The sequence below is a fragment of the Myotis nattereri genome, assembly GCF_964212035.1.
Source record: "Myotis nattereri genome assembly, chromosome: 14".
Lineage (NCBI taxonomy): Eukaryota > Metazoa > Chordata > Mammalia > Chiroptera > Vespertilionidae > Myotis > Myotis nattereri.
In genome coordinates, this window is record NC_138089.1 from 61,018,436 (window position 1) to 61,085,377 (window position 66,942).

At 58.4% G+C, this 66,942-nt stretch overlaps 6 protein-coding genes and 1 long non-coding RNA gene across 9 annotated transcripts in view; 1 reads left to right on the forward strand and 6 right to left on the reverse strand.

The window, feature by feature from the left end:
- Window positions 1-4,033: 4,033 nt before the first annotated feature.
- On the reverse strand, window positions 4,034-6,139 carry LOC308529668 (protegrin-2-like; the record flags this gene model as incomplete). Its single annotated transcript, XM_081105899.1, has 4 exons — window positions 4,034-4,231; window positions 4,734-4,805; window positions 4,925-5,032; window positions 5,936-6,139. The coding sequence occupies 4 exons, from the start codon at window positions 6,137-6,139 to the stop codon at window positions 4,109-4,111; spliced, it is 507 nt and encodes a 168-aa protein (XP_080962025.1). The 3' UTR covers window positions 4,034-4,108.
- Window positions 6,140-12,436: 6,297 nt separating this feature from the next.
- LOC308530002 (protegrin-2-like) lies at window positions 12,437-14,550 on the reverse strand. The gene is made up of 4 exons (XM_081106421.1): window positions 14,338-14,550; window positions 13,327-13,434; window positions 13,136-13,207; window positions 12,437-12,633 (listed from the first exon to the last, which is right to left on the reverse strand). Exons 1-4 carry the CDS (start codon window positions 14,539-14,541, stop codon window positions 12,511-12,513), a joined length of 507 nt encoding a protein of 168 aa, XP_080962547.1. The 5' UTR covers window positions 14,542-14,550; the 3' UTR covers window positions 12,437-12,510.
- Window positions 14,551-20,818: 6,268 nt separating this feature from the next.
- Window positions 20,819-22,932, reverse strand: LOC308530152 (protegrin-2-like). Its single transcript, XM_081106630.1, has 4 exons — window positions 22,720-22,932; window positions 21,709-21,816; window positions 21,518-21,589; window positions 20,819-21,015 (listed from the first exon to the last, which is right to left on the reverse strand). The coding sequence occupies exons 1-4, from the start codon at window positions 22,921-22,923 to the stop codon at window positions 20,893-20,895; spliced, it is 507 nt and encodes a 168-aa protein (XP_080962756.1). The 5' UTR covers window positions 22,924-22,932; the 3' UTR covers window positions 20,819-20,892.
- A 6,281-nt stretch (window positions 22,933-29,213) lies between these two features.
- LOC308529640 (protegrin-2-like) lies at window positions 29,214-31,423 on the reverse strand. Its single transcript, XM_081105867.1, has 4 exons — window positions 31,115-31,423; window positions 30,104-30,211; window positions 29,913-29,984; window positions 29,214-29,410 (listed from the first exon to the last, which is right to left on the reverse strand). Exons 1-4 carry the CDS (start codon window positions 31,316-31,318, stop codon window positions 29,288-29,290), a joined length of 507 nt encoding a protein of 168 aa, XP_080961993.1. The 5' UTR covers window positions 31,319-31,423; the 3' UTR covers window positions 29,214-29,287.
- A 6,199-nt stretch (window positions 31,424-37,622) lies between these two features.
- On the reverse strand, window positions 37,623-48,694 carry LOC308529669 (uncharacterized protein; the record flags this gene model as incomplete). Its single annotated transcript, XM_081105900.1, is given in 10 exon segments — window positions 37,623-37,817; window positions 38,320-38,391; window positions 38,511-38,618; window positions 39,521-39,643; window positions 39,645-39,785; window positions 40,609-40,879; window positions 46,672-46,787; window positions 47,289-47,360; window positions 47,480-47,587; window positions 48,491-48,694. Coding segments are annotated over 10 exon segments (1,338 nt in total). The 3' UTR covers window positions 37,623-37,694.
- Window positions 48,695-61,980: 13,286 nt separating this feature from the next.
- LOC308529980 lies at window positions 61,981-63,447 on the reverse strand. The gene is made up of 3 exons (XR_013996811.1): window positions 63,173-63,447; window positions 62,519-62,671; window positions 61,981-62,046 (listed from the first exon to the last, which is right to left on the reverse strand). It is a non-coding gene; the product is annotated as an uncharacterized lncRNA (long non-coding RNA).
- Window positions 63,448-64,520: 1,073 nt separating this feature from the next.
- Window positions 64,521-66,942, forward strand: part of CDC25A (cell division cycle 25A) — a gene marked incomplete at its 5' end in the record, with an annotated part of 17,092 nt that continues 14,670 nt past the window's right edge. For all 3 annotated transcript variants that reach the window (XM_081106387.1, XM_081106388.1, XM_081106389.1), the window contains 3 exons: window positions 64,521-64,693; window positions 65,451-65,521; window positions 66,368-66,410. In XM_081106387.1, coding sequence (XP_080962513.1) covers window positions 64,521-64,693; window positions 65,451-65,521; window positions 66,368-66,410 — 287 coding nt within the window. The remainder of the gene's footprint in view (window positions 64,694-65,450; window positions 65,522-66,367; window positions 66,411-66,942) is intronic.

The window sequence follows — 66,942 nt, forward strand, 5'->3', positions numbered from 1 at the left end:
GGACTCGGCTTGCAGGCACTGGCGCTGTCGCTATCTCTCCATCAGAGGGGACAGCGTCCCACCCAGACCCAGCTTTCTTCTCTTGTCGGTCTTTTCTCCATCCTTCACCGCCCCCTCTCGGGCTCCCAAACCTGGCTGAGCTGGCTCAGCAGTTTCTATCTCCCTCTCCCTTCCTCTCTGAAATCAATAAAAAAAAATTTTTAAAGAAGATTCTAGGGGAGTCCTGATCAAAAAGGGGAAAATCTGACAGCTTCCCAGGAAGCTTTGACACAGTGGATCTCAAAGTGTGAGCCCCAGACCCTTAGCCTCACAACTCCTGGGAACTTGTTGGAAATGGAAATTCAAAACACACACACTCACACACACACACACACACACACACACACTCACACACCCCTTTTCATGAACCCGGAATCACACCCTGTGCCCATGAAGTCATCTCTCCTTCCTCACTCCTTCCATCCCCTGTGAACACTGATCTGCTTTCTATTTCTAAGGATCTGTCTGTTCTGGTTCTAGCTTCTCAGAGGAATCAAGCCCAGCTGGAGAGGCTCAGGGGTTGAGTATTGACCTATGAAGCAGGAGGTCATGGTGGGTTCCCATCAGGGCACAGGCCTGGGTTGCTGGCTCCATCCCCAGTGTGGGGCGTGCAGGAGGCAGCTGATCCATAATTCTCTCTCATCATTGAAGTTTGTGTGTCTCTCTCTCTCCTTCTCCCATTGTGCTGGGCTGCATATCTGGCGCTTTGGCCAGGCGGGGCACGCTGTCCTTGAACACACAGATAAGAAGGTGCTGACATCAGGCCAGGCCTTGAGATTGGTCTCATGGCCCCCTCCCAGCATGCAGGCCTTCTTTCTCAGAAGGCCCGGAAGTCTCATTCCAAATTTGGGAGACAAAGAAATGGAAAAAGTAAAACTAAAGAGAATTTCCTCCATATTGAGGGCCCAGAATTTGAAAGACACATTTTTCTCTGGGCCTCCACAGAATTTAATAATAAAATGTGACTCCTGTAGTCGGCACCGCAGTTCAGCCTCTGCTTCGGCAGGGTGCTGTAACTGTAGTCACTGGCCAGCTTCATAAAGGCTCCTAAATTTTGATCTGAGTCCCTGGTGGTGGTCTCTGTGGGTCACCCCATTCCACCATCCTCTCTGAAATCAATTTAAGAAATATGTTTAAGAAATAAAAGGAATCAGCCCTAACCAGTTTGGCTCAGTGGAGAGAGCGTCGGCCTGCGGACTGAAGGGTCCCGGGTTTATTCTGGTCAAGGGCATGTACCTTGGTTGCAGGCACATCCCAGTAGGGATGTGCAGGAGGCAGCTGATCGATGTTTCTCTCTCATCGATGTTTCTAAATCTCTATGCCTGTCCCTTCCTGTCTGTAAAAAATCAATAAAAAGAAATTTTTTAAAAAGAAATAAAAGGAATCAAGGTGTGACTTTTGTGTTAGTCGGTTGAGAGGGATTGGTTGACAATAAATAAAATGTGTAACACGAATAGGACGTTCCTGAGAGGCAGGAGGGACTAGGAAGGCCGTGGGCAAACTACTGCCCGAGGCCCGTTTGAAATGAATAAATCTAAAAAAAAAAAAAAAGTCCGTACCCTTTTATGTAATGATGTTTACTTTGAATTTATATTAGTTCACACAAATACTCCATCCATGCTTTTGTTCGAGCCCTCGGTCCAGTTTAAGAACCCATTGTGGCCCTTGAGTCAAAAAGTTTGCCCACCCCTGGACTAGGAGCTCAGGAAACAGGAGCGGAAAGACCCTGAGGATGAAACAGGGACGGGAAAGCCGACCCAAGAGTGGGTGCAGCGCTGGTCCCCGGGGACACCTGGCCCAGCCTGGAGGCCGCGGGCTGGGCATGGGCCTGCTGGACTCCAAAGCCCAGTGTCCGCCTCCCAGGGAGACCACCCCTGGGTGGGTTCACATTTGCATATGGCTGCAGGGCTTCCTGCTCTTGTCAGGAGGACTCCTGGGAGGAGCCTGGAGCAAAGGAATCCTGAAGGCTCTCTCCTTCCCCCTAGGTGCAGTCACCCCGAGTGGGACCTGGGGTCTGACAGTGTCCAAGGCTGCCCCCCGGGTCGAGCTTGGGGGGCACATGCTCTGCATGGAGCTCAGCATGTCTATCACAGAGCCAGGGACTGGCTCAGCCACAGCCTCTATCCAGGACTCAACATCCGCCCCTGCCGGTGTGGCTCAGTGGAGAGAGCGTCGGCCTGCAGACCGGAGGATCCCGGGTTCCATTCCTTCAAGGGCACATGCCTGGGTTGCAGGCTCCTCCTGGCCCAGGCCCTGCTTGGGGCTCGTGCAGGAGACAGCCAATCGACGTGTTTCTTTGACATCGATGTTTCTGTCTTTCCCTCTCTCTGCCACTCTCTCTAAAAATCAATGGGGAAAAATGAATAAATAATAAAATAAAATAAAAATAAGAGAGAGAGAGAGAGAGAGAGAGAGAGAGAGAGAGAGAGAGAGAGAAGAGAAAAATCAATGGAAAAATATTCTCGGGTGAGGATAAAAAAACAAAAAAAAAGACTCAAGCACATTAATGGGGAGAAACTCATTCTTCCTCAACTAGACCTGAGGCTATAATGGATGTTTTTTTATTTTAGGAAGAGTTATTTTATTTTTTAATATGTTTATTGATTTCAGAGAGGAAGGGAGAGGGAGAGAAACATCAGTGAAGAGAGAATCATTGATCAGCTCCTCCTGCACGCCCCCTACTGGGCCTGGAACCCGCAACCCGGGCATGTGCCCTTGAGTGGAATTGAATCTGGGATCCATGGTCCGCAGGCTGACGCTCTAGCCACTGAGCCAATCCAGCCAGGGCTTGATTCTTTTTTTTAAATAAATCCTTTATTGTTGAAAGTGTTCCGTATGTCTCCTTCCCCCGTCGCCCTGTCCCAGCCCCTGCGGTAAGTGTCCATTGGTTCTGCCATGTGCAGGCACCAGTCCTTCGGCTGTTCCAGGCGGGCGCCTGGGGCCCTCAGCGGTCTGGCCCAGGGCCGCTCCTCCCGGGGCGGCTAGTGGCTGAGCACAGGGTGCTGGTGATCCGCGTGGGATGCCCTGAGGGTTCTCCCTGGTGGGGAGCGCAGCACGGAGTCCCCGGTTCAGGGTGTCCCCCTGCTCCTCAGGGAGCAGCGATGTCAGCGCCTCCCGGTCGTGGGGCCGAGGGCCTGCGGGAGTCTGATGGCTCCTCCCTGGTGGGTGCCCATCGTGAGAAGCCCACAGGCCCCGGCAGTCACGGCAGGTTAGTGGGTGCTTCTGGGGTCCCCTTGCACTCCTCATCCCCCTTCTCCCCCCGCAGCACACACACATGAAGTAACAGGAACCCTCAGCAGAAGGGCCCCTCTAGGCCGGAAACCATGTGGGCAGGTCCGGGTTCTGCAGGGCCTTCTCCTGGAGGCTCCCAGAGGCGGGGAGGGGCGGGGGGAGCTCCATGGGAGCCGCCGGGTTTCATCCTCACATAAGGAGAGGTGCCTATTGCTGTTATTTCTTTATTCTAATATATTTTTATTGATTTCAGAGAGAAAGGGAGGGAGAGATAGAAACATGAGTGATGAGAGAGAAAAACTGATCGGCTGCCTCCTGCACGGCCCCCACTGGGGATCAAGCCCACAACCCTGGCCTGCGCCCTGAGCAGGAATCCAACTGCCACCTCCTGGTTCACAGGTTAGTGCTCAACCACTGAGCCACCCCCGCCTTAATCCTCACCCAAGGATTTCTTGTTTTTATTCATTTAGAGAGAGAGAGATAGAGAGACAGACAGACATCAATGTGAGCGAGAAACATTGACCTGTTGCCTCCCAAATGCACCCCAACCAGGGATGGGCCTGAGAGCAGGGAAGTGCCTGACCGGGAAGAACCAAACCCTTTCGGTCCAGGATGATGCTCCAATCACCTGAGTCACCGCCCAAGTCCCCCCCAACCCCCCCCCCACCCAATTTACTGATTTTCAGGAAAAGAGACACACAGAGCCGCACGGCTTCACTGCGGCGAGCGAGAGAAGGCGACGCAAGTGACAGTGACGCCTGAGGAGGAGGCTTTCCCAGATTTTATTGGTCAGAGCCCAGAGGCCGAGGCCAGGGCCAAACAGACATCAGGGCTCTTCTTAAGGCGAGAGGTTCTCAAAAACGTCCCTGGGTCTCCTGCCTCGATTCCTGATCCTATCCCAAATAAGCCCAAAGATGCCTGGCAGCCTCACCGCCCTGGGGTTCAATCCGACGTCCTTGATCTGTGCAGGGGGAGGAAACGGGCTCCATGTGGGGCTGGGCCGAATCAGGAGCCCCCACCTGCACCCCCTTCCCGGGCCAGTGAGGCGCCTCAGGGCCCGGCTCCCCCTCTGTCTGTGACCTTGGGAGCCTGCGGTGGAGCCCCCACCCCTTAAACAGATGAGGAAATTGAGGCGCAGAGATGCCCAGTGGCCTCCCCAGGTCACAGGCCCGTCCAGCAAAGCCGGGGCGGAACCGGGCTGAAAGCTCATCAGCACAATGAGCAACTCCCCAGCCTCAGCAGGAACCTTCTGGAAGGTGGCTGCCTGCCCCCTGCTGGGCCTCACCCGGAGTCTGAGGCTGCTGGTCGGGGGGCTCGGAGGGGGCCTTTCTAACAGGCTCCTGGGCAGGGACCGCACTCAGATGCAGGCTGGGGCTGGGGGAGGAGGGGAGGGGGCTGCCTGGGCCCAGGACGCTCCAGGCACCACACCCCTCGGCCCCCAGGTCTCAGAAGGGGCCGCTCACCTCCTGGCAGTCGACGTCATAGTAGCCGGTGTCCTGGTCCAGGGTGACGGTCCCCGCGCACGCCTTCACCAGCTGCAAGGGCGCAGGTCACACCTCCACCCGGTGCTGAGCCCTCCCGGCCGCCCCGTCCCTGGGAATGTGACCCGAGGCCTCCTGTGCAGCATCTCGGGGCGCCCCAGCCCCCAGCTCACCCCGTTCTCCTTGAAGTCACACTGCTCAGGGGGCTGCCGCGTGGTCCTGGGGCACACGGTCTCCTTCAGGGTGAAGCTCACCGGCTTCGGGGTGTCTGGGTTCAGGTCCTGGCGGGAGATAAAGTGGGGAGACCAGGGATGGGCCTCTGCTTGGTTCCCTGGTCTCCCCCCGCCCCCCCAAAGAGAACAGCCGTCAGCAGCCCCTGCCCTGTCCCTGGCGCTGGTTTGGTGCTGGGTGTGGGCAGGGGGGAGAGGGCAGAGCCCGCACAGCTCCAAGGGGACCCGGGGCGCAGGGCCTCCTGGGGCCTCCTGTGTGGGCGGCAGATGAGCTCAGGACACTCAAAGCAGGGCCGTGCCCTCGTCCGCTTGGCTCAGGGCACCTTCAGTCCTGGGTTCAATTCCTGGGCAAGGGCACCTGCCCGGGCTGCAGGCTGGATCCCCAGGAGGGGGCGTGCAGGAGTCAGCTGATCAATGAATCTCATCAGGGATGTTTCTCTCTCTCTCCCTCCCTCTTCCTCCCTGAAATCAATAAGAATCTATTTAGCCCTGGCCGGTGTGGCTCAGTGGGTTTGCTCGTGCGTGAGGCAACCCATAGATGTGTCTCTCACATTGATATTTCTCTCCGTCTTTCCCTCTCTCTTCCACTGTCTCTAAAAATCAATGGAGAAATATCCTCAGGTGAGGATTTTAAACTAATAATTATAATAAAATGAAAACAAAAATAGATTTTTAAAAATAAATAAATAAATAAAGCAGGGAGTCACAGCCCAGCCCCATGGCCTGCCGGTCCCTGGGACCCCAGAAGCCCTGAAGCCTGAGTGTGGGGTTGGGGGGACCTCATTGCACAGAATAGATTCGCAGGCGGGGGCGGCCTCTGGGAGGGGACACAGCCCTGGCAGGTGCCCTGGAGGAGGGGGGACCCCTGGAGGGAGCAGCCTCCCTGAGGGCGCCCAAGCAGAAGCCAAGGGAATGGCAGAGGCCAGAGCAGCGCCCGTCCTGCCCCCCACTCACGCCCTGGGGCTGCGGGTCCTGCTGCAGGAGGCGGTAGAGGCTGGCCTCCCGGGAGCGCTGGTTGAAGCCCTGCACAGCCAGGCCCACCGCCTCCTGGTAGCTCAGGGCCCGGGCGTCGGCAGGAGGCAGGGGCATGGCCAGGCCCAGCAGCAGCAGCAGCAGCGGCCAGCGCCCCCAGCACAGGCTGTTCCTCTGGGTCGCCATGTCCCCGAGTGGAGTCCCCCCAGCACGCAGGGCCCCCTTTATGCAGCCGGACTGGCCCCCCTGCCCGGGCCGGCGGCTGGGCTTGCCTCAGCTCCCTGTTGCCTCACAGGCTGCTGCTCGGTGGGCGAGGTCTCTCCTGGGCAACGTGAAGAAATGGTTTCCCCATCTCCCCACCTGCTCCTTCTTCCTCCTGGGACACTTTCCCCTTCCCCACCCCCCCACCCACCCCCCCCTCCCGCCTGGATCCTGCACCCCCTCCCTTCCTCCCCGCTGAATGCAGCCTCACCCTCCAGACACCACCGCCTCCGGGCTCCAGGCTGCCCCAGACCACAGTCACCATCCTCACCATCCTCACCTTCCTCACCTTCCTCACCATCCTCACCATCCTCACCATCCTCACCTTCCTCACCATTGTTATGGGGATCCTTTGGCTGCTGCTGACCCATTTCACACACACATACCCGCCTTCAGGAGCCCCCCACCCTCTGCTGGCATCAGGGCCTGGAGTCATTTTTTTTTATGCATTTTTATTGATTTCAGAGAGGAAGGGAGAGGAGTGAGAGACAGAAACATCAATGATGAGAGAGAACCATGGATGGGCTGCCTCCTGCACACCCCACACTGGGGATCGAGCCCACAACCTGGGCATATGTCCCTGACCAGCATTAGAATTGTGACCTCCTGGTTCATAGGCTGACAGTCAACCACTGAGCCCTGCAGGGCGGGCCGGGCCTGGAGTCTCCTTGCTCCCATGGCCCTCCCCCCAGCCCTGCAGGCCCCAGGCGCCAGGCTGCTGCAGACACCGCCCCAGTGGGCGCACGGAGCCACCTGCTCTCTCCCGTCTCCCTGACATGCCGGCCACCAACCAAGCCCTCCCTGACCTCCAGCCGGATGGGGCCACCGTCTCCTCTCTGCTCCCGCAGCCTTCGGACGTCTCTTCCGATTTGATCCCAGATGAGCCCGGTCAGTGCTCTAGTGGCAACAGGCCCGGGCGGCTGCAGGGAGGGAGCACCTGGGAGAGGAGAGGCAGCGTGCCAGGGGCCCAGCGGCAGCATGGACGTGCAGGCCAGCGCCCCTGGGAGTGGCCGTGCGGCCAGGAGGCCTGGGTCGCTGCTGGCCTCTTGGCTTGGGGGCCTCTTGGGGTTTGGACATCTGGGGTGGAGGGTGCTGTTGCGCACTCGGCCTCGGGAGAAGGAAGGAGAAATGGGCTTGTGTGCAACCTGGTTTCACAGCCGGGATTGCCCCAGGGGCTCTGGACCAAGCCGGGATTGCACACGGGCCCTGGATAGTGGCTGGGAGGAAGTCAGCCCAGGACACCGGCCCCTCAGCTCTCTCCTGGATCCCTCAGCTTTAGTTCTGGCTTCAGGGTCCCCAAGGAGCCACCAGGGGAGGAGAAGGCATCAGTGCTGGCCCTTAGCCCAGGGAAGGGATCCGTCCAGTCCTGCTCCCTCTAGGGCAGACCCCACCCCTCAGAGCGCCTTTCCCACTGGCCACAGGGACCTCTGCCTGGGCCAGGCCCCCACACGCCTCCCGCTCCGAATCAGCAGAGCCAGGGCTTCCCCAGGTCCTCCGACGCCTGCAAGTCAGGACGGGGCCCGGGGATCGCCGACCCTCTCTGGCCCACAGCACAGGGTCCCGGCTTCCAGCCTCCAGGCTGAGCCCCAGCCAGGACGGTGCGTGCGGGTGGGCGTCCGCCACCCAGGAGGGAGGCTGACCACACCCTCAGAAGCGATGGCCGCCTCTCCCCTGGGGAGCGAGGGGGCTCTCCCCAGCCTGCCTTTTCCAGTGTATCTCTCATGAACAAGGTGATCAGAAGATTCCAGGGGAGTCCAGCTGGCGTGGCTCAGGGGTTGAACATGGACCTATGAACCGGGAGGTCGGGGTTCGACTCCCACTCAGAGCACATGCCCAGGTTGTGGGCTCCATCCCCAGTGTGGGGCGTGCAGGGGGCAGCCGATCAATGATTCTCTCTCATCACTGATGTTTCTGTGGAGAGCGGCTACCGCATTTGGACAGGTTCAAGCCTGGGACTAATGAGAGGGCTCAGTCCTCTCGTGGCAGAGCCCTCCCGGCACCAGGACAGCCAAAGGCTATGGTTGTGAGCTTGGCCTGATGGTCTGATCCTGTGGGCCACATGGCTGAGTGATGTGGGCTGCGGGAGGTGCAGTAACAAAGCTTGATCAGGTGCCTGTAAGTGAGTGGATTCGAATCCCGTGAGAACGTTGTAACCACGCCCTTACTTTGCCTCGTGGAATCTGCTATAACATAAGGACTCGGCTTGCAGGCACTGGCGCTGTCGCTATCTCTCCATCAGAGGGGACAGCGTCCCACCCAGACCCAGCTTTCTTCTCTTGTCGGTCTTTTCTCCATCCTTCACCGCCCCCTCTCGGGCTCCCAAACCTGGCTGAGCTGGCTCAGCAGTTTCTATCTCCCTCTCCCTTCCTCTCTGAAATCAATAAAAAAAATTTTTTAAAGAAGATTCTAGGGGAGTCCTGATCAAAAAGGGGAAAATCTGACAGCTTCCCAGGAAGCTTTGACACAGTGGATCTCAAAGTGTGAGCCCCAGACCCTTAGCCTCACAACTCCTGGGAACTTGTTGGAAATGGAAATTCAAAACACACACACTCACACACACACACACACACACACACACACACTCACACACCCCTTTTCATGAACCCGGAATCACACCCTGTGCCCATGAAGTCATCTCACCTTCCTCACTCCTTCCATCCCCTGTGAACACTGATCTGCTTTCTATTTCTAAGGATCTGTCTGTTCTGGTTCTAGCTTCTCAGAGGAATCAAGCCCAGCTGGAGAGGCTCAGGGGTTGAGTATTGACCTATGAAGCAGGAGGTCATGGTGGGTTCCCATCAGGGCACAGGCCTGGGTTGCTGGCTCCATCCCCAGTGTGGGGCGTGCAGGAGGCAGCTGATCCATAATTCTCTCTCATCATTGAAGTTTGTGTGTCTCTCTCTCTCCTTCTCCCATTGTGCTGGGCTGCATATCTGGCGCTTTGGCCAGGCGGGGCACGCTGTCCTTGAACACACAGATAAGAAGGTGCTGACATCAGGCCAGGCCTTGAGATTGGTCTCATGGCCCCCTCCCAGCATGCAGGCCTTCTTTCTCAGAAGGCCCGGAAGTCTCATTCCAAATTTGGGAGACAAAGAAATGGAAAAAGTAAAACTAAAGAGAATTTCCTCCATATTGAGGGCCCAGAATTTGAAAGACACATTTTTCTCTGGGCCTCCACAGAATTTAATAATAAAATGTGACTCCTGTAGTCGGCACCGCAGTTCAGCCTCTGCTTCGGCAGGGTGCTGTAACTGTAGTCACTGGCCAGCTTCATAAAGGCTCCTAAATTTTGATCTGAGTCCCTGGTGGTGGTCTCTGTGGGTCACCCCATTCCACCATCCTCTCTGAAATCAATTTAAGAAATATGTTTAAGAAATAAAAGGAATCAGCCCTAACCAGTTTGGCTCAGTGGAGAGAGCGTCGGCCTGCGGACTGAAGGGTCCCGGGTTTATTCTGGTCAAGGGCATGTACCTTGGTTGCAGGCACATCCCAGTAGGGATGTGCAGGAGGCAGCTGATCGATGTTTCTCTCTCATCGATGTTTCTAAATCTCTATGCCTGTCCCTTCCTGTCTGTAAAAAATCAATAAAAAGAAATTTTTTAAAAAGAAATAAAAGGAATCAAGGTGTGACTTTTGTGTTAGTCGGTTGAGAGGGATTGGTTGACAATAAATAAAATGTGTAACACGAATAGGACGTTCCTGAGAGGCAGGAGGGACTAGGAAGGCCGTGGGCAAACTACTGCCCGAGGCCCGTTTGAAATGAATAAATCTAAAAAAAAAAAAAAAGTCCGTACCCTTTTATGTAATGATGTTTACTTTGAATTTATATTAGTTCACACAAATACTCCATCCATGCTTTTGTTCGAGCCCTCGGTCCAGTTTAAGAACCCATTGTGGCCCTTGAGTCAAAAAGTTTGCCCACCCCTGGACTAGGAGCTCAGGAAACAGGAGCGGAAAGACCCTGAGGATGAAACAGGGACGGGAAAGCCGACCCAAGAGTGGGTGCAGCGCTGGTCCCCGGGGACACCTGGCCCAGCCTGGAGGCCGCGGGCTGGGCATGGGCCTGCTGGACTCCAAAGCCCAGTGTCCGCCTCCCAGGGAGACCACCCCTGGGTGGGTTCACATTTGCATATGGCTGCAGGGCTTCCTGCTCTTGTCAGGAGGACTCCTGGGAGGAGCCTGGAGCAAAGGAATCCTGAAGGCTCTCTCCTTCCCCCTAGGTGCAGTCACCCCGAGTGGGACCTGGGGTCTGACAGTGTCCAAGGCTGCCCCCCGGGTCGAGCTTGGGGGGCACATGCTCTGCATGGAGCTCAGCATGTCTATCACAGAGCCAGGGACTGGCTCAGCCACAGCCTCTATCCAGGACTCAACATCCGCCCCTGCCGGTGTGGCTCAGTGGAGAGAGCGTCGGCCTGCAGACCGGAGGATCCCGGGTTCCATTCCTTCAAGGGCACATGCCTGGGTTGCAGGCTCCTCCTGGCCCAGGCCCTGCTTGGGGCTCGTGCAGGAGACAGCCAATCGACGTGTTTCTTTGACATCGATGTTTCTGTCTTTCCCTCTCTCTGCCACTCTCTCTAAAAATCAATGGGGAAAAATGAATAAATAATAAAATAAAATAAAAATAAGAGAGAGAGAGAGAGAGAGAGAGAGAGAGAGAGAGAGAAGAGAAAAATCAATGGAAAAATATTCTCGGGTGAGGATAAAAAAACAAAAAAAAAGACTCAAGCACATTAATGGGGAGAAACTCATTCTTCCTCAACTAGACCTGAGGCTATAATGGATGTTTTTTTATTTTAGGAAGAGTTATTTTATTTTTTAATATGTTTATTGATTTCAGAGAGGAAGGGAGAGGGAGAGAAACATCAGTGAAGAGAGAATCATTGATCAGCTCCTCCTGCACGCCCCCTACTGGGCCTGGAACCCGCAACCCGGGCATGTGCCCTTGAGTGGAATTGAATCTGGGATCCATGGTCCGCAGGCTGACGCTCTAGCCACTGAGCCAATCCAGCCAGGGCTTGATTCTTTTTTTTAAATAAATCCTTTATTGTTGAAAGTGTTCCGTATGTCTCCTTCCCCCGTCGCCCTGTCCCAGCCCCTGCGGTAAGTGTCCATTGGTTCTGCCATGTGCAGGCACCAGTCCTTCGGCTGTTCCAGGCGGGCGCCTGGGGCCCTCAGCGGTCTGGCCCAGGGCCGCTCCTCCCGGGGCGGCTAGTGGCTGAGCACAGGGTGCTGGTGATCCGCGTGGGATGCCCTGAGGGTTCTCCCTGGTGGGGAGCGCAGCACGGAGTCCCCGGTTCAGGGTGTCCCCCTGCTCCTCAGGGAGCAGCGATGTCAGCGCCTCCCGGTCGTGGGGCCGAGGGCCTGCGGGAGTCTGATGGCTCCTCCCTGGTGGGTGCCCATCGTGAGAAGCCCACAGGCCCCGGCAGTCACGGCAGGTTAGTGGGTGCTTCTGGGGTCCCCTTGCACTCCTCATCCCCCTTCTCCCCCCGCAGCACACACACATGAAGTAACAGGAACCCTCAGCAGAAGGGCCCCTCTAGGCCGGAAACCATGTGGGCAGGTCCGGGTTCTGCAGGGCCTTCTCCTGGAGGCTCCCAGAGGCGGGGAGGGGCGGGGGGAGCTCCATGGGAGCCGCCGGGTTTCATCCTCACATAAGGAGAGGTGCCTATTGCTGTTATTTCTTTATTCTAATATATTTTTATTGATTTCAGAGAGAAAGGGAGGGAGAGATAGAAACATGAGTGATGAGAGAGAAAAACTGATCGGCTGCCTCCTGCACGGCCCCCACTGGGGATCAAGCCCACAACCCTGGCCTGCGCCCTGAGCAGGAATCCAACTGCCACCTCCTGGTTCACAGGTTAGTGCTCAACCACTGAGCCACCCCCGCCTTAATCCTCACCCAAGGATTTCTTGTTTTTATTCATTTAGAGAGAGAGAGATAGAGAGACAGACAGACATCAATGTGAGCGAGAAACATTGACCTGTTGCCTCCCAAATGCACCCCAACCAGGGATGGGCCTGAGAGCAGGGAAGTGCCTGACCGGGAAGAACCAAACCCTTTCGGTCCAGGATGATGCTCCAATCACCTGAGTCACCGCCCAAGTCCCCCCCAACCCCCCCCCCACCCAATTTACTGATTTTCAGGAAAAGAGACACACAGAGCCGCACGGCTTCACTGCGGCGAGCGAGAGAAGGCGACGCAAGTGACAGTGACGCCTGAGGAGGAGGCTTTCCCAGATTTTATTGGTCAGAGCCCAGAGGCCGAGGCCAGGGCCAAACAGACATCAGGGCTCTTCTTAAGGCGAGAGGTTCTCAAAAACGTCCCTGGGTCTCCTGCCTCGATTCCTGATCCTATCCCAAATAAGCCCAAAGATGCCTGGCAGCCTCACCGCCCTGGGGTTCAATCCGACGTCCTTGATCTGTGCAGGGGGAGGAAACGGGCTCCATGTGGGGCTGGGCCGAATCAGGAGCCCCCACCTGCACCCCCTTCCCGGGCCAGTGAGGCGCCTCAGGGCCCGGCTCCCCCTCTGTCTGTGACCTTGGGAGCCTGCGGTGGAGCCCCCACCCCTTAAACAGATGAGGAAATTGAGGCGCAGAGATGCCCAGTGGCCTCCCCAGGTCACAGGCCCGTCCAGCAAAGCCGGGGCGGAACCGGGCTGAAAGCTCATCAGCACAATGAGCAACTCCCCAGCCTCAGCAGGAACCTTCTGGAAGGTGGCTGCCTGCCCCCTGCTGGGCCTCACCCGGAGTCTGAGGCTGCTGGTCGGGGGGCTCGGAGGGGGCCTTTCTAACAGGCTCCTGGGCAGGGACCGCACTCAGATGCAGGCTGGGGCTGGGGGAGGAGGGGAGGGGGCTGCCTGGGCCCAGGACGCTCCAGGCACCACACCCCTCGGCCCCCAGGTCTCAGAAGGGGCCGCTCACCTCCTGGCAGTCGACGTCATAGTAGCCGGTGTCCTGGTCCAGGGTGACGGTCCCCGCGCACACCTTCACCAGCTGCAAGGGCGCAGGTCACACCTCCACCCGGTGCTGAGCCCTCCCGGCCGCCCCGTCCCTGGGAATGTGACCCGAGGCCTCCTGTGCAGCATCTCGGGGCGCCCCAGCCCCCAGCTCACCCCGTTCTCCTTGAAGTCACACTGCTCAGGGGGCTGCCGCGTGGTCCTGGGGCACACGGTCTCCTTCAGGGTGAAGCTCACCGGCTTCGGGGTGTCTGGGTTCAGGTCCTGGCGGGAGATAAAGTGGGGAGACCAGGGATGGGCCTCTGCTTGGTTCCCTGGTCTCCCCCCGCCCCCCCAAAGAGAACAGCCGTCAGCAGCCCCTGCCCTGTCCCTGGCGCTGGTTTGGTGCTGGGTGTGGGCAGGGGGGAGAGGGCAGAGCCCGCACAGCTCCAAGGGGACCCGGGGCGCAGGGCCTCCTGGGGCCTCCTGTGTGGGCGGCAGATGAGCTCAGGACACTCAAAGCAGGGCCGTGCCCTCGTCCGCTTGGCTCAGGGCACCTTCAGTCCTGGGTTCAATTCCTGGGCAAGGGCACCTGCCCGGGCTGCAGGCTGGATCCCCAGGAGGGGGCGTGCAGGAGTCAGCTGATCAATGAATCTCATCAGGGATGTTTCTCTCTCTCTCCCTCCCTCTTCCTCCCTGAAATCAATAAGAATCTATTTAGCCCTGGCCGGTGTGGCTCAGTGGGTTTGCTCGTGCGTGAGGCAACCCATAGATGTGTCTCTCACATTGATATTTCTCTCCGTCTTTCCCTCTCTCTTCCACTGTCTCTAAAAATCAATGGAGAAATATCCTCAGGTGAGGATTTTAAACTAATAATTATAATAAAATGAAAACAAAAATAGATTTTTAAAAATAAATAAATAAATAAAGCAGGGAGTCACAGCCCAGCCCCATGGCCTGCCCTTCCCTGGGACCCCAGAAGCCCTGAAGCCTGAGTGTGGGGTTGGGGGGACCTCATTGCACAGAATAGATTCGCAGGCGGGGGCGGCCTCTGGGAGGGGACACAGCCCTGGCAGGTGCCCTGGAGGAGGGGGGACCCCTGGAGGGAGCAGCCTCCCTGAGGGCGCCCAAGCAGAAGCCAAGGGAATGGCAGAGGCCAGAGCAGCGCCCGTCCTGCCCCCCACTCACGCCCTGGGGCTGCGGGTCCTGCTGCAGGAGGCGGTAGAGGCTGGCCTCCCGGGAGCGCTGGTTGAAGCCCTGCACAGCCAGGCGCACCGCCTCCTGGTAGCTCAGGGCCCGGGCGTCGGCAGGAGGCAGGGGCATGGCCAGGCCCAGCAGCAGCAGCAGCAGCGGCCAGCGCCCCCAGCACAGGCTGTTCCTCTGGGTCGCCATGTCCCCGAGTGGAGTCCCCCCAGCACGCAGGGCCCCCTTTATGCAGCCGGACTGGCCCCCCTGCCCGGGCCGGCGGCTGGGCTTGCCTCAGCTCCCTGTTGCCTCACAGGCTGCTGCTCGGTGGGCGAGGTCTCTCCTGGGCAACGTGAAGAAATGGTTTCCCCATCTCCCCACCTGCTCCTTCTTCCTCCTGGGACACTTCCCCCTTCCCCACCCCCCCACCCACCCCCCCCTCCCGCCTGGATCCTGCACCCCCTCCCTTCCTCCCCGCTGAATGCAGCCTCACCCTCCAGACACCACCGCCTCCGGGCTCCAGGCTGCCCCAGACCACAGTCACCATCCTCACCTTCCTCACCTTCCTCACCATCCTCACCATCCTCACCTTCCTCACCATTGTTATGGGGATCCTTTGGCTGCTGCTGACCCATTTCACACACACATACCCGCCTTCAGGAGCCCCCCACCCTCTGCTGGCATCAGGGCCTGGAGTCATTTTTTTTTATGCATTTTTATTGATTTCAGAGAGGAAGGGAGAGGAGTGAGAGACAGAAACATCAATGATGAGAGAGAACCATGGATGGGCTGCCTCCTGCACACCCCACACTGGGGATCGAGCCCACAACCTGGGCATATGTCCCTGACCAGCATTAGAATTGTCACCTCCTGGTTCATAGGCTGACAATCAACCACTGAGCCCTGCAGGGCGGGCAGGGCCTGGAGTCTCCTTGCTCCCATGGCCCTCCCCCCAGCCCTGCAGGCCCCAGGCGCCAGGCTGCTGCACACGCCGCCCCAGTGGGCGCACGGAGCCACCTGCTCTCTCCCGTCTCCCTGACACGCCGGCCACCAACCAAGCCCTCCCTGACCTCCAGCCGGATGGGGCCACCGTCTCCTCTCTGCTCCCGCAGCCTTCGGACGTCTCTTCCGATTTGATCCCAGATGAGCCCGGTCAGTGCTCTAGTGGCAACAGGCCCGGGCGGCTGCAGGGAGGGAGCACCTGGGAGAGGAGAGGCAGCGTGCCAGGGGCCCAGCGGCAGCATGGACGTGCAGGCCAGCGCCCCTGGGAGTGGCCGTGCGGCCAGGAGGCCTGGGTCGCTGCTGGCCTCTTGGCTTGGGGGCCTCTTGGGGTTTGGACATCTGGGGTGGAGGGTGCTGTTGCGCACTCGGCCTCGGGAGAAGGAAGGAGAAATGGGCTTGTGTGCAACCTGGTTTCACAGCCGGGATTGCCCCAGGGGCTCTGGACCAAGCCGGGATTGCACACGGGCCCTGGATAGTGGCTGGGAGGAAGTCAGCCCAGGACACCGGCCCCTCAGCTCTCTCCTGGATCCCTCAGCTTTAGTTCTGGCTTCAGGGTCCCCAAGGAGCCACCAGGGGAGGAGAAGGCATCAGTGCTGGCCCTTAGCCCAGGGAAGGGATCCGTCCAGTCCTGCTCCCTCTAGGGCAGACCCCACCCCTCAGAGCGCCTTTCCCACTGGCCACAGGGACCTCTGCCTGGGCCAGGCCCCCACACGCCTCCCGCTCCGAATCAGCAGAGCCAGGGCTTCCCCAGGTCCTCCGACGCCTGCAAGTCAGGACGGGGCCCGGGGATCGCCGACCCTCTCTGGCCCACAGCACAGGGTCCCGGCTTCCAGCCTCCAGGCTGAGCCCCAGCCAGGACGGTGCGTGCGGGTGGGCGTCCGCCACCCAGGAGGGAGGCTGACCACACCCTCAGAAGCGATGGCCGCCTCTCCCCTGGGGAGCGAGGGGGCTCTCCCCAGCCTGCCTTTTCCAGTGTATCTCTCATGAACAAGGTGATCAGAAGATTCCAGGGGAGTCCAGCTGGCGTGGCTCAGGGGTTGAACATGGACCTATGAACCGGGAGGTCGGGGTTCGACTCCCACTCAGAGCACATGCCCAGGTTGTGGGCTCCATCCCCAGTGTGGGGCGTGCAGGGGGCAGCCGATCAATGATTCTCTCTCATCACTGATGTTTCTGTGGAGAGCGGCTACCGCATTTGGACAGGTTCAAGCCTGGGACTAATGAGAGGGCTCAGTCCTCTCGTGGCAGAGCCCTCCCGGCACCAGGACAGCCAAAGGCTATGGTTGTGAGCTTGGCCTGATGGTCTGATCCTGTGGGCCACATGGCTGAGTGATGTGGGCTGCGGGAGGTGCAGTAACAAAGCTTGATCAGGTGCCTGTAAGTGAGTGGATTCGAATCCCGTGAGAACGTTGTAACCACGCCCTTACTTTGCCTCGTGGAATCTGCTATAACATAAGGACTCGGCTTGCAGGCACTGGCGCTGTCGCTATCTCTCCATCAGAGGGGACAGCGTCCCACCCAGACCCAGCTTTCTTCTCTTGTCGGTCTTTTCTCCATCCTTCACCGCCCCCTCTCGGGCTCCCAAACCTGGCTGAGCTGGCTCAGCAGTTTCTATCTCCCTCTCCCTTCCTCTCTGAAATCAATAAAAAAAAATTTTTAAAGAAGATTCTAGGGGAGTCCTGATCAAAAAGGGGAAAATCTGACAGCTTCCCAGGAAGCTTTGACACAGTGGATCTCAAAGTGTGAGCCCCAGACCCTTAGCCTCACAACTCCTGGGAACTTGTTGGAAATGGAAATTCAAAACACACACACTCACACACACACACACACACACACACACACTCACACACCCCTTTTCATGAACCCGGAATCACACCCTGTGCCCATGAAGTCATCTCACCTTCCTCACTCCTTCCATCCCCTGTGAACACTGATCTGCTTTCTATTTCTAAGGATCTGTCTGTTCTGGTTCTAGCTTCTCAGAGGAATCAAGCCCAGCTGGAGAGGCTCAGGGGTTGAGTATTGACCTATGAAGCAGGAGGTCATGGTGGGTTCCCATCAGGGCACAGGCCTGGGTTGCTGGCTCCATCCCCAGTGTGGGGCGTGCAGGAGGCAGCTGATCCATAATTCTCTCTCATCATTGAAGTTTGTGTGTCTCTCTCTCTCCTTCTCCCATTGTGCTGGGCTGCATATCTGGCGCTTTGGCCAGGCGGGGCACGCTGTCCTTGAACACACAGATAAGAAGGTGCTGACATCAGGCCAGGCCTTGAGATTGGTCTCATGGCCCCCTCCCAGCATGCAGGCCTTCTTTCTCAGAAGGCCCGGAAGTCTCATTCCAAATTTGGGAGACAAAGAAATGGAAAAAGTAAAACTAAAGAGAATTTCCTCCATATTGAGGGCCCAGAATTTGAAAGACACATTTTTCTCTGGGCCTCCACAGAATTTAATAATAAAATGTGACTCCTGTAGTCGGCACCGCAGTTCAGCCTCTGCTTCGGCAGGGTGCTGTAACTGTAGTCACTGGCCAGCTTCATAAAGGCTCCTAAATTTTGATCTGAGTCCCTGGTGGTGGTCTCTGTGGGTCACCCCATTCCACCATCCTCTCTGAAATCAATTTAAGAAATATGTTTAAGAAATAAAAGGAATCAGCCCTAACCAGTTTGGCTCAGTGGAGAGAGCGTCGGCCTGCGGACTGAAGGGTCCCGGGTTTATTCTGGTCAAGGGCATGTACCTTGGTTGCAGGCACATCCCAGTAGGGATGTGCAGGAGGCAGCTGATCGATGTTTCTCTCTCATCGATGTTTCTAAATCTCTATGCCTGTCCCTTCCTGTCTGTAAAAAATCAATAAAAAGAAATTTTTTAAAAAGAAATAAAAGGAATCAAGGTGTGACTTTTGTGTTAGTCGGTTGAGAGGGATTGGTTGACAATAAATAAAATGTGTAACACGAATAGGACGTTCCTGAGAGGCAGGAGGGACTAGGAAGGCCGTGGGCAAACTACTGCCCGAGGCCCGTTTGAAATGAATAAATCTAAAAAAAAAAAAAAAGTCCGTACCCTTTTATGTAATGATGTTTACTTTGAATTTATATTAGTTCACACAAATACTCCATCCATGCTTTTGTTCGAGCCCTCGGTCCAGTTTAAGAACCCATTGTGGCCCTTGAGTCAAAAAGTTTGCCCACCCCTGGACTAGGAGCTCAGGAAACAGGAGCGGAAAGACCCTGAGGATGAAACAGGGACGGGAAAGCCGACCCAAGAGTGGGTGCAGCGCTGGTCCCCGGGGACACCTGGCCCAGCCTGGAGGCCGCGGGCTGGGCATGGGCCTGCTGGACTCCAAAGCCCAGTGTCCGCCTCCCAGGGAGACCACCCCTGGGTGGGTTCACATTTGCATATGGCTGCAGGGCTTCCTGCTCTTGTCAGGAGGACTCCTGGGAGGAGCCTGGAGCAAAGGAATCCTGAAGGCTCTCTCCTTCCCCCTAGGTGCAGTCACCCCGAGTGGGACCTGGGGTCTGACAGTGTCCAAGGCTGCCCCCCGGGTCGAGCTTGGGGGGCACATGCTCTGCATGGAGCTCAGCATGTCTATCACAGAGCCAGGGACTGGCTCAGCCACAGCCTCTATCCAGGACTCAACATCCGCCCCTGCCGGTGTGGCTCAGTGGAGAGAGCGTCGGCCTGCAGACCGGAGGATCCCGGGTTCCATTCCTTCAAGGGCACATGCCTGGGTTGCAGGCTCCTCCTGGCCCAGGCCCTGCTTGGGGCTCGTGCAGGAGACAGCCAATCGACGTGTTTCTTTGACATCGATGTTTCTGTCTTTCCCTCTCTCTGCCACTCTCTCTAAAAATCAATGGGGAAAAATGAATAAATAATAAAATAAAATAAAAATAAGAGAGAGAGAGAGAGAGAGAGAGAGAGAGAGAGAGAGAAGAGAAAAATCAATGGAAAAATATTCTCGGGTGAGGATAAAAAAACAAAAAAAAAGACTCAAGCACATTAATGGGGAGAAACTCATTCTTCCTCAACTAGACCTGAGGCTATAATGGATGTTTTTTTATTTTAGGAAGAGTTATTTTATTTTTTAATATGTTTATTGATTTCAGAGAGGAAGGGAGAGGGAGAGAAACATCAGTGAAGAGAGAATCATTGATCAGCTCCTCCTGCACGCCCCCTACTGGGCCTGGAACCCGCAACCCGGGCATGTGCCCTTGAGTGGAATTGAATCTGGGATCCATGGTCCGCAGGCTGACGCTCTAGCCACTGAGCCAATCCAGCCAGGGCTTGATTCTTTTTTTTAAATAAATCCTTTATTGTTGAAAGTGTTCCGTATGTCTCCTTCCCCCGTCGCCCTGTCCCAGCCCCTGCGGTAAGTGTCCATTGGTTCTGCCATGTGCAGGCACCAGTCCTTCGGCTGTTCCAGGCGGGCGCCTGGGGCCCTCAGCGGTCTGGCCCAGGGCCGCTCCTCCCGGGGCGGCTAGTGGCTGAGCACAGGGTGCTGGTGATCCGCGTGGGATGCCCTGAGGGTTCTCCCTGGTGGGGAGCGCAGCACGGAGTCCCCGGTTCAGGGTGTCCCCCTGCTCCTCAGGGAGCAGCGATGTCAGCGCCTCCCGGTCGTGGGGCCGAGGGCCTGCGGGAGTCTGATGGCTCCTCCCTGGTGGGTGCCCATCGTGAGAAGCCCACAGGCCCCGGCAGTCACGGCAGGTTAGTGGGTGCTTCTGGGGTCCCCTTGCACTCCTCATCCCCCTTCTCCCCCCGCAGCACACACACATGAAGTAACAGGAACCCTCAGCAGAAGGGCCCCTCTAGGCCGGAAACCATGTGGGCAGGTCCGGGTTCTGCAGGGCCTTCTCCTGGAGGCTCCCAGAGGCGGGGAGGGGCGGGGGGAGCTCCATGGGAGCCGCCGGGTTTCATCCTCACATAAGGAGAGGTGCCTATTGCTGTTATTTCTTTATTCTAATATATTTTTATTGATTTCAGAGAGAAAGGGAGGGAGAGATAGAAACATGAGTGATGAGAGAGAAAAACTGATCGGCTGCCTCCTGCACGGCCCCCACTGGGGATCAAGCCCACAACCCTGGCCTGCGCCCTGAGCAGGAATCCAACTGCCACCTCCTGGTTCACAGGTTAGTGCTCAACCACTGAGCCACCCCCGCCTTAATCCTCACCCAAGGATTTCTTGTTTTTATTCATTTAGAGAGAGAGAGATAGAGAGACAGACAGACATCAATGTGAGCGAGAAACATTGACCTGTTGCCTCCCAAATGCACCCCAACCAGGGATGGGCCTGAGAGCAGGGAAGTGCCTGACCGGGAAGAACCAAACCCTTTCGGTCCAGGATGATGCTCCAATCACCTGAGTCACCGCCCAAGTCCCCCCCAACCCCCCCCCCACCCAATTTACTGATTTTCAGGAAAAGAGACACACAGAGCCGCACGGCTTCACTGCGGCGAGCGAGAGAAGGCGACGCAAGTGACAGTGACGCCTGAGGAGGAGGCTTTCCCAGATTTTATTGGTCAGAGCCCAGAGGCCGAGGCCAGGGCCAAACAGACATCAGGGCTCTTCTTAAGGCGAGAGGTTCTCAAAAACGTCCCTGGGTCTCCTGCCTCGATTCCTGATCCTATCCCAAATAAGCCCAAAGATGCCTGGCAGCCTCACCGCCCTGGGGTTCAATCCGACGTCCTTGATCTGTGCAGGGGGAGGAAACGGGCTCCATGTGGGGCTGGGCCGAATCAGGAGCCCCCACCTGCACCCCCTTCCCGGGCCAGTGAGGCGCCTCAGGGCCCGGCTCCCCCTCTGTCTGTGACCTTGGGAGCCTGCGGTGGAGCCCCCACCCCTTAAACAGATGAGGAAATTGAGGCGCAGAGATGCCCAGTGGCCTCCCCAGGTCACAGGCCCGTCCAGCAAAGCCGGGGCGGAACCGGGCTGAAAGCTCATCAGCACAATGAGCAACTCCCCAGCCTCAGCAGGAACCTTCTGGAAGGTGGCTGCCTGCCCCCTGCTGGGCCTCACCCGGAGTCTGAGGCTGCTGGTCGGGGGGCTCGGAGGGGGCCTTTCTAACAGGCTCCTGGGCAGGGACCGCACTCAGATGCAGGCTGGGGCTGGGGGAGGAGGGGAGGGGGCTGCCTGGGCCCAGGACGCTCCAGGCACCACACCCCTCGGCCCCCAGGTCTCAGAAGGGGCCGCTCACCTCCTGGCAGTCGACGTCATAGTAGCCGGTGTCCTGGTCCAGGGTGACGGTCCCCGCGCACACCTTCACCAGCTGCAAGGGCGCAGGTCACACCTCCACCCGGTGCTGAGCCCTCCCGGCCGCCCCGTCCCTGGGAATGTGACCCGAGGCCTCCTGTGCAGCATCTCGGGGCGCCCCAGCCCCCAGCTCACCCCGTTCTCCTTGAAGTCACACTGCTCAGGGGGCTGCCGCGTGGTCCTGGGGCACACGGTCTCCTTCAGGGTGAAGCTCACCGGCTTCGGGGTGTCTGGGTTCAGGTCCTGGCGGGAGAGAAAGTGGGGAGACCAGGGATGGGCCTCTGCTTGGTTCCCTGGTCTCCCCCCGCCCCCCCAAAGAGAACAGCCGTCAGCAGCCCCTGCCCTGTCCCTGGCGCTGGTTTGGTGCTGGGTGTGGGCAGGGGGGAGAGGGCAGAGCCCGCACAGCTCCAAGGGGACCCGGGGCGCAGGGCCTCCTGGGGCCTCCTGTGTGGGCGGCAGATGAGCTCAGGACACTCAAAGCAGGGCCGTGCCCTCGTCCGCTTGGCTCAGGGCACCTTCAGTCCTGGGTTCAATTCCTGGGCAAGGGCACCTGCCCGGGCTGCAGGCTGGATCCCCAGGAGGGGGCGTGCAGGAGTCAGCTGATCAATGAATCTCATCAGGGATGTTTCTCTCTCTCTCCCTCCCTCTTCCTCCCTGAAATCAATAAGAATCTATTTAGCCCTGGCCGGTGTGGCTCAGTGGGTTTGCTCGTGCGTGAGGCAACCCATAGATGTGTCTCTCACATTGATATTTCTCTCCGTCTTTCCCTCTCTCTTCCACTGTCTCTAAAAATCAATGGAGAAATATCCTCAGGTGAGGATTTTAAACTAATAATTATAATAAAATGAAAACAAAAATAGATTTTTAAAAATAAATAAATAAATAAAGCAGGGAGTCACAGCCCAGCCCCATGGCCTGCCCTTCCCTGGGACCCCAGAAGCCCTGAAGCCTGAGTGTGGGGTTGGGGGGACCTCATTGCACAGAATAGATTCGCAGGCGGGGGCGGCCTCTGGGAGGGGACACAGCCCTGGCAGGTGCCCTGGAGGAGGGGGGACCCCTGGAGGGAGCAGCCTCCCTGAGGGCGCCCAAGCAGAAGCCAAGGGAATGGCAGAGGCCAGAGCAGCGCCCGTCCTGCCCCCCACTCACGCCCTGGGGCTGCGGGTCCTGCTGCAGGAGGCGGTAGAGGCTGGCCTCCCGGGAGCGCTGGTTGAAGCCCTGCACAGCCAGGCGCACCGCCTCCTGGTAGCTCAGGGCCCGGGCGTCGGCAGGAGGCAGGGGCATGGCCAGGCCCAGCAGCAGCAGCAGCAGCGGCCAGCGCCCCCAGCACAGGCTGTTCCTCTGGGTCGCCATGTCCCCGAGTGGAGTCCCCCCAGCACGCAGGGCCCCCTTTATGCAGCCGGACTGGCCCCCCTGCCCGGGCCGGCGGCTGGGCTTGCCTCAGCTCCCTGTTGCCTCACAGGCTGCTGCTCGGTGGGCGAGGTCTCTCCTGGGCAACGTGAAGGAATGGTTTCCCCATCTCCCCACCTGCTCCTTCTTCCTGCTGGGACACTTCCCCCTTCCCCACCCCCCCACCCACCCCCCCCTCCCGCCTGGATCCTGCACCCCCTCCCTTCCTCCCCGCTGAATGCAGCCTCACCCTCCAGACACCACCGCCTCCGGGCTCCAGGCTGCCCCAGACCACAGTCACCATCCTCACCTTCCTCACCTTCCTCACCATCCTCACCATCCTCACCTTCCTCACCATTGTTATGGGGATCCTTTGGCTGCTGCTGACCCATTTCACACACACATACCCGCCTTCAGGAGCCCCCCACCCTCTGCTGGCATCAGGGCCTGGAGTCATTTTTTTTTATGCATTTTTATTGATTTCAGAGAGGAAGGGAGAGGAGTGAGAGACAGAAACATCAATGATGAGAGAGAACCATGGATGGGCTGCCTCCTGCACACCCCACACTGGGGATCGAGCCCACAACCTGGGCATATGTCCCTGACCAGCATTAGAATTGTGACCTCCTGGTTCATAGGCTGACAGTCAACCACTGAGCCCTGCAGGGCGGGCCGGGCCTGGAGTCTCCTTGCTCCCATGGCCCTCCCCCCAGCCCTGCAGGCCCCAGGCGCCAGGCTGCTGCAGACACCGCCCCAGTGGGCGCACAGAGCCACCTGCTCTCTCCCGTCTCCCTGACACTCCGGCCACCAACCAAGCCCTCCCTGACCTCCAGCCGGATGGGGCCACCGTCTCCTCTCTGCTCCCGCAGCCTTCGGACGTCTCTTCCGATTTGATCCCAGATGAGCCCGGTCAGTGCTCTAGTGGCAACAGGCCCGGGCGGCTGCAGGGAGGGAGCACCTGGGAGAGGAGAGGCAGCGTGCCAGGGGCCCAGCGGCAGCATGGACGTGCAGGCCAGCGCCCCTGGGAGTGGCCGTGCGGCCAGGAGGCCTGGGTCGCTGCTGGCCTCTTGGCTTGGGGGCCTCTTGGGGTTTGGACATCTGGGGTGGAGGGTGCTGTTGCGCACTCGGCCTCGGGAGAAGGAAGGAGAAATGGGCTTGTGTGCAACCTGGTTTCACAGCCGGGATTGCCCCAGGGGCTCTGGACCAAGCCGGGATTGCACACGGGCCCTGGATAGTGGCTGGGAGGAAGTCAGCCCAGGACACCGGCCCCTCAGCTCTCTCCTGGATCCCTCAGCTTTAGTTCTGGCTTCAGGGTCCCCAAGGAGCCACCAGGGGAGGAGAAGGCATCAGTGCTGGCCCTTAGCCCAGGGCAGGGATCCGCCCAGTCCTGCTCCCTCTAGGGCAGACCCCACCCCTCAGAGCGCCTTTCCCACTGGCCACAGGGACCTCTGCCTGGGCCAGCCCCCCACACGCCTCCCGCTCCGAATCAGCAGAGCCAGGGCTTCCCCAGGTCCTCCGACGCCTGCAAGTCAGGACGGGGCCCGGGGATCGCCAACCCTCTCTGGCCCACAGCACAGGGTCCCGGCTTCCAGCCTCCAGGCTGAGCCCCAGCCAGGACGGTGCGTGAGGGTGGGCGTCCGCCACCCAGGAGGGAGGCTGACCAGACCCTCAGAAGCGATGGCCGCCTCTCCCCTGGGGAGCGAGGGGGCTCTCCCCAGCCTGCCTTTTCCAGTGTCTCTCTCATGAACAAGGTGATCAGAAGATTCCAGGGGAGTCCAGCTGGCGTGGCTCAGGGGTTGAACATGGACCTATGAACCGGGAGGTCGGGGTTCGACTCCCACTCAGAGCACATGCCCAGGTTGTGGGCTCCATCCCCAGTGTGGGGCGTGCAGGGGGCAGCCGATCAATGATTCTCTCTCATCACTGATGTTTCTGTGGAGAGCGGCTACCGCATTTGGACAGGTTCAAGCCTGGGACTAATGAGAGGGCTCAGTCCTCTCGTGGCAGAGCCCTCCCGGCACCAGGACAGCCAAAGGCTATGGTTGTGAGCTTGGCCTGATGGTCTGATCCTGTGGGCCACGTGGCTGAGTGATGTGGGCTGCGGGAGGTGCAGTAACAAAGCTTGATCAGGTGCCTGTAAGTGAGTGGATTCGAATCCCGTGAGAACGTTGTAACCACGCCCTTACTTTGCCTCGTGGAATCTGCTATAACATAAGGACTCGGCTTGCAGGCACTGGCGCTGTCGCTATCTCTCCATCAGAGGGGACAGCGTCCCACCCAGACCCAGCTTTCTTCTCTTGTCTGTCTTTTCTCCATCCTTCACCGCCCCCTCTCGGGCTCCCAAACCTGGCTGAGCTGGCTCAGCAGTTTCTATCTCCCTCTCCCTTCCTCTCTGAAATCAATAAAAAAAATTTTTTAAAGAAGATTCTAGGGGAGTCCTGATCAAAAAGGGGAAAATCTGACAGCTTCCCAGGAAGCTTTGACACAGTGGATCTCAAAGTGTGAGCCCCAGACCCTTAGCCTCACAACTCCTGGGAACTTGTTGGAAATGGAAATTCAAAACACACACACTCACACACACACACACACACACACACACACACTCACACACCCCTTTTCATGAACCCGGAATCACACCCTGTGCCCATGAAGTCATCTCACCTTCCTCACTCCTTCCATCCCCTGTGAACACTGATCTGCTTTCTATTTCTAAGGATCTGTCTGTTCTGGTTCTAGCTTCTCAGAGGAATCAAGCCCAGCTGGAGAGGCTCAGGGGTTGAGTATTGACCTATGAAGCAGGAGGTCATGGTGGGTTCCCATCAGGGCACAGGCCTGGGTTGCTGGCTCCATCCCCAGTGTGGGGCGTGCAGGAGGCAGCTGATCCATAATTCTCTCTCATCATTGAAGTTTGTGTGTCTCTCTCTCTCCTTCTCCCATTGTGCTGGGCTGCATATCTGGCGCTTTGGCCAGGCGGGGCACGCTGTCCTTGAACACACAGATAAGAAGGTGCTGACATCAGGCCAGGCCTTGAGATTGGTCTCATGGCCCCCTCCCAGCATGCAGGCCTTCTTTCTCAGAAGGCCCGGAAGTCTCATTCCAAATTTGGGAGACAAAGAAATGGAAAAAGTAAAACTAAAGAGAATTTCCTCCATATTGAGGGCCCAGAATTTGAAAGACACATTTTTCTCTGGGCCTCCACAGAATTTAATAATAAAATGTGACTCCTGTAGTCGGCACCGCAGTTCAGCCTCTGCTTCGGCAGGGTGCTGTAACTGTAGTCACTGGCCAGCTTCATAAAGGCTCCTAAATTTTGATCTGAGTCCCTGGTGGTGGTCTCTGTGGGTCACCCCATTCCACCATCCTCTCTGAAATCAATTTAAGAAATATGTTTAAGAAATAAAAGGAATCAGCCCTAACCAGTTTGGCTCAGTGGAGAGAGCGTCGGCCTGCGGACTGAAGGGTCCCGGGTTTATTCTGGTCAAGGGCATGTACCTTGGTTGCAGGCACATCCCAGTAGGGATGTGCAGGAGGCAGCTGATCGATGTTTCTCTCTCATCGATGTTTCTAAATCTCTATGCCTGTCCCTTCCTGTCTGTAAAAAATCAATAAAAAGAAATTTTTTAAAAAGAAATAAAAGGAATCAAGGTGTGACTTTTGTGTTAGTCGGTTGAGAGGGATTGGTTGACAATAAATAAAATGTGTAACACGAATAGGACGTTCCTGAGAGGCAGGAGGGACTAGGAAGGCCGTGGGCAAACTACTGCCCGAGGCCCGTTTGAAATGAATAAATCTAAAAAAAAAAAAAAAGTCCGTACCCTTTTATGTAATGATGTTTACTTTGAATTTATATTAGTTCACACAAATACTCCATCCATGCTTTTGTTCGAGCCCTCGGTCCAGTTTAAGAACCCATTGTGGCCCTTGAGTCAAAAAGTTTGCCCACCCCTGGACTAGGAGCTCAGGAAACAGGAGCGGAAAGACCCTGAGGATGAAACAGGGACGGGAAAGCCGACCCAAGAGTGGGTGCAGCGCTGGTCCCCGGGGACACCTGGCCCAGCCTGGAGGCCGCGGGCTGGGCATGGGCCTGCTGGACTCCAAAGCCCAGTGTCCGCCTCCCAGGGAGACCACCCCTGGGTGGGTTCACATTTGCATATGGCTGCAGGGCTTCCTGCTCTTGTCAGGAGGACTCCTGGGAGGAGCCTGGAGCAAAGGAATCCTGAAGGCTCTCTCCTTCCCCCTAGGTGCAGTCACCCCGAGTGGGACCTGGGGTCTGACAGTGTCCAAGGCTGCCCCCCGGGTCGAGCTTGGGGGGCACATGCTCTGCATGGAGCTCAGCATGTCTATCACAGAGCCAGGGACTGGCTCAGCCACAGCCTCTATCCAGGACTCAACATCCGCCCCTGCCGGTGTGGCTCAGTGGAGAGAGCGTCGGCCTGCAGACCGGAGGATCCCGGGTTCCATTCCTTCAAGGGCACATGCCTGGGTTGCAGGCTCCTCCTGGCCCAGGCCCTGCTTGGGGCTCGTGCAGGAGACAGCCAATCGACGTGTTTCTTTGACATCGATGTTTCTGTCTTTCCCTCTCTCTGCCACTCTCTCTAAAAATCAATGGGGAAAAATGAATAAATAATAAAATAAAATAAAAATAAGAGAGAGAGAGAGAGAGAGAGAGAGAGAGAGAGAGAGAGAGAGAGAAGAGAAAAATCAATGGAAAAATATTCTCGGGTGAGGATAAAAAAACAAAAAAAAAGACTCAAGCACATTAATGGGGAGAAACTCATTCTTCCTCAACTAGACCTGAGGCTATAATGGATGTTTTTTTATTTTAGGAAGAGTTATTTTATTTTTTAATATGTTTATTGATTTCAGAGAGGAAGGGAGAGGGAGAGAAACATCAGTGAAGAGAGAATCATTGATCAGCTCCTCCTGCACGCCCCCTACTGGGCCTGGAACCCGCAACCCGGGCATGTGCCCTTGACTGGAATTGAATCTGGGATCCATGGTCCGCAGGCTGACGCTCTAGCCACTGAGCCAATCCAGCCAGGGCTTGATTCTTTTTTTTAAATAAATCCTTTATTGTTGAAAGTGTTCCATATGTCTCCTTCCCCCGTCGCCCTGTCCCAGCCCCTGCGGTAAGTGTCCATTGGTTCTGCCATGTGCAGGCACCAGTCCTTCGGCTGTTCCAGGCGGGCGCCTGGGGCCCTCAGCGGTCTGGCCCAGGGCCGCTCCTCCCGGGGCGGCTAGTGGCTGAGCACAGGGTGCTGGTGATCCGCGTGGGATGCCCTGAGGGTTCTCCCTGGTGGGGAGCGCAGCACGGAGTCCCCGGTTCAGGGTGTCCCCCTGCTCCTCAGGGAGCAGCGATGTCAGCGCCTCCCGGTCGTGGGGCCGAGGGCCTGCGGGAGTCTGATGGCTCCTCCCTGGTGGGTGCCCATCGTGAGAAGCCCACAGGCCCCGGCAGTCACGGCAGGTTAGTGGGTGCTTCTGGGGTCCCCTTGCACTCCTCATCCCCCTTCTCCCCCCGCAGCACACACACATGAAGTAACAGGAACCCTCAGCAGAAGGGCCCCTCTAGGCCGGAAACCATGTGGGCAGGTCCGGGTTCTGCAGGGCCTTCTCCTGGAGGCTCCCAGAGGCGGGGAGGGGCGGGGGGAGCTCCATGGGAGCCGCCGGGTTTCATCCTCACATAAGGAGAGGTGCCTATTGCTGTTATTTCTTTATTCTAATATATTTTTATTGATTTCAGAGAGAAAGGGAGGGAGAGATAGAAACATGAGTGATGAGAGAGAAAAACTGATCGGCTGCCTCCTGCACGGCCCCCACTGGGGATCAAGCCCACAACCCTGGCCTGCGCCCTGAGCAGGAATCCAACTGCCACCTCCTGGTTCACAGGTTAGTGCTCAACCACTGAGCCACCCCCGCCTTAATCCTCACCCAAGGATTTCTTGTTTTTATTCATTTAGAGAGAGAGAGATAGAGAGACAGACAGACATCAATGTGAGCGAGAAACATTGACCTGTTGCCTCCCAAATGCACCCCAACCAGGGATGGGCCTGAGAGCAGGGAAGTGCCTGACCGGGAAGAACCAAACCCTTTCGGTCCAGGATGATGCTCCAATCACCTGAGTCACCGCCCAAGTCCCCCCCAACCCCCCCCCCCCCACCCAATTTACTGATTTTCAGGAAAAGAGACACACAGAGCCGCACGGCTTCACTGCGGCGAGCGAGAGAAGGCGACGCAAGTGACAGTGACGCCTGAGGAGGAGGCTTTCCCAGATTTTATTGGTCAGAGCCCAGAGGCCGAGGCCAGGGCCAAACAGACATCAGGGCTCTTCTTAAGGCGAGAGGTTCTCAAAAACGTCCCTGGGTCTCCTGCCTCGATTCCTGATCCTATCCCAAATAAGCCCAAAGATGCCTGGCAGCCTCACCGCCCTGGGGTTCAATCCGACGTCCTTGATCTGTGCAGGGGGAGGAAATGGGCTCCATGTGGGGCTGGGCCGAATCAGGAGCCCCCACCTGCACCCCCTTCCCGGGCCAGTGAGGCGCCTCAGGGCCCGGCTCCCCCTCTGTCTGTGACCTTGGGAGCCTGCGGTGGAGCCCCCACCCCTTAAACAGATGAGGAAATTGAGGCGCAGAGATGCCCAGTGGCCTCCCCAGGTCACAGGCCCGTCCAGCAAAGCCGGGGCGGAACCGGGCTGAAAGCTCATCAGCACAATGAGCAACTCCCCAGCCTCAGCAGGAACCTTCTGGAAGGTGGCTGCCTGCCCCCTGCTGGGCCTCACCCGGAGTCTGAGGCTGCTGGTCGGGGGGCTGGGAGGGGGCCTTTCTAACAGGCTCCTGGGCAGGGACCGCACTCAGATGCAGGCTGGGGCTGGGGGAGGAGGGGAGGGGGCTGCCTGGGCCCAGGACGCTCCAGGCACCACACCCCTCGGCCCCCAGGTCTCAGAAGGGGCCGCTCACCTCCTGGCAGTCGACGTCATAGTAGCCGGTGTCCTGGTCCAGGGTGACGGTCCCCGCGCACACCTTCACCAGCTGCAAGGGCGCAGGTCACACCTCCACCCGGTGCTGAGCCCTCCCGGCCGCCCCGTCCCTGGGAATGTGACCCGAGGCCTCCTGTGCAGCATCTCGGGGCGCCCCAGCCCCCAGCTCACCCCGTTCTCCTTGAAGTCACACTGCTCAGGGGGCTGCCGCGTGGTCCTGGGGCACACGGTCTCCTTCAGGGTGAAGCTCACCGGCTTCGGGGTGTCTGGGTTCAGATCCTGGCGGGAGATAAAGTGGGGAGACCAGGGATGGGCCTCTGCTTGGTTCCCTGGTCTCCCCCCGCCCCCCCAAAGAGAACAGCCGTCAGCAGCCCCTGCCCTGTCCCTGGCGCTGGTTTGGTGCTGGGTGTGGGCAGGGGGGAGAGGGCAGAGCCCGCACAGCTCCAAGGGGACCCGGGGCGCAGGGCCTCCTGGGGCCTCCTGTGTGGGCGGCAGATGAGCTCAGGACACTCAAAGCAGGGCCGTGCCCTCGTCCGCTTGGCTCAGGGCACCTTCAGTCCTGGGTTCAATTCCTGGGCAAGGGCACCTGCCCGGGCTGCAGGCTGGATCCCCAGGAGGGGGCGTGCAGGAGTCAGCTGATCAATGAATCTCATCAGGGATGTTTCTCTCTCTCTCCCTCCCCCTTCCTCCCTGAAATCAATAAGAATCTATTTAGCCCTGGTCGGTGTGGCTCAGTGGGTTTGCTCGTGCATGAGGCAACCCATAGATGTGTCTCTCACATCGATATTTCTCTCCATCTTTCCCTCTCTCTTCCACTGTCTCTAAAAATCAATGGAGAAATATCCTCAGGTGAGGATTTTAAACTAATAATTATAATAAAATGAAAACAAAAATAGATTTTTAAAAATAAATAAATAAATAAAGCAGGGAGTCACAGCCCAGCCCCATGGCCTGCCGGTCCCTGGGACCCCAGAAGCCCTGAAGCCTGAGTGTGGGGTTGGGGGGACCTCATTGCACAGAATAGATTCGCAGGCGGGGGCGGCCTCTGGGAGGGGACACAGCCCTGGCAGGTGCCCTGGAGGAGGGGGGACCCCTGGAGGGAGCAGCCTCCCTGAGGGCGCCCAAGCAGAAGCCAAGGGAATGGCAGAGGCCAGAGCAGCGCCCGTCCTGCCCCCCACTCACGCCCTGGGGCTGCGGGTCCTGCTGCAGGAGGCGGTAGAGGCTGGCCTCCCGGGAGCGCTGGTTGAAGCCCTGCACAGCCAGGCGCACCGCCTCCTGGTAGCTCAGGGCCCGGGCGTCGGCAGGAGGCAGGGGCATGGCCAGGCCCAGCAGCAGCAGCAGCAGCGGCCAGCGCCCCCAGCACAGGCTGTTCCTCTGGGTCGCCATGTCCCCGAGTGGAGTCCCCCCAGCACGCAGGGCCCCCTTTATGCAGCCGGACTGGCCCCCCTGCCCGGGCCGGCGGCTGGGCTTGCCTCAGCTCCCTGTTGCCTCACAGGCTGCTGCTCGGTGGGCGAGGTCTCTCCTGGGCAACGTGAAGAAATGGTTTCCCCATCTCCCCACCTGCTCCTTCTTCCTGCTGGGACACTTCCCCCTTCCCCACCCCCCCACCCACCCCCCCCTCCCGCCTGGATCCTGCACCCCCTCCCTTCCTCCCCGCTGAATGCAGCCTCACCCTCCAGACACCACCGCCTCCGGGCTCCAGGCTGCCCCAGACCACAGTCACCATCCTCACCATCCTCACCTTCCTCACCTTCCTCACCATCCTCACCATCCTCACCATCCTCACCTTCCTCACCATTGTTATGGGGATCCTTTGGCTGCTGCTGACCCATTTCTCACACACATACCCGCCTTCAGGAGCCCCCCACCCTCTGCTGGCATCAGGGCCTGGAGTCATTTTTTTTTATGCATTTTTATTGATTTCAGAGAGGAAGGGAGAGGAGTGAGAGACAGAAACATCAATGATGAGAGAGAACCATGGATGGGCTGCCTCCTGCACACCCCACACTGGGGATCGAGCCCACAACCTGGGCATATGTCCCTGACCAGCATTAGAATTGTGACCTCCTGGTTCATAGGCTGACAGTCAACCACTGAGCCCTGCAGGGCGGGCCGGGCCTGGAGTCTCCTTGCTCCCATGGCCCTCCCCCCAGCCCTGCAGGCCCCAGGCGCCAGGCTGCTGCAGACACCGCCCCAGTGGGCGCACCGAGCCACCTGCTCTCTCCCGTCTCCCTGACACGCCGGCCACCAACCAAGCCCTCCCTGACCTCCAGCCGGACGGGGCCACCGTCTCCTCTCTGCTCCCGCAGCCTTCGGACGTCTCTTCCGATTTGATCCCAGATGAGCCCGGTCAGTGCTCTAGTGGCAACAGGCCCGGGCGGCTGCAGGGAGGGAGCACCTGGGAGAGGAGAGGCAGCGTGCCAGGGGCCCAGCGGCAGCATGGACGTGCAGGCCAGCGCCCCTGGGAGTGGCCGTGCGGCCAGGAGGCCTGGGTCGCTGCTGGCCTCTTGGCTTGGGGGCCTCTTGGGGTTTGGACATCTGGGGTGGAGGGTGCTGTTGCGCACTCGGCCTCGGGAGAAGGAAGGAGAAATGGGCTTGTGTGCAACCTGGTTTCACAGCCGGGATTGCCCCAGGGGCTCTGGACCAAGCCGGGATTGCACACGGGCCCTGGATAGTGGCCGGGAGGAAGTCAGCCCAGGACACCGGCCCCTCAGCTCTATCCTGGATCCCTCAGCTTTAGTTCTGGCTTCAGGGTCCCCAAGGAGCCACCAGGGGAGGAGAAGGCATCAGTGCTGGCCCTTAGCCCAGGGCAGGGATCCGCCCAGTCCTGCTCCCTCTAGGGCAGACCCCACCCCTCAGAGCGCCTTTCCCACTGGCCACAGGGACCTCTGCCTGGGCCAGCCCCCCACACGCCTCCCGCTCCGAATCAGCAGAGCCAGGGCTTCCCCAGGTCCTCCGACGCCTGCAAGTCAGGACGGGGCCCGGGGATCGCCAACCCTCTCTGGCCCACAGCACAGGGTCCCGGCTTCCAGCCTCCAGGCTGAGCCCCAGCCAGGACGGTGCGTGAGGGTGGGCGTCCGCCACCCAGGAGGGAGGCTGACCAGACCCTCAGAAGCGATGGCCGCCTCTCCCCTGGGGAGCGAGGGGGCTCTCCCCAGCCTGCCTTTTCCAGTGTCTCTCTCATGAACAAGGTGATCAGAAGATTCCAGGGGAGTCCAGCTGGCGTGGCTCAGGGGTTGAACATGGACCTATGAACCGGGAGGTCGGGGTTCGACTCCCACTCAGAGCACATGCCCAGGTTGTGGGCTCCATCCCCAGTGTGGGGCGTGCAGGGGGCAGCCGATCAATGATTCTCTCTCATCACTGATGTTTCTGTGGAGAGCGGCTACCGCATTTGGACAGGTTCAAGCCTGGGACTAATGAGAGGGCTCAGTCCTCTCGTGGCAGAGCCCTCCCGGCACCAGGACAGCCAAAGGCTATGGTTGTGAGCTTGGCCTGATGGTCTGATCCTGTGGGCCACGTGGCTGAGTGATGTGGGCTGCGGGAGGTGCAGTAACAAAGCTTGATCAGGTGCCTGTAAGTGAGTGGATTCGAATCCCGTGAGAACGTTGTAACCACGCCCTTACTTTGCCTCGTGGAATCTGCTATAACATAAGGACTCGGCTTGCAGGCACTGGCGCTGTCGCTATCTCTCCATCAGAGGGGACAGCGTCCCACCCAGACCCAGCTTTCTTCTCTTGTCTGTCTTTTCTCCATCCTTCACCGCCCCCTCTCGGGCTCCCAAACCTGGCTGAGCTGGCTCAGCAGTTTCTATCTCCCTCTCCCTTCCTCTCTGAAATCAATAAAAAAAATTTTTTAAAGAAGATTCTAGGGGAGTCCTGATCAAAAAGGGGAAAATCTGACAGCTTCCCAGGAAGCTTTGACACAGTGGATCTCAAAGTGTGAGCCCCAGACCCTTAGCCTCACAACTCCTGGGAACTTGTTGGAAATGGAAATTCAAAACACACACACTCACACACACACACACACACACACACACACTCACACACCCCTTTTCATGAACCCAGAATCACACTCTGTGCCCATGAAGTCATCTCTCCTTCCTCCCTCCTTCCATCCCCTGTGAACACTGATCTGCTTTCTATTTCTAAGGATCTGTCTGTTCTGGTTCTAGCTTCTCAGAGGAATCAAGCCCAGCTGGAGAGGCTCAGGGGTTGAGTATTGACCTATGAAGCAGGAGGTCATGGTGGGTTCCCATCAGGGCACAGGCCTGGGTTGCTGGCTCCATCCCCAGTGTGGGGCGTGCAGGAGGCAGCTGATCCATAATTCTCTCTCATCATTGAAGTTTGTGTGTCTCTCTCTCTCCTTCTCCCATTGTGCTGGGCTGCATATCTGGCGCTTTGGCCAGGCGGGGCACGCTGTCCTCCAACACACAGATAAGAAGGTGCTGACATCAGGCCAGGCCTTGAGATTGGTCTCATGGCCCCCTCCCAGCATGCAGGCCTTCTTTCTCAGAAGGCCCGGAAGTCTCATTCCAAATTTGGGAGACAAAGAACTGGAAAAAGTAAAACTAAAGAGAATTTCCTCCATATTGAGGGCCCAGAATTTGAAAGACACATTTTTCTCTGGGCCTCCACAGAATTTAATAATAAAATGTGACTCCTGTAGTCGGCACCGCAGTTCAGCCTCTGCTTCGGCAGGGTGCTGTAACTGTAGTCACTGGCCAGCTTCATAAAGGCTCCTAAATTTTGATCTGAGTCCCTGGTGGTGGTCTCTGTGGGTCACCCCATTACACCATCCTCTCTGAAATCAATTTAAGAAATATGTTTAAGAAATAAAAGGAATCAGCCCTAACCAGTTTGGCTCAGTGGAGAGAGCGTCGGCCTGCGGACTGAAGGGTCCCGGGTTTATTCTGGTCAAGGGCATGTACCTTGGTTGCAGGCACATCCCAGTAGGGATGTGCAGGAGGCAGCTGATCGATGTTTCTCTCTCATCGATGTTTCTAAATCTCTATGCCTGTCCCTTCCTGTCTGTAAAAAATCAATAAAAAGAAATTTTTTAAAAAGAAATAAAAGGAATCAAGGTGTGACTTTTGTGTTAGTCGGTTGAGAGGGATTGGTTGACAATAAATAAAATGTGTAACACGAATAGGACGTTCCTGAGAGGCAGGAGGGACTAGGAAGGCCGTGGGCAAACTACTGCCCGAGGCCCGTTTGAAATGAATAAATCTAAAAAAAAAAAAAAAGTCCGTACCCTTTTATGTAATGATGTTTACTTTGAATTTATATTAGTTCACACAAATACTCCATCCATGCTTTTGTTCGAGCCCTCGGTCCAGTTTAAGAACCCATTGTGGCCCTTGAGTCAAAAAGTTTGCCCACCCCTGGACTAGGAGCTCAGGAAACAGGAGCGGAAAGACCCTGAGGATGAAACAGGGACGGGAAAGCCGACCCAAGAGTGGGTGCAGCGCTGGTCCCCGGGGACACCTGGCCCAGCCTGGAGGCCGCGGGCTGGGCATGGGCCTGCTGGACTCCAAAGCCCAGTGTCCGCCTCCCAGGGAGACCACCCCTGGGTGGGTTCACATTTGCATATGGCTGCAGGGCTTCCTGCTCTTGTCAGGAGGACTCCTGGGAGGAGCCTGGAGCAAAGGAATCCTGAAGGCTCTCTCCTTCCCCCTAGGTGCAGTCACCCCGAGTGGGACCTGGGGTCTGACAGTGTCCAAGGCTGCCCCCCGGGTCGAGCTTGGGGGGCACATGCTCTGCATGGAGCTCAGCATGTCTATCACAGAGCCAGGGACTGGCTCAGCCACAGCCTCTATCCAGGAGTCAACATCCGCCCCTGCCGGTGTGGCTCAGTGGAGAGAGCGTCGGCCTGCAGACCGGAGGATCCCGGGTTCCATTCCTTCAAGGGCACATGCCTGGGTTGCAGGCTCCTCCTGGCCCAGGCCCTGCTTGGGGCTCGTGCAGGAGACAGCCAATCGACGTGTTTCTTTGACATCGATGTTTCTGTCTTTCCCTCTCTCTGCCACTCTCTCTAAAAATCAATGGGGAAAAATGAATAAATAATAAAATAAAATAAAAATAAGAGAGAGAGAGAGAGAGAGAGAGAGAGAGAGAGAGAGAGAGAAGAGAAAAATCAATGGAAAAATATTCTTGGGTGAGGATAAAAAAACAAAAAAAAAGACTCAAGCACATTAATGGGGAGAAACTCATTCTTCCTCAACTAGACCTGAGGCTATAATGGATGTTTTTTTATTTTAGGAAGAGTTATTTTATTTTTTAATATGTTTATTGATTTCAGAGAGGAAGGGAGAGGGAGAGAAACATCAGTGAAGAGAGAATCATTGATCAGCTCCTCCTGCACGCCCCCTACTGGGCCTGGAACCCGCAACCCGGGCATGTGCCCTTGACTGGAATTGAATCTGGGATCCATGGTCCGCAGGCTGATGCTCTAGCCACTGAGCCAATCCAGCCAGGGCTTGATTCTTTTTTTTAAATAAATCCTTTATTGTTGAAAGTGTTCCATATGTCTCCTTCCCCCGTCGCCCTGTCCCAGCCCCTGCGGTAAGTGTCCATTGGTTCTGCCATGTGCAGGCACCAGTCCTTCGGCTGTTCCAGGCGGGCGCCTGGGGCCCTCAGCGGTCTGGCCCAGGGCCGCTCCTCCCGGGGCGGCTAGTGGCTGAGCACAGGGTGCTGGTGATCCGCGTGGGATGCCCTGAGGGTTCTCCCTGGTGGGGAGCGCAGCACGGAGTCCCCGGTTCAGGGTGTCCCCCTGCTCCTCAGGGAGCAGCGATGTCAGCGCCTCCCGGTCGTGGGGCCGAGGGCCTGCGGGAGTCTGATGGCTCCTCCCTGGTGGGTGCCCATCGTGAGAAGCCCACAGGCCCCGGCAGTCACGGCAGGTTAGTGGGTGCTTCTGGGGTCCCCTTGCACTCCTCATCCCCCTTCTCCCCCCGCAGCACACACACATGAAGTAACAGGAACCCTCAGCAGAAGGGCCCCTCTAGGCCGGAAACCATGTGGGCAGGTCCGGGTTCTGCAGGGCCTTCTCCTGGAGGCTCCCAGAGGCGGGGAGGGGCGGGGGGAGCTCCATGGGAGCCGCCGGGTTTCATCCTCACATAAGGAGAGGTGCCTATTGCTGTTATTTCTTTATTCTAATATATTTTTATTGATTTCAGAGAGAAAGGGAGGGAGAGATAGAAACATGAGTGATGAGAGAGAAAAACTGATCGGCTGCCTCCTGCACGGCCCCCACTGGGGATCAAGCCCACAACCCTGGCCTGCGCCCTGAGCAGGAATCCAACTGCCACCTCCTGGTTCACAGGTTAGTGCTCAACCACTGAGCCACCCCCGCCTTAATCCTCACCCAAGGATTTCTTGTTTTTATTCATTTAGAGAGAGAGAGATAGAGAGACAGACAGACATCAATGTGAGCGAGAAACATTGACCTGTTGCCTCCCAAATGCACCCCAACCAGGGATGGGCCTGAGAGCAGGGAAGTGCCTGACCGGGAAGAACCAAACCCTTTCGGTCCAGGATGATGCTCCAATCACCTGAGTCACCGCCCAAGTCCCCCCCAACCCCCCCCCCCCCACCCAATTTACTGATTTTCAGGAAAAGAGACACACAGAGCCGCACGGCTTCACTGCGGCGAGCGAGAGAAGGCGACGCAAGTGACAGTGACGCCTGAGGAGGAGGCTTTCCCAGATTTTATTGGTCAGAGCCCAGAGGCCGAGGCCAGGGCCAAACAGACATCAGGGCTCTTCTTAAGGCGAGAGGTTCTCAAAAACGTCCCTGGGTCTCCTGCCTCGATTCCTGATCCTATCCCAAATAAGCCCAAAGATGCCTGGCAGCCTCACCGCCCTGGGGTTCAATCCGACGTCCTTGATCTGTGCAGGGGGAGGAAATGGGCTCCATGTGGGGCTGGGCCGAATCAGGAGCCCCCACCTGCACCCCCTTCCCGGGCCAGTGAGGCGCCTCAGGGCCCGGCTCCCCCTCTGTCTGTGACCTTGGGAGCCTGCGGTGGAGCCCCCACCCCTTAAACAGATGAGGAAATTGAGGCGCAGAGATGCCCAGTGGCCTCCCCAGGTCACAGGCCCGTCCAGCAAAGCCGGGGCGGAACCGGGCTGAAAGCTCATCAGCACAATGAGCAACTCCCCAGCCTCAGCAGGAACCTTCTGGAAGGTGGCTGCCTGCCCCCTGCTGGGCCTCACCCGGAGTCTGAGGCTGCTGGTCGGGGGGCTGGGAGGGGGCCTTTCTAACAGGCTCCTGGGCAGGGACCGCACTCAGATGCAGGCTGGGGCTGGGGGAGGAGGGGAGGGGGCTGCCTGGGCCCAGGACGCTCCAGGCGCCACACCCCTCGGCCCCCAGGTCTCAGAAGGGGCCGCTCACCTCCTGGCAGTCGACGTCATAGTAGCCGGTGTCCTGGTCCAGGGTGACGGTCCCCGCGCACACCTTCACCAGCTGCAAGGGCGCAGGTCACACCTCCACCCGGTGCTGAGCCCTCCCGGCCGCCCCGTCCCTGGGAATGTGACCCGAGGCCTCCTGTGCAGCATCTCGGGGCGCCCCAGCCCCCAGCTCACCCCGTTCTCCTTGAAGTCACACTGCTCAGGGGGCTGCCGCGTGGTCCTGGGGCACACGGTCTCCTTCAGGGTGAAGCTCACCGGCTTCGGGGTGTCTGGGTTCAGATCCTGGCGGGAGATAAAGTGGGGAGACCAGGGATGGGCCTCTGCTTGGTTCCCTGGTCTCCCCCCGCCCCCCCAAAGAGAACAGCCGTCAGCAGCCCCTGCCCTGTCCCTGGCGCTGGTTTGGTGCTGGGTGTGGGCAGGGGGGAGAGGGCAGAGCCCGCACAGCTCCAAGGGGACCCGGGGCGCAGGGCCTCCTGGGGCCTCCTGTGTGGGCGGCAGATGAGCTCAGGACACTCAAAGCAGGGCCGTGCCCTCGTCCGCTTGGCTCAGGGCACCTTCAGTCCTGGGTTCAATTCCTGGGCAAGGGCACCTGCCCGGGCTGCAGGCTGGATCCCCAGGAGGGGGCGTGCAGGAGTCAGCTGATCAATGAATCTCATCAGGGATGTTTCTCTCTCTCTCCCTCCCCCTTCCTCCCTGAAATCAATAAGAATCTATTTAGCCCTGGTCGGTGTGGCTCAGTGGGTTTGCTCGTGCATGAGGCAACCCATAGATGTGTCTCTCACATCGATATTTCTCTCCATCTTTCCTCTCTCTTCCACTGTCTCTAAAAATCAATGGAGAAATATCCTCAGGTGAGGATTTTAAACTAATAATTATAATAAAATGAAAACAAAAATAGATTTTTAAAAATAAATAAATAAATAAAGCAGGGAGTCACAGCCCAGCCCCATGGCCTGCCGGTCCCTGGGACCCCAGAAGCCCTGAAGCCTGAGTGTGGGGTTGGGGGGACCTCATTGCACAGAATAGATTCGCAGGCGGGGGCGGCCTCTGGGAGGGGACACAGCCTGGCAGGTGCCCTGGAGGAGGGGGGACCCCTGGAGGGAGCAGCCTCCCTGAGGGCGCCCAAGCAGAAAGCCAAGGGAATGGCAGAGGCCAGAGCAGTGCCCGTCCTGCCCCCCACTCACGCCCTGGGGCTGCGGGTCCTGCTGCAGGAGGCGGTAGAGGCTGGCCTCCCGGGAGCGCTGGTTGAAGCCCTGCACAGCCAGGCGCACCGCCTCCTGGTAGCTCAGGGCCCGGGCGTCGGCAGGGAGGCAGGGGCATGGCCAGGCCCAGCAGCAGCAGCAGCAGCGGCCAGCGCCCCCAGCACAGGCTGTTCCTCTGGGTCGCCATGTCCCCGAGTGGAGTCCCCCCAGCACGCAGGGCCCCCTTTATGCAGCCGGACTGGCCCCCCTGCCCGGGCCGGCGGCTGGGCTTGCCTCAGCTCCCTGTTGCCTCACAGGCTGCTGCTCGGTGGGCGAGGTCTCTCCTGGGCAACGTGAAGAAATGGTTTCCCCATCTCCCCACCTGCTCCTTCTTCCTCCTGGGACACTTCCCCCTTCCCCACCCCCCCACCCACCCCCCCCTCCCGCCTGGATCCTGCACCCCCTCCCTTCCTCCCCGCTGAATGCAGCCTCACCCTCCAGACACCACCGCCTCCGGGCTCCAGGCTGCCCCAGACCACAGTCACCATCCTCACCATCCTCACCTTCCTCACCTTCCTCACCATCCTCACCATCCTCACCATCCTCACCTTCCTCACCATTGTTATGGGGATCCTTTGGCTGCTGCTGACCCATTTCTCACACACATACCCGCCTTCAGGAGCCCCCCACCCTCTGCTGGCATCAGGGCCTGGACTCATTTTTTTTTAAATGCATTTTTATTGATTTCAGAGAGGAAGGGAGAGGAGTGAGAGACAGAAACATCAATGATGAGAGAGAACCATGGATGGGCTGCCTCCTGCACACCCCACACTGGGGATCGAGCCCACAACCTGGGCATATGTCCCTGACCAGCATTAGAATTGTGACCTCCTGGTTCATAGGCTGACAGTCAACCACTGAGCCCTGCAGGGCGGGCCGGGCCTGGAGTCTCCTTGCTCCCATGGCCCTCCCCCCAGCCCTGCAGGCCCCAGGCGCCAGGCTGCTGCAGACACCGCCCCAGTGGGCGCACGGAGCCACCTGCTCTCTCCCGTCTCCCTGACACGCCGGCCACCAACCAAGCCCTCCCTGACCTCCAGCCGGATGGGGCCACCGTCTCCTCTCTGCTCCCGCAGCCTTCGGACGTCTCTTCCGATTTGATCCCAGATGAGCCCGGTCAGTGCTCTAGTGGCAACAGGCCCGGGCGGCTGCAGGGAGGGAGCACCTGGGAGAGGAGAGGCAGCGTGCCAGGGGCCCAGCGGCAGCATGGACGTGCAGGCCAGCGCCCCTGGGAGTGGCCGTGCGGCCAGGAGGCCTGGGTCGCTGCTGGCCTCTTGGCCTGGGGGCCTCTTGGGGTTTGGACATCTGGGGTGGAGGGTGCTGTTGCGCACTCGGCCTCGGGAGAAGGAAGGAGAAATGGGCTTGTGTGCAACCTGGTTTCACAGCCGGGATTGCCCCAGGGGCTCTGGACCAAGCCGGGATTGCACACGGGCCCTGGATAGTGGCTGAGAGGAAGTCAGCCCAGGACACCGGCCCCTCAGCTCTCTCCTGGATCCCTCAGCTTTAGTTCTGGCTTCAGGGTCCCCAAGGAGCCACCAGGGGAGGAGAAGGCATCAGTGCTGCCCCTTAGCCCAGGGCAGGGATCCGCCCAATCCTGCTCCCTCTAGGGCAGACCCCACCCCTCAGAGCGCCTTTCCCACTGGCCACAGGGACCTCTGCCTGGGCCAGGCCCCCACACGCCTCCCGCTCCGAATCAGCAGAGCCAGGGCTTCCCCAGGTCCCCCGACGCCTGCAAGTCAGGACGGGGCCCGGGGATCGCCGACCCTCTCTGGCCCACAGCACAGGGTCCTGGCTTCCAGCCCCCAGGCTGAGCCCCAGCCAGGCCGGTGCGTGCGGGTGGGCGTCCGCCACCCAGGAGGGAGGCTGACCAGACCCTCAGAAGCCATGGCCGCCTCTCCCCTGGGGAGCGAGGGGGCTCTCCCCAGCCTGCCTTTTCCATAGTGTCTCTCTCATGAACAAGGTTATCAGAAGATTCCAGGGGAGCCCAGCTGGCGTGGCTCAGCGGTTGAGCATGGACCTATGAACCGGGAGGTCGGGGTTCGATTCCCACTCAGAGCACATGCCCAGGTTGTGGGCTCCATCCCCAGTGTGGGGCGTGCAGGGGGCAGCCGATCAATGATTTTACTCTCATCACTGATGTTTCTGTGGAGAGCGGCTACAGGTTTGGACAGGTTCAAGCCTCGGACTAATGCAGCGGTTCTCAACCTGTGGGTCCCGACCCCTTTGGGGTCGAACAACCCTTTCATAGTTGTGGCCTAAGACCATCGGAAAACACAAATATAATCACGTAGTGTTTTGTGATTAATCACTATGCTTTAATTATGTTCAATTTGTAACAATGAAAATACATCCTGCCCTGACCGGTTGGCTCAAAGGATAGAGCATCGGCCTACGGACTGAAAGGTCCCAGGTTCGATTCTGGTCAAGGGCATGTACCTTGGTTGTGGGCACATCCCCAGTACGGAGTGTGCAGGAGGCAGCTGATCGATGTTTCTCTCTCATCGATGTTTCTAACTCTCTATCCCTCTCCCTTCCTCTCTGTAAAAAATCAATAAAACATATTTAACAAAGAAAATACATCCTGCATATCAGATATTTATATGATGATTCATAACAGTAGCAAAATTACAGTTATGAAGTAGCAACAAAAATAATTTTATGGTTGGGGGTCACCACAACATGAGGAACTGTATTAAAGGGTCGTGGCGTCAGGAAGGTTGAGAACCACTGCATTAGTCACTAATGAGAGGGCACAGTCCTCTTGTGGCAAAGCCCTCCCGGCACCAGGACAGCCAAAGGCTATGGTTGTGAGCTTGGCCTGATGGTCCGAGCCTGTGGGCCCCGTGGCTGAGTGATGTGGGCTGCGGGAGGTGCAGTAACAAAGCTTGATCAGGTGCCTGTAACTGAGTGGATTCGAGACCCGCGAGAACGTTGTAACCACGCCGTCACTTTGCCTCGTGGAATCTGCTATAACATAAGGACTCGGCTTGCAGGCACTGGCTCTGTCGCTATCTCTCCATCAGAGGGGACAGCGTCCCACCCAGACCCAGCTTTCTTCTCTTGTCTGTCTTTTCTCCATCCTTCACCGCCCCCTCTCGGGCTCCCAAACCTGGCTGAGCTGGCTCAGCAGTTTCTATCTCCCTCTCCCTTCCTCTCTGAAATTAATATAAAATTTTTTTTAAAGAAGATTCTAGGGGAGTCCTGATCAAAAACGGGAAAATCTGACACCTCCCCAGGAAGCTTTAACACAGTGGTTCTCAAAGTGTGAGCCCCAGACCATTAGCCTCACAACTCCTGGGAACTTGTTGGAAATGGAAATTCAAAACACACACACACACACACACACACACACACACTCACACACCCCTTTTCATGAACCCGGAATCACACCCTGTGCCCATGAAGTCATCTCACCTTCCTCACTCCTTCCATCCCCTGTGAACACTGATCTGCTTTCTATTTCTAAGGATCTGTCTGTTCTGGTTCTAGTCTCAGAGGAATCAAGCCCAGCTGGAGAGGCTCAGGGGTTGAGTATTGACCTATGAAGCAGGAGGTCATGGTGGGTTCCCATCAGGGCACAGGCCTGGGTTGCTGGCTCCATCCCCAGTGTGGGGCGTGCAGGAGGCAGCTGATCCATAATTCTCTCTCATCATTGAAGTTTGTGTGTCTCTCTCTCTCCTTCTCCCATTGTGCTGGGCTGCATATCTGGCGCTTTGGCCAGGCGGGGCACGCTGTCCTTGAACACACAGATAAGAAGGTGCTGACATCAGGCCAGGCCTTGAGATTGGTCTCATGGCCCCCTCCCAGCATGCAGGCCTTCTTTCTCAGAAGGCCTGGAAGTCTCATTCCAAATTTGGGAGACAAAGAACTGGAAAAAGTAAAATTAAAGAGAATTTCCTCCATATTGGGGGCCCAGAATTTGAAAGACACATTTTTCTCTGGGCCTCCACAGAATTTAATAATAAAATGTGACTCCTGTAGTCGGCACCGCAGTTCAGCCTCTGCTTCGGCAGGGTGCTGTAACTGTAGTCACTGGCCAGCTTCATAAAGGCTCCTAAATTTTGATCTGAGTCCCTGGTGGTGGTCTCTGTGGGTCTCCCCATTCCACCATCCTCTCTGAAATCAATTTAAGAAATATGTTTAAGAAATAAAAGGAATCAGCCCTAACCAGTTTGGCTCAGTGGAGAGAGCGTCGGCCTGCGGACTGAAGGGTCCCGGGTTTGATTCTGGTCAAGGGCATGTACCTTGGTTGCAGGCACATCCCAGTAGGGATGTGCAGGAGGCAGCTGATCGATGTTTCTCTCTCATCGATGTTTCTAAATCTCTATGCCTGTCCCTTCCTCTCTGTAAAAAATCAATAAAAAATTTATTTTAAAAAGAAATTAAGGGAATCAAGGTGTGACTTTTGTGTTAGTCGGTTGAGAGGGATTGGTTGACAATAAATAAAATGTGTAACACGAATAGGACGTTCCTGAGAGGCAGGAGGGACTAGGAAGGCCGTGGGCAAACTACTGCCCGCGGCCCGTTTGAAATGAATAAATCTAAAAAAAAAAAGACCGTACCCTTTTATGTAATGATGTTTACTTTGAATTTATATTAGTTCACACAAACACTCCATCCATGCTTTTGTTCCGGCCCTCCGGTCCAGTTTAAGAACCCATTGTGGCCCTCGAGTCAAAAAGTTTGCCCACCCCTGGCCTAGGAGCTCAGGAAACAGGAGCGGAAAGACCCTGAGGATGAAACAGGGACTGGAAAGCCGACCCAAGAGTGGGTGCAGCGCTGGTCCCCGGGGACACCTGGCCCAGCCTGGAGGCCGCGGGCTGGGCATGGGCCTGCTGGACTCCAAAGCCCAGTGTCCGCCTTCCAGGGAGACCACCCCTGGGCGGGTCCACATTTGCATATGGCTGCAGGGCTTCCTGCTCTTGTCAGGAGGGCTCCTGGGAGGAGCCTGGAGCAAAGGAATCCTGAAGGCTCTCTCCTTCCCCCTGGGTGCAGCCACCCCGAGTGGGACCTGGGGTCTGACAGTGTCTAAGGCTGCCCTCCCCCGGTCGAGCTTGGGGGGCACATGCTCTGCATGGAGCTCAGCATGTCTATCACAGAGCCAGGGACTGGCTCAGCCACAGCCTCTATCCAGGACTCAACATCCGCCCCGCCGGTGTTGCTCAGTGGATAGAGCGCCGGCCTGCAGACCAGAGGGTCCCGGGTTCCATTCCTTCAAGGGCACATGCCTGGGTTGCAGGCTCCTCCTGGCCCAGGCCCTGGTTGGGGCTCGTGCAAGAGACAGCCTATCGACGTGTTTCTTTGACATCGATATTTCTGTCTTTCCCTCTCTCTGCCACTCTCTCTAAAAATCAATGGGGGGAGGGGGGGAATAAATATAAAATAAAATAAAAATAAGAGAGAGAGAGAGAGAGAGAGAGAGAGAGAGAGAGAGAGAGGGAGAAGAGAAAAATCAATGGAAAAATATTCTCGGGTGAGGATAAAAAAACAAAAAAAAAGACTCAAGCACATTAATGGGGAGAAACCCATTCTGCCTCAACTAGACCTGAGGCTATAATGGATTCTTTTTTATTTTAGGAAGAGTTATTTCATTTTTTAATATGTTTATTGATTTCAGAGAGGAAGGGGGAGGGAGAAAAACATCAATGATGAGAGAGAATCATTGATCAGCTCCTCCTGCACGCCCCCTACTGGGCATGGAACCCGCAACCCGGGCATGTGCCCTTGACTGGAATTGAATCTGGGATCCATGGTCCGCAGGCTGACGCTCTAGCCACTGAGCCAATCAGCCAGGGCTTGATTTTTTTTTTTTTTTATAAATCCTTTATTGTTGAAAGTGTTCCGTATGTCTCCTTCCCCCGTCGCCCTGTTCCAGCCCCTGCGGTCAGTGTCCATTGGTTCTGCCACGTGCAGGCACCCAGTCCTTCGGCTGTTCCAGGCGGGCGCCCGCGGCCCTCAGCGGTCTGGCCCTGGGCCGCTCTTCTCGGGGAGGCTGGTGGCTGAGCTCACGGAGCTGGTGATCCGCGTGGGATGCCCTGAGGGTTCTCCCTGATGGGGAGCGCGGCACGGAGTCCCCGGTTCAGGGTGTCCCCCCTGCTCCTCAGGGAGCAGCGATGTCAGTGCCTCCCGGTCGTGGGGCCGAGGGCCTGCAGGAGTCTGATGGCTCCTCCCTGGTGGGTGCCCATCGTGAGAAGCCCCACAGGCCCCGGCAGTCACGGCAGGTTAGTGGGTGCTTCTGGGGTGCCCCCTGCACTCCTTCATCCCCCTTCTCACCCCCCACCCTCACACACACACACATGAAGTAACAGGAACCCTCAGCAGAAGGGCCTCTCTAGGCTGGAAACCATGTGGGCAGGTCCGGGTTCTGCAGGGCCTTCTCCTGGAGGCTCCCAGAGGCGGGGAGGGGCGGGGGGAGCTCCATGGGAGCCGCCGGGTTTCATCCTCACATAAGGAGAGGTGCTTATTGCTTTTAATTATCTGTTTTAATATATTTTATTGATTTCAGAGAGAAGGGAGGGAGAGATAGAAACATGAGTGATGAGAGAGAAAAACTGATCGGCTGCCTCCTGCACGGCCCCCACTGGGGATCAAGCCCACAACCCGGGCCTGTGCCCTGAGCAGGAATCCAACTGCCACCTCCTGGTTCACAGGTTAGTGCTCAACCACTGAGCCACCCCCGCCTTAATCCTCACCCAAGGATTTCTTGTTTTTATTGATTTGAGAGAGAGAGAGAGAGAGAGAGAGAGAGACATCAATGTGAGCGAGAAACATTGACCTGTTGCCTCCCAAATGCACCCCAACCAGGGATGGGCCTGAGAGCAGGGAAGTGCCTGACCGGGAAGAACCGAACCCTTTCGGTCCAGGATGATGCTCCAATCACCTGAGCCACCGCCCAAGTCCCCCCCAACCCCCCCCCCACCCAATTTACTGATTTTCAGGAAAAGAGACACACAGAGCCGCACGGCTTCACTGCAGCGAGCGAGAGAAGGCGACGCAAGTGACAGTGACGCCTGAGGAGGAGGCTTTCCCAGATTTTATTGGTCAGAGCCCAGAGGCCGGGGCCAGAGCCAAACAGACATCAGGGCTCTTCTTAAGGCGAGAGGTTCTCGAAAACGTCCCTTGGTCTCCTGCCTCGATTCCAGATCCTATCCCAAAAAGGCCAAGAGATGCCTGGAAGCCTCACCGCCCTGGGGTTCAATCCGACGTCCTTGATCTGTGCAGGGGGAGGAAATGGGCTCCATGTGGGGCTGGGCCGAATCAGGAGCCCCCACCTGCACCCCCTTCCCGGGCCAGCGAGGCGCCTCAGGGCCCGGCTCCCCCTCTGCCTGTGACCTTGGGAGCCTGCGGTGGAGCCCCCACCCCTTAAACAGATGAGGAAACTTAGGCGCAGAGATGCCCAGTGGCCTCACCAGGTCACAGGCCCGTCCAGCAAAGCCGGGGAGAGCCGAGCTGAAAGCTCATCACCCGCAGTGAGCGGCTCCCCAGCCTCAGCAGGAACCTTCTGGAAGGTGGCTGCCTGCCCCTGCTGGGCCTCACCCGGAGTCTGAGAAAGCTGGTCGGGGGGCTGGGAGGGGGCCTTTCTAACAGGCTCCTGGGCAGGGACCGCACTCAGATCCAGGCTGGGGATGGGGGAGGAGGGGAGGGGGTTGCCTGGGCCCAGGACGCTCCAGGCGCCACACCCCTCGGCCCCCAGGTCTCAGAAGGGGCCGCTCACCTCCTCGCAGTGGACGTCATAGTAGTCAGTGTCCTGGTCCAGGGTGACGGTCCCCGCGCACACCTTCACCAGCTGCAAGGGCGCAGGTCACACCTCCACCTGGTGCTGAGCCCTCCCGGCCGCCCCGTCCCTGGGAATGTGACCCGAGGCCTCCTGTGCAGCATCTCGGGGCGCCCCAGCCCCCAGCTCACCCCGTTCTCCTTGAAGTCACACTCCTCGGGGGGCTGCCGCGTGGTCCTGGGGCACACGGTCTCCTTCAGGGTGAAGCTCACCGGCTTCGGGGTGTCTGGGTTCAGGTCCTGGCGGGAGAGAAAGTGGGGAGACCAGGGCTGGGCCTCTGCATGGTTCCCTGGTCTCACCCCCCGCCCCCCAAAGAGAACAGCCTTCAGTAGCCCCTGCCCTGTCCCTGGCGCTGGTTTGGTGCTGGGTGTGGGCAGGGGGTAGAGGGCAGAGCCCGCCCAGCTCCAAGGGAACCCGGGGCGCAGGGCCGCCTGGGGCCTCCTGTGTGGGAGGCAGATGAGCTCAGGACACTCAAAGCAGGGCCGTGCCATCGTCCCTTTGGCTCAGGGCACCTTCAGTCCTGGGTTCAATTCCTGGGCAAGGGCACCTGCCCGGGCTGCAGGCTCATTCCCCTGGAGGGGCGTGCAGGAGGCAGCCGATCAATGAATCTCATCAGGGATGTTTCTCTCTCTCTACCTCTCCCTTCCTCCCTGAAATCAATAAAAATCTATTTAGTCCTGGCCGGTGTGGCTCAGTGGGTTTGCTCGTGCGTGAGGCAACCCATAGATGTGTCTCTCACATCGATATTTCTCTCCGTCTTTCCCTCTCTCTTCCACTGTCTCTAAAAATCAATGGAGAAATATCCTCAGGTGAGGATTTTAAACTAATAATTATAATAAAATGAAAACAAAAATAGATTTTTAAAAATAAATAAATAAATAAAGCAGGGAGTCACAGCCCAGCCCCATGGCCTGCCCTTCCCTGGGACCCCAGAAGCCCTGAAGCCTGAGTGTGGGGTTGGGGGGACCTCATTGCACAGAATAGATTCGCAGGCGGGGGCGGCCTCTGGGAGGGGACACAGCCCTGGCAGGTGCCCTGGAGGAGGGGGGACCCCTGGAGGGAGCAGCCTCCCTGAGGGCGGCCAAGCAGAAGCCAAGGGAGTGGCAGAGGCCAGAGCAGAGCCCCTCCCGCCCCCCACTCACGCCTTGGGGCTGCGGGTCCTGCTGCAGGAGGCGGTAGAGGCTGGCCTCCCGGGAGCGCTGGTTGAAGCCCTGCACAGCCAGGCCCACCGCCTCCTGGTAGCTCAGGGCCCGGGCGGCGGCAGGAGGCAGGGGCATGGCCAGGCCCAGCAGCAGCAGCAGCAGCGGCCAGCGCCCCCAGCACAGGCTGTTCCTCTGGGTCGCCATGTCCCCGAGTGGAGTCCCCCCAGCACGCAGGGCCCCCTTTATGCAGCCCAACTGGCCCCCCTGCCCGGGCCCGGCGGCTGGGCTTGCCTCAGCTCCCTGTTGCCTCACAGGCTGCTGCTCGGTGGGCGAGTTCTCTCCTGGGCAACGTGAAGGAATGGTTTCCCCATCTCCCCACCTGCTCCTTCTTCCTCCTGGGACACTTCCCCCTTCCCCACCCCCCCACCCCCCCACCCCCCGCCTGGATCCTGCACCCCCTCCCTTCCTCCACTCTGAATGCAGCCTCACCCTCCAGACACCACCTCCTCCAGGATCCAGGCTTCAGTCATGGCTGCCCTCTGTCCTGGGGAGCCAGGTGGCTCTCCCCAGCCTCCAGGCTGAACCCTAGCCAGGCCGGTGTGTGCGGGTGGGCGTCTGCCACACAGGAAGGCGACTGACCAGACCCTCAGAAGCCATGGCCGCCCTCTGTCCTGGGGAGCGAGGTGGCTCACCTCAGCCTGCCTTTTTCAGGGTTCGATTCCCCCTCAGACCACAGTCATGTTCCTCACCACCCTCACCATCCTCACCATCCTCACCACCCTCACCATCCTCACCATCCTCACCACCCTCACCACCCTCACCATCGTCACCATCCTCACCATCGTCACCATTGTCACCATGGTCACCATTTTCACGGGGATCCTTTGGCTGCTGATAACGCATCCCCCCCCCCCTTTTCTGGAGCCCCGCTACCCTTCACTGGCATCTGGGCCTGGAGTCTTTGTGTGTGTGTGTGTGTGTGTGTGTGTGTATTTTTATTGATTTAAGATAGGAAGGGAGAGAGAGAGAGAGAGAAAGAGAGAGAGAGAGAGAGAGAGAGAGAGAGAGAGAGAGAAACATCCTATCTAATAAAAGAGAAACATGGTAATTGGAGTACGACCGCTACCCTTCCCATTGGCTAATCAGGGGCAATATGCAAATTAACTGTCAGCCAAGATGGCTGCCGGCAGCCAGGAAGCTTAAACTGAACATGAGGCTTGCTTGCTTCAGTGACGGAGGACTGCAACATTCTTGCCGGCCTCTCAGCCTGCAGTTTAAGAAACATAGTAACAAATAGAAGCTAAAAAAAAACCCCAGAAACCAGCTTTCAGGGAGCTGGGATCTCAGAGCTGGAGTTGATACAGATTTCGATTGTAGAACCGAAACAAACCAGATACCTGCTTTCAGAAGTGGAAGCCTCAGAGCTAAAGCTGGCCCAGAATAAAAAAAGAGAAAAAAAAGGAGCACTTGGGAGCTTCAGTCACAGCCTGAAAACAGCCCTCAGCTCCTCACCCAGACTGACCAGGCACCCCAGTGCGGACTCCCACCCTGAAGGGTGTGTGACCAGCTGCAAACAGCCATCATCCCCTCACACAGGCTGGCCAGGCACCCTAGTGCGGACCCCCACCCTGAAGGGTGTGTGACCAGCTGCAAACAGCCATCATCCCCTCACCCAGGCTGGCCAGGCACCCCAGTGGGGACCCCCACCCTCATCCAGGACACCCTTCAGGGCAAACCAGCCGGCACCACCCGTGCACCAGGCCTCTATCCTATATAGTAAAAGGGTAATATGCCTCCCAGCATCAGGATCAGCGGAGCCGCGAGGTCTCCCAGCACCAGGATCAGCATGACAGGGGACAGCACCCAAACCCCCTGATCGCCCTGCGGCTCTGTATGTGACAGGGTGCGGCGCCCCAACCCCCCCACCCCATGGGCCCTGCTCTGTGTGTGACGGGGTAGAGCCATAACCTCCCCATCGGCCCTGCCCTGAGTGTGACAGTGGCGGCGCCCCAACCCCCTGATCGGCCCTGCTCTGTGGGTGACAGGGGGCGGTGCCCCAACTCCCCTATTGGCCCTACTCTGTGAGTGACAGGGGAGAGCTCCTCAACCCCCTGATGGGCCCTGCTCTGTGCATGACAGGGGGGAGCTCCCCACCCCCTGATCGACCCTGCTCTGTGCGTGACAGGGGGGAGCTCCCCAACACCCTGATCGGCCCTACTCTGTGCGTTACAGGGGGCAGCGCCCCAACCCCCTGATTGGCCCTGCTCTGTACGTGACAGGGGGTGGCGCCGCAACCTCCCCATCGACCCTGCCTTGAGTGTGACAGGGGGCAGTTCCCCAACCCCCCAATCAGCCCTGCTCTGAGCCCAACCAGGGGCTGCACCTAGGGATTGGGCCTGCCCTCTGCCACCTGGGAGCAGGCCTAAGCCAGCAGGTCGTTATCTCCCAAGGGGTCTCAGACTGCGAGAGGGCACAGACCGGGCTGAGGGACCCCCCCTTCACCCCGAGTGCACAGATTTTTGTGCACCGGGCCTCTAGTCAATGATAAGAGAGAATCATGAAATGCTGAAAGGTCTCCTTTAAGAAGAGGAAGAAGAAAAAGGTAAAGATACAAATAATGAACAACAAATACTCATCTATCAACAAGTGAATCTAAGAATCAAGTGAATAAATCATCTGATGAACAGAATGAACTGTTGATTATAATAGAATCAGGGACATAGAAAGGGAGTGGCCTGACTATTCTTGGGAGGGAAAGGGGTGTGGGAGATGCGGGAAGAGACTGGACAAAAATCGTGCACCTATGGATGAGGACAGTGCGGGGGGAGTGAGGGCGGAGGGTGGGGTGGGAACTGGGAGGAGGGGAGTTATGGGGGGAAAAAAGAGCAACAAATGTAATAATCTGAACAATAAAGATTTAATTTAAAAAAAAGAGAGAGAGAGAGAATCATGGATCAGCTGCCTCCTTCACGCCCCAAACTTGGGATTGAGCCTGCAACCAGGGCATGTGCCCTGACCAGGAATGGAACTGTGACCTCCTGGTTAAAAGTTCCACAATCAACCACTGAGCCCTGCAGAGCGGGCAGGGCCTGGAGTGTCCGTGCTCCCATTGCCCTCCCCCCAGCCCTGCAGGCCCCAGACACCAGGCTGCCGCATACACCCCTCCACTCCTCCCGGAGCCTCCTGCTCTCTCCCCTGACACGCCGGCCACCAACCAAGCCCTCCCTGACCTCCAGCCGGACGGGGCCACCGTCTCCTCTTTGCTCCCGCAGCCTTCGGACGTCTCTTCCGATTTGATCCCAGATGAGCCCGGTCAGTGCTCTAGTGGCAACAGGCCCGGGCGGCTGCAGGGAGGGAGCACCTGGGAGAGGAGAGGCAGCGTGCCAGGGGCCCAGCGGCAGCATGGACGTGCAGGCCAGCGCCCCTGGGAGTGGCCGTGCGGCCAGGAGGCCTGGGTCGCTGTTGGCCTCTTGGCCGGGGGCCTCTTGGGGTTTGGACATCTGGGTTGGAGGGTGCTGTTGTGCACTCGGCCTCGGGAGAAGGAAGGAGAAATGGGCTTGTGTGCAACCTGGTTTCACAGCTGGGATTGCCCCAGGGGCTCTGGACCAAGCCGGGATTGCACACGGGCCCTGGATAGTGGCCGGGAGGAAGTCAGCCCAGGACACCGGCCCCTCAGCTCTCTCCTGGATGCCTCAGCTTTAGTTCTGGCTTCAGGGTCCCCAAGGAGCCACCAGGGGAGGAGAAGGCATCAGTGCTGCCCCTTAGCCCAGGGCAGAGACCCGCCCAGTCCTGCTCCCTCTAGGGCGGACCCCACCCCTCAGAGCGCCTTTCCCACTGGCCGCAGGGACCTCTGCCTGGGCCAGCCCCCCACACGCCTCCCGCTCCGAATCAGCAGAGCCAGGGCTTCCCCAGGTCCCCCGACGCCTGCAAGTCAGGACGGGGCCCGGGGGTCGCCGACCCTCTCTGGCCCACAGCACAGGGTCCTGGCTTCCAGCCTCCAGGCTGAGCCCCAGCCAGGCCGGTGCGTGCGGGTGGGCGTCCACCACCCAGGAGGGAGGCTGACCAGACCCCAGAAGCCATGGCCGCCTCTCCCCTGGGGAGCGAGGGGGCTCTCCCCAGCCTGCCTTTTCCATAGTGTCTCTCTCATGAACAAGGTGATCAGAAGATTCCAGGGGAGCCCAGCTGGCGAGGCTCAGGGGTTGAGCATGGACCTATGAACCGGGAGGTCGGGGTTCGATTCCCACTCAGAGCACATGCCCAGGTTGTGGGCTCCATCCCCAGTGTGGGGCGTGCAGGGGGCAGCCGATCAATGATTCTCTCTCATCACTGATGTTTCTGGGGAGAACGGCTACAGCCTTTGGACAGGTTCAAGCCTGGGACTAATGAGAGGGCTCGGTCCTCTCGTGACAAAGCCCTCCTGGCACCAGGACAGCCAAAGGCTATGGTTGTGAGCTTGGCCTGATGGTCCGAGCCTGTGGGCCACGTGGCTGAGTGATGTGGGCTGCTGGAGGTGCGGTAACAAAGCTTGATCAGGTGCCTGTAACTGAGTGGATTCGAGACCCACGAGAACGTTGTAACCACGCCCTTACTTTGCCTCGTGGAATCTGCTATAACATAAGGACTCGGCTTGCAGGCACTGGCGCTGTCGCTATCTCTCCATCAGAGGGGACAGCGTCCCACCCAGACCCAGCTTTCTTCTCTTGTCGGTCTTTTCTCCATCCTTCACCGCCCCTTCTCGGGCTCCAGAACCTGGCTGAGCTGGCTCAGCAGTTTCTATCTCCCTCTCCCTTCCTCTCTGAAATCAATAAAAAAAATTTTTTAAAGAAGATTCTAGGGGAGTCCTGATCAAAAAGGAAAAAATATGACAGCTTCCCAGGAAGCTTTAACACAGTGGTTCTCAAAGTGTGAGCCCCAGACCATTAGCCTCACAACTCCTGGGGACTTGTTGGAAATGGAAATTCAAAACACACACACAGAGCAACAACAACCAAGAGAAATGGAGTCCTGGCCGGGTGGGTCAGTGGTTAGAGCGTTGGCCTGTGGACCAAAGTGTTGTGGGTGCGATTTCAGGCCAAGGACACATACCTCACCTGCAGGTTCCCCAGCCCTGGTGGGGGCCGGTGGGTGTGGGAGGCAACCAATAGATGTGTCTATCTCACTTCAATGCTCCTCTCTCTCTCTCTCTCTCTCTCTCTCTCTCCCTCTCTCTCCCTCTCTCTCTCCTCTCTCCCTCCCTTCCACTCTTTCTAGAAAGCAATGGAAAAAATGTCCTCAGATGGAGATTAAAAAGGAAATAAAGAAGCGGAAATTCTGCGGCCTCACTCCAGACCTCCGGAGTCGGCGCGCTGGGGGCCCAGGTCCTGGTGGAGGGGCCCTGCCCGCAGGGGAGGCAGATGCACAGTGAAGGGTGAGCACCCAGGCAGAGGCCTCCGGACAGGGAAGCGCCGGAGCTGCAGGCCGCCAGCCAGCAGAGCAAGGACAGGCTCCCGGAGAGACCGCGCCTTGCGGGGTGCCCAGCGGCTGAGCGTCACCCCGGAGCCAGGAGGTTCGATTCCTGCAGGGCACCTTCCGTGTCAGGGGCTCAACTCCCCGGTACGGGGCGGGCAGGAGGCGGCCGGTCCATGGTTCTCATTATTATCCTTTCTATTATTTTTAATTATTTGGTTTATAAATTTATCTTTATTGTGGAAAGCATTGCAGAGGTCCCCCTCGTTCCCCACTGACCCCTCTAGCCTGACCCAGCCCCACTCCAGCCTGCACCACACGGGTCTGTGTCCATGGGCTTCGCAGATACACACGTAGGTTCTTGGGTTAATCTCTTACCACCACCCCCACCCTCCCTCTGAATTGTTTTCGTCGTTATTGTCTCTCTCTCCCTCTTCCCTCCTCTCTGAAATCAATAACATTATTATATTTAAAGGAATGAAAGGCACCAGGAAGTGTGACGCCCAGGGGCTGGCTGCCAAGGGCTGAGCGCGCTCCTCGCACAGACACGCACAGCGTGTGCGTAGCGGCTCCGTGTGCAGCAGTCACAGCCCAGCGGCCCAGCACCTGGCCTCACGCCCGCTCCCGAGGGCTCCTCAGCCGGGAGGGGTGGCTGTCGGCATCGCGGCTCCAGGCTCGCACACACCAGGCCCAGGGCAAGCGGCCGGGTGCCCGCAGCAGGACGGTGGGATTCTGTCCTGTGAGATCTGCAGAGAAGGCAGGGCCCGGAGGGGAAGGGGACCTGGGCTGGGAAGGGGTTGACTGCCAAGGGCCAATGTTCTGCGTAATGAACGCATCCTACATCTTGGTGGTGGTGGCGGTTACACAACTGCCTGCACTTGTCACAACGCACATAATGACACCGAAAATGGTGACTTTTATGGTGGAGAAAATGCCTGTTTTTGCCCTGGCTGGTTTTGGTCAGTGGACAGAGCGTCGGCCTGTGAACTGAAAGGTCCCGAGTTCGATTCCGGTCAAGGGCACAGGCCCGGGTTGCGGGCTGGATCCCCAGTGGGGGGCGTGCAGGAGGCAGCCGATCCATGATTCTCTCTCATCACTGATGTTTCTCTCTCCCTCTCCCAAATTAAAAAAAACATATTTTTAAAAATGCCTGTTCTCAAGGTTGCAGAGTGAGGAGCTAAGCGGTGGCAACATGTGGGCATATCTTTCCCTAACTCTGCCCGGCGGAGCTGGAGCTAACCCGAGCAGGGCCACGGGGCCACGGGGCCACGGCGTCACGGCGTCACGGGGCCACGGCATCACGGCGTCACGGGGGCGGAAAAATAAAATGTGAGGAGGTGAGGGAAGGAGGAGGCTTGTGGCTGCCGCCTCCCAGCCCACCGGGTGCGGGGGGCGAGGGGGGAGGGGGGGAGGCCGGCCGCGCTCAGGAGCCCCCCAACCTGGACCGGGCCAAGCCCTTCTTTCTGTCCTGTTTCCCGTCTGTGAAGAGTGTGGGGCTTCATTGTGTTAAGTGGGGGGCACCTCTCAGACGTGCCTCTTCACAGAACACACGGGCACCAGAGGCCGGGCTTGCCGGCGAGTCTGGGCTTCAGGCGGGAAGGATGGACGGGCCCAGCCCCAACACCCTCAAGGGCAGGCGTTGCTGGGGCTGAACAGGGTTCAGTCCTGGAAACCAAGACCCCCCACCTTCCCCCCGCCTCCCCCCCGCATCTTGCCTAATGGGGGCATTTGTCAACCCGCTAGCAGCCGGCTGGTGCAAGAGGCTCTAACTCAACCCCAGGAACAAGGTTACCTCCCGGAGGCCTGGACGGAGGAAGCTGGCCGGGCAATGACACCACAGGCCCCCCTGCTGGTCTGCAGCCCCTCCCCGCCCCTCACAAGGTTCCCTCTCCGCCCAGGACCTCCTGTGGGGGGCCCAGCACCCAGTGCAAGCGGTCAGGAGGCGCAGCTGCTGTCCAGGACCTCTGACCTCCAGAGGGAGCACCCCAAGAAACCTCACAGGAAAATGTGGCCCTTGGGAATGCAACCTGCGCCCCGCTCCGGAACCTGCTGTGGCTCCCCGTTGCTCCAGTGGCTGCCCTGCCCAGCCCGGCCCAGCCCTGCCCTCTGCCTCTGCCTCTGCCCTAATTGAGCCCCATCACCTCCACCTGCTGGGGAGTCACCCCTCCCAGAATGCCCAGCGCGGCCCTCCCTCGCTGTAGAGTGCAGGGGCAGTGTACCCACTCGCTGTCACAGCACCGCAGGCCCAGGGCGAGGGCCGGCGAGGGCCAGCACCTCGCGTTTCTCCGCTCCATTTCAAACTTCCAGAAAGTATCACCCCGCGTGCTCGGTTCTCCCTGCCGATGCGATGCCTCCGGGCGGTGGGCAGCCGAGGGGTCCTTCCTCCCATGTCCTTGAGGGTCAGACAGAGCGAGTGTGGTCAAGAGGCGGACACACAAGACCCGGGCCAGCGAGGGAGATTAGCAACAGGGCTCTGGGGCCCGGCCCTGAGCACCCCCACCTGCAGGAGGCTCTGGAAACATCCCGACACAGGGCCCATTCCGTTTTTCCTTTTTAAAGAGATATTTCGTAAAATTGATTTCAGAGAGGAAGGCAGAGGGAGAGAGAGAGAAACATCCATGATGAGAATCACGGATCGGCTGCCTCCTGCACGCCCCACACTGGGGATCGAGCCTGCAAATCGGGCCTGTGCCCCGACCGGGCATCGAACTGGGACCTCCTGGCTCACAGGTGGATGCTCATCGACGGAGCCACGCTGGCCGGCTAGGTTTTAATTACAGCCGATGGACAACATTACATTCATTTCAGGGGCACACATCGTTGGCCAGACGTTCGTATGCCTCACGCCGTGATCACCCCGGCATTCCAGGCCCCGGCTGACGCCTCCCAGGGCCCTGCGGTTACCGAGTATGGCGACTGTGCAGCCCGGCTGTCCCCTCTGCTGCCTTGGGTTCGCGGCCCTGCGCGCAGCCTCCCACGTGCACTCAGCTCCGGCGACCCCCTGCACAGCTGGCTCTTCTCCCACAAACCTTTCCGGACGCATTCTGCTGGGAGGGCGGTGCCCCCTGGCGGCGGCCTCGGTGCTACGCCAATGCCCGTGGGGCGGGCGGGCGGGGCGGGGGCGTGGCAGGAAAGGCCTGGACTTACTGGTCTTGTTTTGTGATATATTTCTTTATTGATTGCGGAGAGGAAGCGGGAGGGAGAGAAACATCAACGATGAGAGAGCATCATGGGTCGGCTGCCTCCTGCGCGCCCCCTACTGGGCATCGAGCCCACAACCCGGGCCTGTGCCCTTGGCCGGAATCGAACCCGGGGCCCTTCGGTCCACAGGCCAAGTCTTCAACTTTTTCAGAAGAGAAAAGGGGCCTGGCCGGTGTGGCTCAGTGGATAGAGCCCCGGCCTGCGGACGGAAGGGTCCCGGGTTCGATTCCAGCCAAGGGCACGTGCCTCGGTTGCGGGCTCCTCCTGGCCCGGGCCCTGGTCAGGGATCCTGCAGGCGCCAACAGGTCGAGGTGTTTCTCTCACGTCGATGTTTCCCTCTGCCTTTCCCTCCCGTAGAGAAAAGGGGATCCAGGCCGTAAGTGCCGTCCGTCCGTCCGCCCGTCCGTCCGTCTGCCGCGGGGGCGGGGGGAGGAGGAAGGACGGCCTCTGACCGCAGATAACCTGCCAAGGCCTAGTCCTCAGTCTCTCCGCACACCTCCTCTCCTCGTCCCTAGAGCCAGCGCCGGCTGTGCCGGGAGCAAGAGGCCATGACGCCAGGAGGCCGGGGCGGGCGTCCTCCCTCCTCCCCCGGCCCTCACCCTCGGGGGCCACACGGCTCCCCCTGGGGCCCGCGAGGAGCAGCTGGAGGGGCCCAGGGCCTGGAGGAGGGTGCCCGGAGGCCAGCGCAGGGCTCTTTCTGGAAGGAGTGAGCGCGTGTGGCAGGGGGGGGCTGGCTGCCGGGCTGTGGTTTGGTCCCTGGATCCGGCAAAGAAGGCCCTGGAGAACTTGCCCAAGCCGTTGCCGTGGAGCAGGGCGTGGGGTGTCTGATTGGATCGGTTCCGGAGAAAAGGGGGAGGGCTGTTTCATTACCAGTGATAACCGTCTCGGTGAGCCCGGCTGGCACGGCTCAGGGGTTGAGCGACAACCTATGAACCAGGAGGTCACAGTTCCATCGATTCTCGGTCGGGGCACAGGCCTGATCCCCAGGGCAGGGCGCGCTGGAGGCAGCCGATCCGTGATTCTCTTTCATCATGGATGTTTCTCTCTCTCTTTCCCTCTCCCTTCCTCTCTGAAATCAATAAAAATACATTTAAAATAAAAAATTAAAATAAATACATAGTTCATTGCCATGTGCATTCAGACAGAAGAGCGAACACACCATGAGCGCAGAGCTCAGTGGGTTTCCACCAGGTGACCCGTCGTGGGACCAGCACCCAGATCATAAAACAGCACGACCAGCTCCCACAGACACCCGGGCCCTTCCCAGTCACCCCCCAGAGACAACAGCACCGACTTCCATCACCAACAACTGAAAAGCAGGCCTTTTCCTTTTTTAGAATTTAAATTTTATTTTTTAAAGAAATATCTTATTATTTATTTGTTGTTAATCCTCACCCGAAGATACGCTTCTATTCGTGTTAGGAAGAGTGGGAGGGGCTGGGAGAGACCCAGCGAAACATCGAGGCAGGCACGTGCCCCCGACTGGAATCGAACCCAGGACCCTTCAGTCCGAGGGCCATGCTCCATCTGCTGAGCCAAACCAGCCAGAGCTAAAAGCAGGGCTTTTCATTTTTTAAAAAATATATTTTATTGATTTTTTACGGAGAGGAAGGGAGAGGGATAGAGAGTTAGAAACATCGATGAGAGAGAAACAACGATCAGCTGCCTCCTGCACACCCCCTACTGGGGATGTGCCCGCAACCCAGGTACATGCCCTTGGCCGGAATCGAACCCGGGACCCTTCAGTCCACAGGCCGACGCTCTATCCCCTGAGCCACACCGGTTAGGGCAGGACTTTTCATTTTTTAAAAAAATGTTAGTCAGCATTTGCTTTATTTATTTTTAATCCTCACTCGAGGATTTCCCCCATTGATTTTTAGGGAGAGTGGAAGGGAGAGGAAGAGGCAGAGAGAAACACCGATGCGAGAGACACATCTCCTGGCTGCCTCCCGCCTGCCCCAGCCAGGGCCGGGAGCCTGCAACTAAGGTCCGTGCCCTTAACCAGAATCGAACCCGGGACCCTTCAGTCTGCGCGGGTCGACGCTCTAGCCACTGAGCCATGCCAGTGAGGGCAGGACTTTTACTTTTTAAAACTGGACACCCTGCTGAAACCGGTTTGGCTCAGTGGATAGAGCGTCGGCCTGCGGACTGAGGGGTCCCAGGTTCGGTTCCGGTCAAGGGCATGGACCTGGGTTGCAGGCACATCCCCAGTAGGAGGTGTGTCGATGTTTCTAACTCTCTATCCCTCTCCCTTCCTCTCTGTAAAAAATCAATAAAAAAAATATATTAAAACTGGACACCCAGGGGATGGAGTGGCATGTGCTTGTCTGTGCTGGCTGATGTTGGGCACCAGCTGTGACAGCCATGCTCAGAGGCGCTGTGGGGCACGGATGAACCAGCTGTGCCTTCCGGGCCCCAGGGCCTGCGTGTGGCTACTCCCTCACCTCTGACCTCTCCCCCCTCCACACGACCTTCAGGGGCTCCCTTCCATGGGTGTGGGAACCTCGGGCTGGCCACCCCCCTCCTGCTCCTTCCCCAGAACCACCCCCTGGGCCTCTGCTACACCCAGGCTTCCGTGCTGACGCCCCCAGACCCCAGGAACACAGCACACCTTCACGGACATTCCCACCCTGGCTAAGGAACCCCGACTCTCTCCCCTGAGGGCCTGCCCCCCCGCAGTAGCAAGCACAAAGCTCAGCGAGGAAGGGAGAGGATGCCTTCAGGAACCGGCCTATTGCTGAGAGAATGGCGTCACCTGACAGGTGCTGAAGTCCTCACCTAGGGATCCTTCCAGGCTCCCTCTTCCGCCCCAGCCTCGCCTCTCAGCTCCGCCCTGAAAGCAGGTGAACTCTGCTGTCGCCGGCAGCCCAGGGGTCGGGATGCCGGTCACCACTCCGGCCGGTGAAGCAGACAGGGCTGAAGCAGATGTGAGCGTTTATTCCAATCCTGCCGGCAGCAGGGGGAGCTGCAGGTCACCCACAAACATCTGCCCCATCACTGCCCCCGCCCGCCCCCATCTCTCCCTTCCTTCCGTGGCTCCCCCCGACCCCCACTGTTCGCACAATCCCCTTTCAGGCTTCCCCACTCTCCCCACCTCTGCCTGGAAGGCAGTTCTGATCCCATATCACACCCTCTCCACACCCTGCACTATCTACGGGATGAGGCCAAGCCCTTGGGGAAGTTCTAAGTCCGTCAAGAACTGCCCCCTGCTCCCCCCCCCCCTCCAGGTGCCCCCTGCTCCCCCTCCCAGGTGCCCAGGACTCAGAAGTATCTCCCAGGAAGCGCTGATCTCCTTCCCTGGCCTCCTGGAGCTCTTTCCTCTCCTTACAAAGCACCCCACCCCAGCCCCACCCGAATTCCCCTTCCCAGCAACCCAGGCCCGGGAGCTTCAGCAGCTTTAATCCCTTTTTGAAAATCCCCCGCCCCACCCCGCAGCCTTCCTGGTCCCTATCTCCCGCCTCTCCTCCGGGTCCCAGCCGCCCTGCAGGTGGCCCGGCAATGACTGTCATTAAAGGAATGCTCCTGAGATGGCATTCCGCAGAGGTGAGCCCGAGGGTAGCAATTGTGGGGTTTTGATCCAGCACTTGGGTTTGCTGTGAGCAACGAAGAAGCATTTGTTGAATGAATGCCTGCGAGAGCAGGGATGTTGAGTCCAGTATCAAACGGCCTAGCCGGTTTGGCTCAGGGGATAGAGTGTCAGCCCGAGGACTGAAGGGTCCTGGGTTCGATTCCTGTCAAGGGCATGCACCTTGACCTCCGGCCTAGTCGGGGAGAGTGCAGGAGGCAACCAAATACTGTGTCTCTCTCTCACATCAATGTTTCTCTCTCTGGTCTCTCCCCCTCCCTTCCACTCACTCTGAAAATCAATGGACATATCCTGGGGTGAGGATTAACAAAAATAAAAATAAAATGAACTATCGGCCAAAAAGGAGAGGGTACGTTTACAGTCAAACCCCGGTTCAAGGCCATCTGCCATCTCGATCAATTCGGTTCTCGGTTGTCTTCACAGAAAAATGTCTCGGTTGTCGACCAAAACTTCAGTTTTCCATCTGGCAACCCTCTCAGGCTGGTACCTCAGCAGGACTAAAAGCGTCTCTCAGCAACAATCCAAGGAGAGAATGCTTTTGTTGCTGACAATTTTAAAGCATAAAGAGGCCATCAAGAGTGCTCCTGTCGCTACGGACGTGAGAGTGCTCACAAAACAGCAATCACAGGGTATTGACGAGATAGAAAAATGGATTGGATAAAGGAAAAGCAGTTAGCCCGTGATCCCATCTCAGAGGCAGCGATAATTCCTTTAAGGCTAAATTCCTTTAAGGCTAGTAGGGGTGGTCCTGTAAATTTAAGAAACGTTTATTTGTGAATTAAACAGCACATTAGCCATGTACTGCATATGAGAAAGGTTAAAGCAGGGCATCACCTGGGGGTCATTAATTCAATTGACATTATTTTTTTTTAAATATATTTTATTGATTTTTTCAGAGAGGAAGGGAGAGAGATAGAGAGTTAGAAACATCGATGAGAGAGAAACATCGATCAGCTGCCTCCTGCACATCTCCCACTGGGGATGTGCCTGCAACCCAGGTACATGCCCCTGACCGGAATCGAACCCGGGACCCTTCAGTCCGCAGGCCGACGCTCTATCCACTGAGCCAAACCAGCTTCGGCAATTGACATTATTTCTAATGGGAAAAGGGATTCTGTTTTTGAACAAATCGCTTCTCGAATTATGTTTGAGAAATGAGGTTCCACTGTATGTATGTTATGTATTTATTTTTGCTTTTGTTTTTAACGAGAGGAATCCTTTCTCCAAACAAAAGATACAGGGCATTGCGGAGCGTAATGCAGGTAACAGCCGCGTTGCGGTTTTTTGTGGCCGAGGCGTGGCGGGAAGGCAGGCGGGTACCTCACTGAGAAGCACAGTGGAGTCCAGCTCTCAGCCCCGCAGGTGGGAGTGAGGCCTCCTTTCCTCCCCTGCACCGCCCTCCCTAGTTCATGGCAGGACCATGGGATGCCCTCCAATGGGGCCCCCAGCTCTACCCATTGCTGCTCTCCACTCTGGAGTCAGGGTTGTTTTAAATTGTAAATACCAGCCTTTCCACGGTTCCCATTGCCCTTGAGAAAGTTCCAGTTCCAGGGTGTGGTCTGCCAGGCCCTGGGGAGTCTGGGCCCTCCCGACCTCCTCTCCTCCGCCGGGCTTTCTGCCACACATGGGGGGGGGGTGCTCCTAGACTCTGAGACTCCGAGCCTGGACAGTCCCGTCCCCCCCCCCCCCCCCCCCCCCCCCGACCAAGGGTTTAACCCCGACACTTCCACTTCCTCAGGAATCCCTGATTCCAGGCCAGATCCCAGTCCCTTCTTAAACACTCTCAGGGCACTCACTCCTTTTCTCTGCAGCAAGCATTCAGTCTCCGTGTCCCGAGGGGCCCCCTGACCCAGGCAGGCACTGGGGTGGCACTGCAGTCGAGAAAAGGAGAGGCAGGGTCCCTACCCTTTTGAGTTTGCAGTCATTGGGGTGAACCCCCGCGGTGGCACCTGGGAGGTAGATGGTAACGGGGCTGTGTCAGTCCGGTGTCTGAGCATGGCGATCCGGGAAGCTCAGGGGTGTGGGCAGGGGCGTGAGGGGTTCCTCCAGCATTTCCCCAAGATCCAGGCTGTCTGGGCCTAGCACAGGGGTCGGCTCTCGGTAGACACGGAATGAAAGAGCAAACTGACCCTGACCCGCCCCAAAGCAGAATCGACTAACTCAGTGGTTCTCAACCTTCTGGCCCTTTACATACAGTTCCTCATGTTGTGACCCAACCATAAAATCATTTTCGTGGCTACTTCATCACTGTCATGTTGCTACTGTGATGAATCGTCATGTAAATATCTGACATGCAGGATGGTCTTAGGCGACCCCTGTGAAAGGGTCGTTCGACCGCCAAAGGGGTCGCGACCCACAGGTTGAGAACCGCTGGCTAACTCAAACCTCCCCTTGCACAGCGCAAGGCCCTTCCCTCCCCTCCTGCTGCTCCAGGGCCTGGGCGAGCAGACCTGCACGGATGGGGGAGGACGTGGCCAAACGATGCTTTTCCTTTCGCTCCCGGTCACAACTGAAGACGGCCCCCACATCGTAAACATCATCCTCAACGCTTGAGTCAATCTTCAAAGAGAAAAAAGGAATAATGTGTGAGCCACGACCACAGCGATGGCGTTGCTAGGAGCTCCGAACCGGGGAGGAAGGCGGGGCGAGAAGGAAGGGGTCCGCAGGAAATGCAGGCAGAGCTGGAGGGCGGCGAGCGAAGGCCCCCGCCCCGCCTTCGTGCGGGGCCAGCTTAGCCGCAGGGCCTCGCCCGGGAGGAGCCTTAGCTCTCGGGCCCGGGGCCCGGGGTTGGGAGGGCAGCGCCCAGTCCAGGGGTCACTCGGTTCCCTCCCTCGTGATCAAACATAGACTCGGGGCGTGGAGACCCGTGCGGAAGGGAGGGGCCCGCAGGCCTGCAGGGCGGGGCTCAGCCTGGCCCCCTCCAGCCTCCACCCGCTCAGGGGTTGGGGTGCCGAGCCTGCGGCGAAGCATCGGTAGCCCAACCCGGGGCAGGGAGCAACGGGACGGCCGCGCGGGCTGGGAACTACGCTCCCCAGCATGCAACGGGCCAAGAGCCGCCATCGCGTCCCGAACGCGCCTCGCAGGAGCTGCTGGGACTTTTCATTGACCTCCGAGCTCGCTCCCGTTCGGCTCCGCTCGGGTCCGCTCGGGTCCGCTCGGGTCTCCCCGAGGCCCCGCCCCTTTCTGCGAGCATGTGACCTCGCTGGTCCCGCGAGCGGCGTCCTCGGCCCCCTCTTCGTGGTTCGGCCCGGCTGCCAATCGGGAGCCAGGGGGCAGGGCTGCTCCCTGATTGGCGGGCTCCGTTTGGCGCCAACTAGGAAAGGGGGGCGGGGAGGGAGAGGGCGGGGCCTCGGGGCAGCTATTAGCGCGAAAGGGCACTGCGCCGCGACAGTCCACGAGAGCGGAGGCCGGCGGCCGGTCGCTGCGGGTCCGGGCGGGCGAGGGGCTGAGAAGGACGCGAGGACGGGGTAGGCCGGGCCGGGGCCGCTCGGCCGCAGCCGCTCTCCCTCCCCGACCCGCCGCGTTTGTTTGGATTTGACCTTCAAGAGGCCGCCTCCCGCCCGCGGGCCGCGCGGGGTGAGCGGGAAGCACCCGTGCCTGTGGGTGGCGCCTGCGGGGGCCGGACGCCCGTCCGCGCCGCTTCCTCCGCAGCCGCCGCGGCCCGCACCGCGGGGTCGTGTTTGTGTTTGAGCCGCGGGCACCGGCGGCGGGGCGCGCGGCGCAGGCCAGTGCCGGCGGGGCGGACGGGCGCCGCGGAGGAAGAGGGAGCCGGCGTCCCCCCGGCGGCCGGGCGCGGCCATGGAACTGGGCCCGGAGCCCCCGCACCGCCGCCGCCTGCTCTTCGCCTGCAGCCCCCCGCCCGCGCCGCCGCCCGTCGTGAAGGCGCTCTTCGGCGGCGAGCCGGCCGCCGGCGGCCTGTCGCCCGTCACCGCCCTGACGGCCACCATGGACCAGCTGCAGGGCCTGGGCAGGTACGGGGGCGGCGGGGCCCCGCAGGCCTCTGGCCTCGCCGGCGGCGCTCGGGGCGGTCGGGGGGGGCCCGCCGTGTGCACCCTCCCCCAGGCGGGGTATGGGGCGGGGGAGGCCGCTCGGACCCTCGGGGCCGCCGGCAGCCCGGAGCCGGGCCCGGAAGGGTGTGGGGGGCCCGGCCCCCGACTTCACCGCCCTTGCCCTGCGGGTTGCGGGTTGCCCTGCCCTGCCCGCTTCTGTCCTGGCCCCAGGAGGCTGTTTGGGGGCCCCCCTTCCCGGGGGTAAAGGCGAGCCGGCCCCCGGGGCCCCGCTTGCACCCGGGGCCGCACCGTCTTGCAGCATCCTCGTTCCTGGGAGCTTCGTTCCTCTCCACAAAGGAGCGCGGCGTTTCCTCGGGGTTTTGTGCGACACCTGGGCCCTGCTCCCCGCACGTTCCCGATGTCCCCCCGCGTGGTGCCCAGAACCCAGAGCCGGGCCTTTCACTCCGCTTCCCGGCTTCCCGGCCGCAAAGTTCTCTGGGCTTCTCGGAGCAAAAAATAACGTTTAAAAAAGCCGTGCATTTCCTGTTGGTGTTTCCGGGCTGCTCCTAGCTCCCACTTCCGGAAACACGCCGGCACCCACCCTGGTCCTGCCCTGCGCCCACCCCGCCTCCTTTCTGCCCCATGCGCGCGCCGGGGTGTGGGGCTGCTCATCGCCCACGCTGCCCCCGGAAGGGACCCGTAGCCATGGCCCAGAAACATGGTTCTCTCTCGGTTTCAGTGTGGGCGAGCAGCCGCCCGAGGCGAAGAGCAGTCTTCAGAGAATGGGCTCCTCCGAGTCAACAGATTCAGGTACTCGGTCCTCGCCATTCGTTCATCCTGTGCCCGCCCGTGTGAGGGGAGCAGGCAGCTGGAACCTGGGCTTTCCCGGGAGACTGCCTGGCAGCGTGGCGAGGGAGAGCATCCGCCAGGCGCCGGCCCCGCTGCCTGGCAGGTCACCTGGGTGCCATCCACCTGTGGGTGCCTTCAGTGCTTGCTTCCCCCTGGCCGGGATCCGACCCAGCACCCAACGGGTGCATAGAGAAGTGGGGCAACAAACTGCTCTCCCGCTCTCTAAAGTCGATACATAATCAATACATCCGCACCCAAGGATACACTAGAGAGATGGAAGGTGTGCTAGGCAGGCTGCTGACGGGCCGTGCTGGGCAGGGGTTCCACCTGCCGCCTTTGGGGAGATGGGCACCTCCCTTGGTGTTAATTTGTCGAAGGCAGTAATGCCTGACTTTGTCATATGACATCGTGTATTTCCCAAACCCCCGAGTTACGCATAAGGACCTGGCAAAGATGAGATATTTGAAATCAAAACCATGCTAGACCGCTGGTGCTGGGCCATCCTCTCCAGGGGCTGGAGCTCCGTAACCCCGAAGTGATGAGAAGGTTCGGGTTAATGCCCTCCCTCCCCACATCCCGTCTTCCTTGATGGTATTTGCAGATAGGCCAGGGGGATTAGTAGATACACCATGAAAATAGGAAGTTTCTGACAATCATATAAAGACTCGACTTTATTTTTGGCATGAAGTCCAGACCAGCTTTGTGGACTGGCCTAAAGAAAACGGTACTAGGGAGTCGTGCTTATTTTAATGACAGTGGTGTTTCGTGTGCTCTTTCCTAAAAGATATATTTTTTTATTTCCCACAGGTTTCTGTCTGGATTCTCCTGGGCCCTTGGACAGTAAAGAAAAGTATGTATTCACATGTTTATGCTTAGAAAAAACTTCTCTGAAGTTTCTGATGAAATTGGTCATGCTCTGGATTTAGCTGTCCCTAGTAAGACTCCTGGGTCCTATAAACAGTCCGGTATCTTACCATTATTATTATTACTGTTATTTTTTAAATCCTCACCCAGTGCCTGGCAGAGTGGCTCAGTTGGTTAGAGCATTTTCCCGATACACCAAGGTTGCTGGGTTCAATCCCGGGTCATGGTGAAGCAGCCAATGAATGCATAAATAAGTGGAACAACAAGTCGCTCTCTCTCTAAAATAAGTAAATTAATAGTCAATAAACCGTCACCCAAGGATATGTCCATGGAGCGGGAAGGAGGGGAAGAGAGAGAAAGAAACATGGATGTGAAAGAGAAACATCAGTCGGTTGCTTCCTGTATGTGCCCCAATCCAGCCCACAGCCTAGGTATGTGCCCTGACCGGGAATCCAACCTTTGACCTTTCTGGTGTATGGGACCTCGCTCTAACCGAGCCACCCTGCCAGGACAAGTCT

Bases quoted from the DNA above. Each gene is read 5' to 3' on its own strand.
- LOC308529640 (XM_081105867.1), bottom strand. From the start codon at position 31,318: ATGGCGACCCAGAGGAACAGCCTGTGCTGGGGGCGCTGGCCGCTGCTG. The intron at 30,212-31,114 runs GTGAGTGGGGGG...ATCTCCCGCCAG, and splicing joins AGGACCCGCAGCCCCAGGGC to GATCTGAACCCAGACACCCC. The intron at 29,411-29,912 runs GTGAGCGGCCCC...CCCCCTGCACAG, and splicing joins ATGACGTCGACTGCCAGGAG to ATCAAGGACGTCGGATTGAA.
- LOC308530002 (XM_081106421.1), bottom strand. From the start codon at position 14,541: ATGGCGACCCAGAGGAACAGCCTGTGCTGGGGGCGCTGGCCGCTGCTG. The intron at 13,435-14,337 runs GTGAGTGGGGGG...ATCTCCCGCCAG, and splicing joins AGGACCCGCAGCCCCAGGGC to GACCTGAACCCAGACACCCC. The intron at 12,634-13,135 runs GTGAGCGGCCCC...CCCCCTGCACAG, and splicing joins ATGACGTCGACTGCCAGGAG to ATCAAGGACGTCGGATTGAA.
- LOC308530152 (XM_081106630.1), bottom strand. From the start codon at position 22,923: ATGGCGACCCAGAGGAACAGCCTGTGCTGGGGGCGCTGGCCGCTGCTG. The intron at 21,817-22,719 runs GTGAGTGGGGGG...CTCTCCCGCCAG, and splicing joins AGGACCCGCAGCCCCAGGGC to GACCTGAACCCAGACACCCC. The intron at 21,016-21,517 runs GTGAGCGGCCCC...CCCCCTGCACAG, and splicing joins ATGACGTCGACTGCCAGGAG to ATCAAGGACGTCGGATTGAA.